Source organism: Vigna umbellata, chromosome 1, assembly GCF_029865625.1.
Source record: "Vigna umbellata cultivar VRB3 chromosome 1, Vumbellata_1.0, whole genome shotgun sequence".
NCBI lineage: Eukaryota > Viridiplantae > Streptophyta > Magnoliopsida > Fabales > Fabaceae > Vigna > Vigna umbellata.
This window is the reverse complement of record NC_142165.1, coordinates 86,729,324-86,801,412: the sequence shown is the minus strand read 5'-3', so window position 1 is coordinate 86,801,412 and position 72,089 is coordinate 86,729,324. Positions and strand designations below refer to the sequence as shown.

General features: G+C 33.1%; 6 protein-coding genes and 2 pseudogenes across 6 annotated transcripts in view; 1 reads left to right on the top strand and 7 right to left on the bottom strand.

Moving 5' to 3' along the window:
* The window catches only part of LOC124844397 (uncharacterized), a 12,325-nt gene extending 12,192 nt beyond the window's left edge, over positions 1-133 (bottom strand). The window contains exon 1 of the mRNA XM_047321322.2: positions 1-133. This exon is cut by the window's left edge and continues 138 nt beyond it. Coding sequence (XP_047177278.1) covers positions 1-28 — 28 coding nt within the window. The 5' untranslated portion in view covers positions 29-133.
* A 14,920-nt stretch (positions 134-15,053) lies between these two features.
* LOC124845658 (zinc finger CCCH domain-containing protein 6-like) lies at positions 15,054-22,452 on the top strand. The gene is made up of 4 exons (XM_047322796.2): positions 15,054-15,487; positions 20,290-20,499; positions 20,645-20,769; positions 20,857-22,452. Exons 1-4 carry the CDS (start codon positions 15,428-15,430, stop codon positions 22,157-22,159), a joined length of 1,698 nt encoding a protein of 565 aa, XP_047178752.1. The 5' UTR covers positions 15,054-15,427; the 3' UTR covers positions 22,160-22,452.
* A 3,633-nt stretch (positions 22,453-26,085) lies between these two features.
* On the bottom strand, positions 26,086-26,875 carry LOC148206680 (secreted RxLR effector protein 161 pseudogene; annotated as a pseudogene).
* A 16,963-nt stretch (positions 26,876-43,838) lies between these two features.
* Positions 43,839-47,889, bottom strand: PIN1AT (peptidylprolyl cis/trans isomerase, NIMA-interacting 1). The gene is made up of 2 exons (XM_047320612.2): positions 47,506-47,889; positions 43,839-44,212 (listed from the first exon to the last, which is right to left on the bottom strand). The coding sequence occupies exons 1-2, from the start codon at positions 47,747-47,749 to the stop codon at positions 44,088-44,090; spliced, it is 369 nt and encodes a 122-aa protein (XP_047176568.1). The 5' UTR covers positions 47,750-47,889; the 3' UTR covers positions 43,839-44,087.
* Positions 47,890-50,056: 2,167 nt separating this feature from the next.
* LOC124843787 (indole-3-acetic acid-induced protein ARG2 pseudogene) lies at positions 50,057-50,350 on the bottom strand (annotated as a pseudogene).
* A 4,530-nt stretch (positions 50,351-54,880) lies between these two features.
* MSRA5 (Peptide methionine sulfoxide reductase family protein) lies at positions 54,881-59,354 on the bottom strand. Its single transcript, XM_047320613.2, has 4 exons — positions 58,782-59,354; positions 57,258-57,370; positions 57,014-57,158; positions 54,881-55,540 (listed from the first exon to the last, which is right to left on the bottom strand). The coding sequence occupies exons 1-4, from the start codon at positions 59,094-59,096 to the stop codon at positions 55,343-55,345; spliced, it is 771 nt and encodes a 256-aa protein (XP_047176569.1). The 5' UTR covers positions 59,097-59,354; the 3' UTR covers positions 54,881-55,342.
* Positions 59,355-60,645: 1,291 nt separating this feature from the next.
* Positions 60,646-62,140, bottom strand: LOC124843782 (large ribosomal subunit protein uL2x-like). Its single transcript, XM_047320599.2, has 2 exons — positions 61,638-62,140; positions 60,646-61,150 (listed from the first exon to the last, which is right to left on the bottom strand). The coding sequence occupies exons 1-2, from the start codon at positions 62,075-62,077 to the stop codon at positions 60,808-60,810; spliced, it is 783 nt and encodes a 260-aa protein (XP_047176555.2). The 5' UTR covers positions 62,078-62,140; the 3' UTR covers positions 60,646-60,807.
* A 4,649-nt stretch (positions 62,141-66,789) lies between these two features.
* Positions 66,790-68,265, bottom strand: LOC124843781 (large ribosomal subunit protein uL2x-like). Its single transcript, XM_088104589.1, has 2 exons — positions 67,774-68,265; positions 66,790-67,285 (listed from the first exon to the last, which is right to left on the bottom strand). Exons 1-2 carry the CDS (start codon positions 68,211-68,213, stop codon positions 66,943-66,945), a joined length of 783 nt encoding a protein of 260 aa, XP_087960715.1. The 5' UTR covers positions 68,214-68,265; the 3' UTR covers positions 66,790-66,942.
* Positions 68,266-72,089: the final 3,824 nt, after the last annotated feature.

Sequence of the window (72,089 nt, the reverse complement as noted above, 5' to 3'; positions counted from 1 at the left end):
AAGCAGGATCAGCATTTCGTGTTCTCATGGTCGAAATAATTCAATAATGAATCAATCGTCGTTGATCCAATGAACGAGAACTAAACCTACGTAACCCGAACTGAAGTGAAGCACCAGTTTCCAATGCTTCAAAATGACGAGAATTTCCTTTTATAATCTTGCTGCTTAAATTTTGCTTATTATTATAGGTCGGTCTAGTAATTTTAATGTTTTATTTTTAATTTTTCTTAACACTGTGTGTGTCGATTTACTTTTACGTAGTCTTAATTAATATTGGTATTTCTGTCCATTAGTAGAAAAACATAAATATTATCGCGATTGTGTGATTGTATTCTTATTAGACTTGATTTTCTAAATTTATTATAATTATACTATAGTAATTTTGTGATTGGAAAATATTGAAGATGATACTAGTGTTTAAACATTTATTTTAGTGTTTATCTTAAATTGAGGTGTAATATAAGTATTTCAAAATCTTGAGAGTGAATAGGTTATTTAAACGACTTGGTTAATGTATAATAACGAATTAAGAGTTCTTTAACTTTGAATTTAGTGATTTTTTTTTAAGACATTTAGGTCAATGAAAGACAATTCATCTTGATCAAGGGTTCTATGAATTTGTTTTTTTTTTTCGTTAGAGGATATGAAAAGAATTTTGGTTGTTGGTACATAGAATTTATTTCTCGGTATTCTTTGTGTTTTTGTTTGGATAAAAGACTTTGTCCATATATCTATGAAACTCACGAAAAACTCTATGTTGAGTTCGTATTCATAGTCTTCCTTTGAAGTATTTGACTGTCGAAAGTTATTTTCTCAATAGCTCATGGAATTGACACACCCTTATTTTTAAATGATTATACCATGAATAAGTCTTGAGGTTTCTTTTCCATGTCTTAGTTGATATTGATTTGTTATATGATTTTCCTTATCAAATTTTGGTGGAAAGACCAAAATTTGTGTTTATTGTTAATGTGTAATACGAGAATTTGTCTTTATTATGTTCAAATTGTAAAATGATTTATCTAATTGTAGACTGTTACAACAAGATAACAACATTTTTAGTAGGAAAGAAACAATTGGCACAAAAGTACAACATTATCATCCTAAGATGATTGGTGTACAAGAGAGGTGTATAAGAGACTAAGGGTTCTCTAGCTTCGGATTCAGTGATTCCTTCGATGGCACAACCTTTGAAGCCTATGGAGTAGCCTAAAGTAGAGGCTACGATAGAGCTTGTGGTGGATCTTATGGTAGAGACTATGGTGGAGTTTGTGGTGGAGGCTACTGTGGAGCCTGTGGTTCAACATATTATGGTGCAATATGTTATAGAGTCGCCTACTGCTTAGTCACAGCCTAAGAAAGCAGTGGTTAATCATGATAATACCTATGTTGCAAATGAATCTTCTTTTGTTAATAAACTAGATGTTTCTATAGGTGGTGCTTATAGAGTTTGATTCCTTGACTGATATGCATTCTCAAGAGAATGTCACTCTCATTGTTAGTAGTTTGAGGGGTTTACAATGACTAAATTCACTTAATATTTTTGAGGTAGTTCCTAATTCTTTGACATACGAGGAAACTCATTTGGCGGAGAAACTAAAATTAGCTTTCAAATGTGTCAATATGCTTGATAAGAGGGGAGATTCTAATATTGAAGAGAATGATTAACTAATTCAAACTACTAGGAAATTTGATACGGATAAACCAAGGAAACTAAATCTTCCAAAGTAAGGAATTTTACAAAAACACTAATTATTTTTTTAGGCCTTTTTTTTTAATGTGAAAGGGTTTACTAATGATAAATTTATTAATATATTATTTGTTATAGGCATATGGTATTCAAAGATTGGAATATTATGTGTGAAGGAGGAAATCATAAGGAACAATATAAGTGGATTCCATTTATTTATTTTATTTTATAGTTTTTTTTCATAATAGGTATTATTTACTTGTGTGTATAGTGTAATTTTATTATGTATTTGGTGTGTCTATCTATGTTTTTTCTTTTTATTTCTTTTAATAAAATCTTCATGTAATGACAGTAATGTTTAACATAAATTTATCAAGAATAATACAACTCTTTCTGAAATGTCAATTATTATAAAATTTGTTTTACTTTTCTCCCTATTATCTCATTTAGTGTTATATGACATGAAAATTAAATAACTTAAAAAATAACATTTACATTTATCAATAAATCATTTTTCTTTTTATCATAAATTAATTTAAGGAAAAAAATTTCATCTATTTGCCAAAAAAAAAAATATGATTTAATTGATTTTCATCCTAGACTTTATCTTTTATTATAACAAGATCATTCATAATATTGTTGTATCTATGGTTGCAACAACCTCCACCAATGCCACTAGTGGGTCTTCTAAATTTTTTTATACATGTAACTTTGTTTAATGTTGCCACACATAAAATAACAAATGGCATTAGTTAAGGTACTATGTACTACACACGTAACAATATTAGTGGAGATACAAATTAATTCGATGTGTATTGTAACTGATTTAATTTGTGGTGTCATCCTCACGAGATGTTTCGGCCAGACAATGACAGTTTTCAATGCTTGTGATATAATAACAACCTCTGATGTTGGTATAGGAATTAAAACATCAGTATAAAATACAGTCTCCACCATAACCTTCACCAAATGAGAGGGGAGACACTCACCATGAAACATTGTGGAACCTTCAAAGCACTTCCCGTGGGCCATTAATTGGGGAAGATACATAATCAATCAATGTTACAACTCACATTGGTAACCAAAGCCAATGTCAACCTACATTTAAGGTGTAGCGTAACAAATCCCTTTAGTGTTGACTTTAACTCTGAGAGAAATATCAAGTTGTACTACAATGGGGAGCTTTTGCAAGAATGGTAAGCTTTATAATCACTTGTTAAATGATTTCACCATCGCTTGCTGCTTTTGTCTCATCTCTTGCCACTTTTCTCTTATTTGCTCTAATCTCCTCCCATAGTTGCTCTGCCAAGTCAACTTTTATTTTCTATAAGATTTCTTCCATAGGCGCATTAAAGGATAAATGTGATTGGTGTTGTGATGAGGCTCTAAAGTAACCTTGAATCCCCAAACCGTGTCTAGTAGTATGAACACATCTAAGGTGTCAAGGTCGTCCAATAACAATATTAAGAATATATTTTCGACCATGAGATTGAAACCACCCTAGGAGCTTTGCTTAACTATATAATCCTTCAAGAAGAAATCATATATAACTAGAACACTTTATATGAAAAAAAAAGTTTTAAATTAATCTATCCAAACACATTTACTTACAACAACTCAGCTACCCATTGTGATTCTTCAGAAGTCCATGTTCACGACTTTTTTAAATGGACCTGCTTCCATTTCTTATGGAAGGATGGTGGGGATGGAGGTTCAATTGAATGTCCACTACAATCTTCATTGCCAAAAACAGAACATGCTTTAATCTTTTCTTTAATTATCTTCTGCTCTAGTTTTTTATAACCGTTACAAGAAAGTAAGTGGGGAATGTCATTATATGCTTGGATGTCATGTTCTTTTTTCAAAACACCTTATAAATATTTAAATGAAATTTACTTAGTATTGTACATTATATGTAATAAAAAAATATAAGTGATGTTATTAACCTCTCATTTCTTACTTTCTCAAGTTTGTACAAACTTTTGCCAAGTTTTTTCATCATATTGTTAGGTAGAAACAAAGTCCCACATCAGATAAAATAAGAGATGGACATGAGTTTATATACACATAAGATACCTCTATTCGTAAGAGACCTTTTGGAGTGGTATCAAAACCAAATCCGTGAGAGTTTGACCCAAAGCGGACAATATCTTAACAGTGTGGAGATATATGTGTGTATGTGGTGAACCTCCCTACAAATTTGTTGGGTCTATAAAGGAGGGGGTTCACCAGGGAAACACAAACACCAATGACATCTGAGCCTAACCATATAAGGTATTGACACCACTCTTTACCCAAAACCTTAAGGCAATGAGTTAATGGGTCTTTCACCTTTATATAGTGCTCTACTTTCTCATTTCTATCCAATGTGGAACTTAGAGTCACACTTGGATTCCCAACAATCTCCCCCTCAAGGGTGAGTCCCTTCCACATAGGTACACTCCCCCTCTAGCGGAAGCATTCCCAACCATGAGTAGTCCTTTCTAACCGTCATTCATCTTAACGGGACTTGCTTACCTGAATACTCTTTGCTAGAAAGACACAAACACCAATGACATCTGAGCCTAACCATATAATGGATTGACACTACTCTTTACCCAAAACCTTAAGGCAATTGGTTAATGTGTCTTTCACCTTTATATAGTGCTCTACTTTCTCATTTCTATCCAATGTGAGACTTAGACTCACACTTGGATTCCCAACACATACTTGTTACAAGGACTTTTACCTTTTCTTGTATTACATAAATTATTGTTGATTTTGATTTAAATTGATGCCACTTGATTGAAATTGATGACAAAACCTTCAATTTCAACATCCTCACATTAGATATATTAAAAGCCATATGCAAATATAAGGAAAAATATAAACATTAATACATTTACTTAAAGAAATATACAATATTACCAAGATAACATTCCAAATGGTGTTTCTCTCCTGCTTGGTAACATAATCCCGAGATAGAGTAAAGATAGATATTTTCTCATGAACAACTACTCTAAGATAGGTGCTAAGAGTTTTTGCATTTAGCCTAGTGGCTCTACGAGTGTTCACATCAATATTCACCGATGTCCTCTCATTACTAGCTAACCTTTTAGTAAGAACCTTTAATCTAGTAGCTCATATGTTAGATCTCTTGAGAGGACCTTCATCATCATCCATATTCCAGTTTTGAAATTAAAATGACAAACATTAAATATAACAAAGGTGATATATATAATTAATAACATTAAAAATTCACATAAATTCACACACACACATATATTCCTTCATCATGATCTTTTTGAGTTGCATGCACATCATCCATGATATAATCACAATATTTATCAATCATTGTTGGACTGTTTTCTATTGTGTAGCACAACACGCATGTTCTCAAATGCAGAATTAGTGACATATAAGACTTATGAAGCTTGATATGCCATAATAAATGTTTCATCTTCATACCCTACCTTTCAAAAGTAAACTAATCTCATTCCCAATTCATTAACTTTCACAACCAGTTTTGTTGTCAACCTTTTTGCCTTTAAAAACGTGTATAATTTTTTTGGCATAACTAACTTCTCAAATCTGCTTTATGACATCGTAATAGGACATGGATACCACAATTGGATTTTGAACTTTTAAAGTCTAGAATTGCAATGACTCTTTGTCCAAAGTAACTCCGCTATTATGCATAATTCCTTTATTATCTTGAGACTTTGTATAAAACAAAGTTCCATTAATTTCATTCAGAGCAACATAAAACATTAAACTTTAATCCATTTGCAAATTAGGTTAATGTTTCAAAAGCAGACGAATGCTTCATGGTTTCTTCTTTAAACCAAGTCATGGAAGTTTTTTTATGTTCCATTAAACACCGCGTTTTAATTTTATACGCTGGCGTAAGAAACATCGTTATTCATCATCGTGGTATGTCCTTTTTGTTGTAAAATATTATTATTTTATTGCAATTGAAAGTTGTGCAACGTTAATATTTTATTAACAACAGTCAAATCTTTAAGTGCATGAAACGGTCAAATTTTATGGGTTGAAACAGTCAACTTATCTGTTTTAATTTATTTTATTTATTTTATTCTTTCCTAGCTCTATAAATGGAGAGTACTTTCCCATTCTAAATAACCTGAGTCTTTCTCATTCTCTTCTCTTCCTAGCTTCATTTTTATTTTTCTTCTACAAAATATCTTGGGTATAAACTCTATTAAAGTAGAGTTTCTTGCTAGTTCTGTGATCCTCGAATACTTTTGAGAAGTTCCTGTTGTATCCTGGGGACTTGCGCAACACAATGCGGATAAGTCCTTAAGGACAGTGATTTACACGCCTCAGGAAATTGCAGTATGAGATTTTGTAAGCACTTTTTACTACAATCTTAAGGACTTATGTTTTAATCTCTTACTTTCAAAAGAAAAAAAGGTACGAGAAACTTATCTTTACTTTATTGTTTTATTGTATGATGAATTTGGAGATATGTTTGATTTTCTTTCAAAGCATGAAAAACTTATTTTTAATATTTTATTTGATTATGTGATGAATGTTGATATATTCTTATATTGTTATTTTTCAATTAATTATTTGGATGATTATTAAAAGTTTGAATGCTTAAAATCCATGGTTGGATATTTGTGATATGATAAAGTGGTTATAATTTTGGTAAGTTTAGTACGTTCGAAATCATCAATATTAGTTACCATTTTTGTTGGGTTTATGATTCTGTTATACATGGCATTGATTCCTTTTATTTCATGTATAATTTTTTTAATATTAAAGAGAGAAACGGTTGTTTAGTGACAGCCGCAGGCAATGGAGTGAACCTTAAATTACAGTGGAGAGAGAAGATTTTTCCATTGAATTATAATTAGGAATAAAGTAAGAATTAGGGTTTTTCTTTTAATATTAATTAAATTATTTTTGGGGGTTGTTTGAATAATTGGTGATAATTTTAATATTGTCTGTAATCAACAAAAAAAAAAATTAAATTGTTCGAGGATCATGGGTAAATGTGGTGGCAGTGAGATTAAGGAACAATTTATGCTTAAAGTATTCTGGAGAAAAAAATAAATAAATAGGAACCCTAATTTTTTATCCCCTTTTCCCAGTCTCGGGCAATTTTTTTTTCTCTCTCGCGCACCAACCCTTAAGTGCCCTCCACCTTTCCTTTTTGCGAAACTCCACCTTTCCTTTTCCTTGTTCTGGACTCGCAAAGGCGCAAATTTTGTTGTGCACTGAGGTTGATTCTCAGGGTTCTTCGTCGCGCCACCCAGGGAGGGTTTTCTTCTCCTCTTTCGCCATGGTTTGAGCTCATAAAGCAGGGAAGCTTCATTCCCTTTTCTCTTTGTCTCACGCTAAACCAATAACTCAAGCAATGGGAGTTGCGGCGTGCACGGGAAAGTTCTTTCCCTTACTCTTATGGGTTCAAGGCTCGAATCAAAATAGGGAACTTCCCTCTCTTCTTCTCTGATTCCAGCGATTTCTCTTTGGGAGTGGAGATCAGGTTTGGTGGCTCAGGCGCGGTGTTTCCGTGACGTGTGGGTTCGCTCTCTGGCGTCTCTGTGGCGGCGAAGGTCTCTGCTTGTTGGCATTCTCGTGGTGGAGCATGGCGTTCACGTTAGGGTTTCGATTCGGGGATTTTGAGGTTTCTAATTTTGTGATTTTGGGTTGAGTCACGAGGAAGGAGACTACTGCGTTTTGGGGATTTCTGATCATGGTCAAGAATTTTCTTTTAGGTGTTTTATTCTTGTTTTTCAATTTGCATTTTGAGAAGTTCCATTCTTGTTTCCCAGTTTACTTTTTGAGTGTCAAAATTCTGGTGTGGGAAATCTTGTGCTCTTGATCTAGTCGCGTTTCATTTGGAGATTTTTGGGACTTTCTATTCTTGTTTTTCGATCTTGAGATGTGGGGGTTGTTCTGACCTTCGTTTTGGATTCTCACGGTGGTTGCGATGGCGGTGACAACCGTTTCGTGGTGGTTGTCAGCGGAGTTACTCTTTTTTGACCGTGAGATTTGTCGTGGTGGCTCCGACATCGTCGGACTGTGTTTGGTCAGTTTGGACCTCTTTGGGCTGCAGGCCAGAGTTTGACCCGGTGTCTGTGATTAGTTCAGTTTGAACTACTTAAACTGCAAACCCAAACTTCGGACTATTTCTAGGCCAGTTGGGTGCAGGTCGGAGAACTCATAATATTGTTTTAATTAATAATAATCAATTGTAAATGAAAAATAGAATTAAGTAATTATTGAAATTAATTAATGAAATTAAATTATAAAGAGAGATGAAAGTATTAATTTATAATTATAATTATGGGAACAAAGTTATTACTATTTATTTAGTAATTAATTGGAAATCAAATTAATTTATTGAAAGAGAAATTAATTTGATTTAAAAAGGAAGTTGATGGGATTTTAATTAATTGAGAATTTGATTTTAATGATGATTATGATCTATTATTTTGGAATGACATTTATTTATTGTTGGTTATCTATTGTTTGAGTAGAACCTATTGAGCATATTTTATTCTTAGAATGAGACTTTAGATAACTATAATGTCGGATAGAGAATGAGAATGAAATTGTTGTTAGAAATAAAATATTTCTAAGATTTTAGGTCTTAGAATCATAAGAAAGGGAGATAGTATATTATTATCTCAAGAACAATATATTGAGAAACTTTTTAAGAAGTTTGAGTTTTATGACCTGACACAAATGAGTTTCCCTTATGATGCTAGTTCTAAATTAGTGAAAAATAAAAGACAGTCATTATCTCAGCTTCAGTATGCCCATATGATTGGGAGCTTACTGCACTTGGTGAGCTTTTATATACTTGATATTGCTTATGCAGTAGGTACACTGAGTAGGTATACTCAATATCCAGATCAGGAAAATTGGGATGCACTTGCTAGGCTTATGAGATACTTAAGAGGTTAAATGGATTATGCCATTAAATATCGTGGATTTCCCGTTGTACTAGAAGGGTACAATGATGATAACTGAATCTATGATTCAGATGAGACAAAATCCACTAATGGTTATGTATTCACACTTGGGGGTGGTGTGATTACATGGAGATCAGCCAGGCAAACAATTATTGTAAGATCAACAATGAATTTGAGATTGTTGCTCTTGAGATGACTGATAATGAGGCTGAGTGGTTGAAAAACTTCTTAGCGAACATTCCATTAGGAATGAAACCAACCCCGTCAGTATCGATACACCGTGATTGCTAATCGGCAATAGCTATAGCTAAAATCAAGAGTTTGGTGAAACAACCACTAAAGAGTGGAACTGTTTCTATTGATTATGTGAAGTCAGAATGGAATCTAGCAGATCCCCTGACAAAACCCTGGGAAGACAAATGTTATTAGAAACATCGAGGGGAATGAGACTTAAGCCACTTGCAAACAAACAAGTGATGGTAACCCAACCTTTGTGATTGGAGATCCCATGAACAAGGTTCATATGGGTAAAAACAAGTCACTTGTTAGTTCTGATAGCACTAAATTGATTTTAATCAATTTTGTCCCTTCCTATGGTGTGTGTGAAAGTGCTAGAGACTGCATTATTGAGAGGTTAAACTTTGTCATTAAAATTCTATGTGGTGAAAGAATTTTAGCTTAAACAAAGTTTTTAATGATTTTCATATCCCTTATGGGTGGTGTATGATTTGCAGCATACACTTGATGAAATCACCTATATGAGTGTCGAGTGGGGCCGCTTGCATGAGATCTTGGCATGATCTCTGGAGCACTCATGAATACCGGGCACGCGCATGGCCTATTTAGCGCAACACCGATAACAGCAAGAATTGTGGGGTTGTATTGTGATTGATAAACCTCTAACACACGTCAAGTGTCTTTGGTTCATATAGCTTGCTACACCAAATATACTATGTGTTAAGTTTCTTGATCTAAGACTGGTTCATATAGCTTGCTATACCAGCTCTGATGCATTACATTCTATGAGACCCAGGATAAAAAGTTTCTTTTCTTTTCTTTCAACTTTCTCTTGCAATAAGTGGGGGATTGTTGTAAAATATTATTATTTTATTGCAATTGAAAGTTGTGCAACGTTAATATTTTATTAACAACAGTCAAATCTTTAAGTGCATGAAACGGTCAAATTTTATGGGTTGAAACAGTCAACTTATCTGTTTTAATGTATTTTATTTATTTTATTCTTTCCTAGCTCTATAAATGGAGAGTACTTTCCCATTCTAAATAACCTGAGTCTTTCTCATTCTCTTCTCTTCCTAGCTTCATTTTTATTTTTCTTCTACAAAATATCTTGGGTATAAACTCTATTAAAGTAGAGTTTCTTGCTAGTTCTGTGATCCTCGAATACTTTTGAGAAGTTCCTGTTGTATCCTGGGGACTTGCGCAACACAATGCGGATAAGTCCTTAAGGACAGTGATTTACACGCCTCAGGAAATTGCAGTATGAGATTTTGTAAGCACTTTTTACTACACTTTTTGCACTAATGTTAGAATTTTATAATTTTTTCAACATTGTTCTTCTTCCCTACCATACACACATGTTGATCCTGATTTTATTGTCTTTACTAATTTATATGTACTATTTATGGTTACAACCGTGACAGTGCCCATCTTGTATTATTGTTTGTTTGCTTTTTTATCTTCTAGGAATGTTTTGGCTTGTTTAGTGTTGGACATAACCTTTGTTTATCCTCTTTGAATCCTTCTTTTTTCTTTAGGATAATTTTAATGTTTTGGTTTGTTTATGATTAAGCAAGCACTATAATATGTTTTTTAGTGTTTGAGGATGTATAATTTGTATAATATTGGTTAATTAGAGAAATGTTGCTTGTTATTTTAGGATGGAAGCTGTGAAAATAATATTAACTGTGTTGTTTGCTTTTTTTTATCTTTTTGACCATGAGTCCATGGACCATGATTGACCTATTTAATTTTTCACGAATTAATTATTTACAATGAATCTTGAAAAACATTGAATATTAATGGCATGGAAAGATGAAGGATTTGATATCTTAATTTGGTGGAAAGTTAATAGGTTGAGATATTTAATCTTGTAAATGATTTCTAGTCATTTCTAGCTCAAGAGTTGCTTTTCTAGCCATTTCAGTCTTCACTTAATATTGGTGGTCGATTTTTTACTCACACTGTAATAGATTACACCAAAATACTTTAGATGCATCATTGTGTGTTCAAAATTGGCTATGGACTTACATAAAAGGTAATTAAACTAACACTTCAAATTACATATTTATATTCATTCACATTACTTGTTACACTGAATGACTTGAGTTTTCTTTTCAAGCTCTTCAAAATTGAAAGTGGACAAGATGAAGCTTCTTAATTGATGATAATGTTAGAAGTTTTATTTTTAATATTTCATTCTAATTTTACTAATAATGTCATTATTTCATTTATTGAAGACTTTATTTTTGTGTTATTTGTTTCATGAATTAAGAGGCTAAAATGAAGATAGAGTAGGAATGATAAATATCAGGGAGTGTCAATTTGATAATAATTATTTTATAAATTATTTCTATTTGGGTGTATGTTTTAATGACTATTAATTTGGACTTGTGTTTTAACTTTTATTTAGTTGTCCATTGAGTTTTGTTTGGATGTATGTTTTAAGTACGATTTTTTTTCGTAATTTTATTTGATTATCATTTAAAAACTTATAAAATACCTTTTTTAAAAAATATCTGCAAATATTCATGGGTAATTATAGATTTTAAAAAGTTCGTGGATTTTTTCAAGCAAATAACATAATAGATAATAAATCAATTTTTATGTGTAAGTCAAGTGATAGGTAAATACTATCTGTGCTCAATCCAATCTCATTACTATCCCTAAATACAACAGATCATTTAAATATTAATAATATTATCTTTAATATACAGAGTTGGTTAAAAGTTATTTTCTTAGTTATGATATCCTCTTGAATCAGTTAATAATTGATTTTTTATGGTCTTATATTTGTAATTGTTGATTTATTATACAAACCTTTTTTTATAGTGTAACTAGTATTTTTAAGGTTAAAAAATTGACATTGCATTATCAAGCGATATAAATAATTATAAAATTATCAAGTATTTTTTTTACTCTTGCTCTTTTATCAATCTTTACCCGTCTTAATTTTTCAAAATTTAATTGCATTTTGTTTTAAAAATATTAAAAAAAATCTGTTGTAAAAATAAAATAAAATTTAAAACCAAATTACCCCTCTTCTTTTAACAAGCCTACCCTATTTTTCTAACAACGCACGAGTAGGCTTTAGAAGAAAATTGCATAATACATGCATGCACGTTGTATTTTAATTAGTGATTGCATAATGTAAGTATATTATTTAAAATTTGATAATGACACACTACCATGACACCCGTTATATAAAGACTTGAAAGGGTCATATGTGACCATCAAACCTTAATTTAAGAGATATTGAAGTATATTTTTTAACAAATAAAATACAATATGTATGTCCCTAACCTTGTAATTATCCGAATTTCAAGTTCACCTCCTCATAGGAATACAAATAATCAACTATATAAATATTATAATTAGTGCATAGAATTGGACACATAAAGCTTGCATCATGAAATTAACTCTAAAATGTACATGGAATTATTACTAGCTAGGCCAAGCTTTATCATTAAATTATACAACCATTTGTGGTGGTTAATATCAATATAGTGTGTGATGCCATGATATATATATATATATATATATATATATATATATATGTATATATATATATATATGTATGGGGTTTGCTAACGCGCGTACGCTTGTTTTTCAGTTGGTACATTTTAGCAATGTGTATCGGAATTTAGTAGACAAAAATATCCTTATATATTATGGATTCCAAGTTTTAAAGTTAAAGGTATTTTAATAATTTTCATTCTCAAAACTTAAAAAAAAAAGAAACCCTCAAACCCTTACTTACCTCTCTCATTCCTCTCAATCCTTTCTCTTTCATCTCTCTCACTCCAACCTTTTCTTTTCTCTGTCATCCCTATTGTAGCCCCAATTGAAAAAAATCAGAAACACATGCCTTTAAAAAATTTTCTTTGTAAAGAGTTGAGTCATTGACATATTCACCTTCATTCATTCAAGATCTCTTCAATTTCATCATTTTCACTAACCTCTCTAATTTCATCATCTCTATTTGTTGAATCATCATCTCTAAAAAAAACCCTCCAGCCCAATTACCAATTCTTTCGAATGTTATTATGCTTGTGAAAATTAGATAAAATTATATACGACAAAAATTATAAAATGAAAATTCATTATAGAGTCATATTTTGTAAGAAATTGTTTAACAACTAAGTGTTTCTGATTTTTTTCCAAGCCAATTACTAATTCCTTTGATGTCATTATACTTGTGAAAATTAGATAAGACAAAAATTATAAAATAAAAACTCATTATAAAATCATGTTTTGTAAGAAATTGTTTAACAGCGAGTATTTTTGATTTTTTCCAGGTCAATTACCAATTCCTTTGTGAAAATGGGATAAAATTAGATAAGACAAAAATTATAAGATGAAAACTCATTATAAAATCATTTGTAAGATTGTTTAACAACAAATTCTAATTTTTTCAATTAGGGCTATAGTAGGGATGACAGAGAAAAGATTGGAGTGAGAAAAAGGAAAGAGAAAGTGTTGAGAGGAATGAGAGAGGTGAGTAAGGGTTTGAGGGGTTTCTTTTTTTTTTTTTTAGTTTTGAGAATGAAAATTATTAAAATAGCCTTAACCTTAAAACTTAGAATCCATGACATATAAGGATATTTTTGTCTACTAAAACCCGGTACACATTGCTAAAATGTACCAACGGCGTACGCGTTAGCAAACCCATATATATATATATATATATATATGTATATATATATATATATATATATATATATATATATATATATATATATATATATATATATATAATATGGTATTCTTGAAGGTGTTTATTGAATGCAAACTATTTTAACTCTTAAAAGCATTTGATAAATTTTTAAATATTAATGAAACCCATTTTATCCCAAACAAATTCTAATGTTTCCATCCATCTTATCATCATAAGTTCTAATGTGCTCCACCTAATACTACTTATTTATTATTACTTTTTATTTATTATTACTTTATAGTTCACACATCACGGGATGCCCTATTATCAGCCATATAAATAACACAATCCATTTTATCATTTTAACCATAACAGAAACTGAAGGCAATTAATAAAAAATAAAAGAAATCACTAAAACCTAACTGGGACAGATCGAACTTAAACCATTTAACTAATGGTGATACGTTTACCTGTTATTGATGTTAAAGAATAGAATATATCACCTCTTCCAAACTCATCCTTTTCTTCATAGATTATCTCTCCTCTCACATGTCCATTCAACTCCCATGTCTTGTAATAAAAAAGAAAAACTTACTTTCAATTTTTGCAACTAAAGTATATATTGATCATTTTTCTTCCTTAATAATGAAATTCTTCATGGGCATTATTTTCAAAATATAATCTCTGTCAGTCCTTTAATTTAGTTATTTGTTATATACTTATAGACTCATCTCGTTAAAAAAATTGTTAACGAGTATTTTTTTTTTAAATAGTCACATATTAATAAACTATTCACTATTTTTTAATATTTTTTTTTTCTGAAAATTAAAATTACTCTTTTTTCAAAATTTTAAGCTAATTTAATTTTTCATTTAATGAATTTTTTTATTTATAATAAAATTTAATTAAATTTATTTAAGATTTTAAACACATTTATTAAAATATTAAAAAAAATATCAAATAGTATAAAAAATTAAAATTTTATTTAAAATACGTTTTTGTTAATAAAGTTTGATTAAAATAATTAAATTTACATATTTTTAAAATAAGTCAATTTTAAATAAAAATAATTTTAATTTTCACTAAAAATATATTTAACTATTTTTATTTTAAAAAAATCACGATTATAACTTATTAACTTTGAAGAAAATTTATCCCAAAAATAAGTACGTATCCCACTGCTATAGTGCTTAACCTTAATCGCGGGGTAAACATATATATTATATCAAAAGGTACATAATAAAGCTATATATTATTGTAAATAAAGAAATAAAAACTATAAGAACGAGAAAGTATACAAAGCTATATATTATTATTATTATTATATAAACCAAGAGAGATGGTTACTTCCAAGAAAGAGACGTAAAGCGATTCATTCATGTTCTTTATCTAAGATTATCATCTCTAATCACATACGTCGGTTTCAAAAGCAAAGATTTAATTTATATTAGAATAATAATAAAAAAAAAAGAGAGCTAAAAAGCGCATTGGTCGTATCCGGTTGGCACCGCGGTTTTGTTTGAAATCGAAGTGGAAACGAATTGGGCCCAATCCAACCCACGCAACCACACCACTCGAAGGTATCGTTTCGTCAGTGTTGCATCTATGCGCTGTCACTGCCAACACAAGCCACCATCACCCTCTCCCTAGATTTTCCTAATCTCACGCCCCGTTCACCCTCACCCTCACCGTCAAACTCTATATAAGGATAACCACCTCCCCCGAAACGCCACTCTTTCTTTCTAGGGTTTTCCCTTTCAAATCTCTCCCTCTCTCTCCCTCTCTCTATGCCGAGTGAGTCGTTATAGAAAGGCGACGCGTTCCTTGGTTAATCATTTTGATTTTACTTTTCTCATATTAACCTATCTCTTATGCATCTGAATCTGAGTGTTTTTTAACTTTCATTCTGGATTTAATATGAAGCGAGCAAGGAAATCCAACCGGGTTTCGTGGGCCACTGGAGGGAACCTGTGTCAGGTATATACATTTGACAATCTTTTATCCAAGATTCTCTGTTTTAGCCAAGTTTTTTGTTAGTGATTTGTTGTCGTTTATTCAAATCCTTCTCCTTTGCTGTCGCTGTGTGCGATGCCTTTCGTTCGTACGCCCTATTTGGTTTGAGTTTTGTGCTTCGCTTTTGTTTTCTGCGATGATTCCTGACATTTTATGCACAGGCTGCTATCCAAGATACAGGGGTCACTGCTGTCAATAATAATAATGAATATTATTTATTATTAAATTATTAAAATAATAACAATAATAATGATGATAATGATAATCTTTAATAACTATAAGGAAAATGACGATGTTAACAATAATAGAGAAATTTATAATAATGATACTGATAAGAGGAAGATATTGAAAAAAAAAGTTTCCTTGAATAAATTACAATCTAGGTAATTTGTTCTAAAATTTTGGTTAATTAAATGCCTCTACACGTAAACAGTTGTTGATTTAAAATGGTAAATAAGAAGAAATACAATAAGGAAGACTCGTTCAGATCTTCCCTGGAAAAATTTAAAATCTTTAAAATGTTTTAAAAATCTCATTAATTTGAATGGATGATGAATGCTTAATAATGCTTGTTTACAGAAAAATTCGAAATTGGGAGAGCGAGAATTGAGAGAAAGAGTAAATAAGAAATACCGAGAGAAAACCTCAATGGAAAAATTTTCAGTCTAGGTATTAAGATGTTTAAAATGGAAAAATTTTCAGTCTAGGTATTAAGATGTTTAAAGTTCTTCAATGGTGCGTCACTACAGAAAATTTGGAAATCATCATGAAAATTTTTCAATCTAGGTATTAAGATGTTTAAAGTTCTTCGCCTCACTACAGAAAATTTAGAAATAATCATGAGAAGAAAATAAGTAAGAATAAGAATAAGGAAGAGCACTTTTTGATAACCTCACTGGAAAACATTACAACCTAAAGAAAATTTGGAAATCATGAGAAGAAAATAAGTAACAATAAGAATAACAAAGAGTTTGATAACCTCACTGGAAAAAATTACAACCTAAACAGTACGTTTTAAAAAATTCATTATTTTAAGTGTACAATAAGTCCATTAATACTAGATTACAGAAAATTGAAACTATGATTAATTAAATTTCGGTAAAACCTCTCAATGTAAACTATAAATCTTAATTACTGATACTTGTGAATACAAGCAAGTATTGTTTCAAAAGAAAACTTTGAAAGTTGAATAAGTCAGTCCTCCGGAACTGTTGGTGAAGATGTATTTACATCATAACTTGGGAGTTGATGATGGCACACCAAAGAGTTTGAGTGTTGCTGTTAATCTGAAACTTGCAGAAGTTGGGGACATAACCCTAAACTTCAAAATGTTTTTACAGATTAAAATCTATGAAGTTTCCTTTGTCCTTTATTTGATAATTTTGGGTCTAGTACTTCTCTTTCCTTGGTAAATAAGGGCTTGTTTGGTTTGACTAAAGGATTTTTCACTTTCATATTTTGTTTTCGTAATAGTTAGAAAATGGTCGTCTTGTTTATTGTTTGCAAAGACTTGTACATTGTTTAACACCAAATAAAGGCCTATACTTTGTTTAACATAAGAAGACTTGTACATTGTTTTATGATAGAAATATTTGACAATAGAAACTAAGTAAAACTAATATAACATTTGTAATTATTTCTGGTACAAGAAGTAAAATATTTTCTCAAAGTAAACAATTCCTCGAACTTTGTTAATCCAACATTTGTATGGATGTATACAACTAATATTTTTTGTACTGATAGCCATATCTTAAGATTTCATCAAAGTTTGTTGCAATTTGTTCATGACAGATGTTAATCTTGGAATGCAATATCAAGCAGTCGATCACCCCAAAAATGTTACACTAAAGATACATCAAAGTTATATTAATTTATATAATGTCTAATCCCTTAAACCTGAAAAGTACTCAAGATTTAAGACAAATTCATCAGTACTTTAAAAAACATAGCTTAAGGACATAGTTCAGCAGTCAAAGAATAACTGATAACAATAACTCAATAACAATGATAAGCACAATGAAACAGAACAACTAGCCAGGAGAAGTGCTCTGAAACAGAGCTGAGAAATAGTGTTTAATAGAGGTGCAATAACATAAGATCACACTGCATATGTGCAAAAACTTGTGTGTTGCTTCTGGTGGCTGCTGCACCATTCAATGCTGTTAATATAGTGGCACTATTTGCTGCTTTCAACTTCTATGCACAAATTTGAACAAGTGGTAGATGTATGCATGTTGTATTTGCCGCTGATTTGAATACACAAACGTAATGGCTGCATTTGTACAGCCTATACCTCATCATTGTTCTCATTGTCATTGTGCTCTGCTACCTGGTGTCCTACTCATGTGTTACACATCATCAGCGAGTTTTCACTTCCACTGTCTATCTCTGTTGTTGCCCTTGCGACCCTTGCGACCACTCTGTCGACACTACTCATGTCCAGCTGTTCATGAACAAAGTGGCATATGATGTGCTTTGGTGCTTCAGCCCTCTTTATTTCTAGCAAAACAGGAGAGGAAGAAGGTCTCCCTTGATGATGTGCTTCAGCCCTTCCTTGACCCACTTTTTCTTAAACGATTAACTTAGTCAAGAAATATAGTATTATTTGTAGAACCTAGAGTCTATTTAGTTTGAAAAAACCTTTTATTTTATTTCTGTTTTCACTTATTGTAATTTGGCCGAATATTTAACCATGAATTTGATGTTGTATTACTAGAAACAGATGCAACTTTTTCATGGTCACAAACAAATTTTTTTTTCCAACTAATACTAATTTCAGAAGCCTTATCACGAACATTACACCTGTCTTGTATATCATTTGACCTATAACAAAATTGATCAATAAGAATGATAATAAGAATAGTGTCCAAACTATATTCCAAAGTGTTTTAGTGGTGTCCATATGGTTTGAAAGATTTGCTAGGATACCTTCATAGGAAGGTAAATATACTAATCTTGATTTTTTTCAGGTTTTATGCTATGTATGTTTAACTTTTTATGTGTAGTGGGTTTGTTCTACCCTTAAGTTAGCCATGTCAAAGTGTTGAAACTTGTGTTAGTGTTGTAAAACCTGGTTCGGACTGATTGTTTCAAATAGATGGAATGAGAATAGGTAGTATTATTGGTCTAAGCTGCTTATTAGGTTCACCATGTGAATGAACCGATGTAAATTGGTATTTTTACGGTTGAAACAGAAGTTATGGGGTGACCTGTTATTCAGATTGGTCACATATTTTTAATGCTGACATAATGTTGAATGGTAAAGTCAAACTTTAAGGTTTGTGAAAAGGGATCAAAGCCATGTTCCATCTATGAACAACATGAATTTTACAAGTTACCACTTGACCAATGCATTTATTTTGTTATTGGTTCATGTAGTTCAACAATTAACCCTCTGATTCAACTAGTAACCCTTGATAATTGATCTGTGTTTTAAAACCTTGCTTAGTGTCATTTGCTTCATATATTTGAAGAGCAAATTTGTTTCATAGTGCGCCTTTTACTAAAAGTGGTGTGGTTTTGTTAGTAGCTGGTGGGCGATAGTGGTTGTATTTGTGGCTGATTAGGTGTTGATGGAGGAGTTTCTTCAATTTTCAAAAGTTGAGGAATTGGGTGATTCGTGGATGACATAGATGAAGTATTATATGAGTGGAACAAATTTAGTTTGATGGAAATCAGTTTTTGTGGGTCCAATGTAAATAATCCTTTTCATTTCTATTTTCCTTTGCAATCCGTTTTTTTCCATGTCAATCCTTCTTAACTCTAAACAAAGTGTAAGCACTCTTTCCACTTGAAGCTGTAAAATGGCATTTTGTCTTTGGTTGGAAATCCTACTATAGTCTAATTATCCTAAGATATCATGTGATTCATGTAACCAATCTCACTTAGTAGAATAAGGCTTTTGTTATTTACTTCGTAGTTGTTAATCACTCACAATTCTGAAGATGGGGAGTAAGTTTGATTTAATTTGGTTTGGTTTAGATTTGGTTGATTTCAACATTGGAATTAAAAGACTTAGGTTATTTTTTTATTTGCTTCTAGTTTTTGCCTTTTGCATTCAATATGACTAGATTGGATATTTCTGTTTCATTACTGGTTTTATTGAATGCTTTTCCGCTAAATAATATGATTGTTGTAATGTGTCCTAGCCTTGAAAAACTGTTCTCATCGCAGTCTTTTAATCAATTCTCATGTAGAAGTGAGATAAATAGAACTCATTACTGGAATTAAAATATTCTTATTTGTTTTAATGTGTCCTAGCCTTGAAAAATTGTTCTCATCGCAGTCTTTTAATCAATTCTCAGGTAGAAGTGAGATAAATAGAACTCATTACTGAAATTAAAATATTCTTATTTGTTTGAAATGTCAATTTGGCATATGGTTTTGATTAATGATCTAAAAGCGAAACTTTTCAGGAAATGGGTAGCAGTTGATTGATTAGAGGAGTCTCTGTTCATTTTGATCTCTCAGTAACCAACTGCTTACCTAACGGTTGCAAGAGCTGATATTGTTCTTTGTTTTTGTGTTTTGGATGGGATTGTAGTTCTAATAATGTATTCCTCTTTAAACTCTAGGATGCTGTTATTGGTGAATTTCTTATCGTACGATTTCTAGATGTATTAGCCTCATGAGGCTCTAATATATCAGTATTTTTGTGATTGTGTATTTATACAGTGTTTCTCTATGTAGTGATACAACTTCATGTCAACCTATTTATGATGAATACCACCTCCTCTTTTGTAACACTAATAATTGTGTCCTAACAGGTGAAATTGTTTTTGTCTGACGATTTCCCCTCAAAAGTAGGCCAACATTCGCAAGATCATCTTCAAATAAAGACATCGATGCTAAATTCAAATTCCGCCATTATTGATCCTACTGATTTGCCCCCTGGGTTTGAAAGCAGTCATTTCCTAAAACAAACAAGGGTTGATTTGTCCTGCATTTCCCAGATAAAATGGGAATGTCCTCTGCCGGTAATTCTGTCACATGTTATTTAGAATCTCGTTTTGCATGTGACTAAAACCTTGTTGAATATTTATTGTTTTCTTAACCATTATCTTCAACTGGTATGTTATCCTTCTTCTATTACTATATCGGTTTCTGTATTTTTTTTTACAGTTTATTGTCAATCCTGATTGGCGTGTTGTAGCGGGCGAAGAAAGTAGGGAGAAAGAAAATCAGAAAGCGAGAGAAAATAGGGTGCTTGAAGCTGTTTATCCCCGTCTTTCAGCCATTCCTCCTAGGTAAAATGTCTCACCTTAGTGTAGAAAGTTGTGGTACTTTTTTTCTTTCCAGTCACTAATATTGTTGAGTTGCAATTGGGTGTTTAGTCCTTCTGTCTCTATGGAAGTAGAAGAGGAAGATTATGATGATGACGTTACTCCCCTCATCCCTATCATTCCCATTGAAGAGGAAGAACCTATGGATATTTTACCCGAAGTGGCAGTAGCTGGGAACCCTTTCCCCAATGTGCAGCCGAATAACCCTCTGCAACATATATCTGCTGAAACTTCCATTCGTTCACCCTCAAACGGCTTTTATACTGATTCCTCGGATCCCTGTTCAGGGATCCCCTTGGGTGCGGGGGTATCTTTCGGTATGGAAGCTGATTTGGCAGCTTCTGTTGTTGCAACCATTATGAGGAGTTCTGAGCAGGGATCCCCGATTGATATGGATTTACTGGTTAAAATATTTAATGATCCCAAAATGCTCGACAAGTTGATTAATGAACATAGAACTGCAGCAAGCACCACAAGTGCTTCCACAAGTACTGTGGACACCACTCCTGGTGTTAAGCCTGACACTCCAGTTCTGTTGTCTACATCTGATGTGAAAGCTTCGGGGGCTACACCTACAAGTGCAGTGGGTTCATTGCCTTTTGGTCTGAAAACTACATATCCATCAGTTCCAGTATTGAGTCCTACACCTGACAAGCCATCCACTCTGTCAGTGCCTGCTGTTCCATCAGTCTCACTGTTCTCTCCGGCTCATGATAATCCAGTTACTGCATCAGTTCCATTGTCTAGGCCTTTATCTGGTAAGCCAGGAACACCCTCAGTTTCATTGCTCACAAATACACCTGCATCTCTTATACCCAGGTCTGTTAGCAAACAAATTCACCATGTGTCAAGTGGTATTTCCCCTGCATTAAATACTCAGCCTCACCAAGATACAGCTCTGGCATCTGGGCCAAAGCGAGTCGCTGCAATGGGCGGTGAATTAAGCACTGGTCCAGTGCCATCTCTTACCAGGAACTTGCATGCTGTTGTGAATCCGGTGCAATCCCCTGCTAGTACGTTGCCTTATAAACTAAGCACAGGTTCATCAGCATTTGCTGTAAAGGATGCCAACTACTATAAAAACCTCATCAGGCAACATGGGGCAGATAAGCAAGATATGCAGGACTCACACATAGGTATTCGTCATAGTAATCTCCAAGATATGAAACCGGTACATAACTTTAAACAAGGAGAAGTGAAACACAAAATCCAGAAACCATGCATATATTTTAAAAGCTCAAAAGGGTGCCGAAATGGTTCCAATTGCCCTTATCAGCACGATGTTTCAGCTCAGTGGGGAGCTGGTAACATCTTAGGGGCACAGAGTGCAAAAAGATTGAAATCGGGACCATAGTTTTAGGGAAGAACTAAATCTTAAGCGGTATATTTTAACGGAAAAAATTATAAGCCTTCTTTTGTTTCACCGTAAAGAACATGCACATACAGAGAGGGGGAGAGAGTAAAAAGTGGGACATTGGTTTGATTAGCTTACCAAGTTTTCTGGGAGTGTTTTGGTGGCCATTTTAATTAAATTTTGGGCCTGCAGGAACTTTCATACAATTAGGTGGAGGGTTTTATGGTTCTTTGATGACGGGCTTTTGTTGACGAAATTAGTGTTTTGGTCAAAATGGTATTTTCGTTTTTGCAGGTTGGGGAGAATTGTTCAGTCCCAGTCAAGTGGTGGCCATCCGTGGAGTTCTTTGGCGGATGCTCTGCCTAGCCATGAATAATTAATTCACTGCATAATAAGAAATCATAAAAGACATAATAAAATAATATCAAGATTTTAACTCGACAAAGATCAAATAATATAATGACCAAATAATAAAATGCTTAAGCACGACTAATATGATCTGCTAATGCTTTTGAAAGATGCTTCACAGACCGCATTAAAATTTACGCATATAGTAGTTGATTCAATGACCATATTAAGTTTGGGCTAAACTAATCCGTGGTTAAAATGTGGTCGGTTTTAGGCTCATTTCGAATTATTATAACTGTTTGCATTCATATAATAAATAACAAAAGTAATTATCTAATCTTTCTTCAGCTATACAAATAATGTATAATACAAAATTGTTGGCTCAGATGACTTTTGACGTAAATGGTTCTTGCAGTCAACTGATATTTTATGCTACGATCTTTAGAAAGTTTTGATAGTTTTTAAATCATAATTATATAAATCAAAATGAATTTTCTACGATTATAAGATGTCAAATAGAAAAAGTCAAACACAGCAGATACATTAAATCTTACTTTACCTATTTGTTATAATAGGTTGTCAGGGTTATAAAAGTAAAAGGGTTATGGACTAGAATTCTTCGTGTAAAAAAAGTTAATGTTATTACTAATCAATATTTACCTACAAAAAGATGTACTTATGAGTAAACATGTGAATATTAAAGTTTCGGCCTCATGTTTCGTAAAATTATTGGTGTTTCTGGTAATATCAGTTGACATTTTAAAAGTTATTTTACTTATCTAAATTACTGATGGTAGAGATTAATTGGTGAAAAAAATAGATGGATAGGATGAATTCCATTTTTATTATTGTAATAGATAACATAAAAAAGTTATTTTATTTTATTAAATATTTAATCCAAGTATATCCATTTAATAAAATTTCACTTTATTTACTCACGATTTTTTCATGGATACGGTAGACATTTCATTAACTTAAAAATATGTCTAATTATATTTCCGAAGAAGGTTAAAAACAAATTTAAAGGTATGTGTTGGAAATTTTAAAAAACTTAAATTAAGAAAAGATGTATAGATATTTCCTTAATGACAGAAAATAAAGATGGTTAGGTTGATTGTAATTCATGTTAGAAAGGTCTATTGCTTTCTGGATATAACTGAGAATTCATTAATCATTTATGAAATTAATTAGAAAATTTTGATATCATTCACGGGATCAAATTACTTGTAGACGAACCACATAAATGGTAGATGACTGAATCGCCTAGAATTTAATATTTCGTAAAAATTAAAATCAGAACTGACTAAGAATTTTAAACATATCTAAGTAAAATAAAGTTGAAAGAATAACAATTCAAGGAGTTATATAAATATTTTAAGAATATAACGTACTTCTTAGAAATATTCCTTAATTTGAACAAGTTGTTCTTGTTTCATTTTAGTTAAGGTTAGCTACGTTGTTATGTGAACGAATAATTTAACTTGAGAATCAGTTTCTTTTTTTTCTTTTTAATTTTACTAGCTCAACAATCTTATGGAAGTAGTTTTTCATCTCATCACGATCAACGTTGCTTTTAGTCGTTAAAAAACTTTGATAAGTCTCTTAATCTTAAAAAAGTTCAATTTTTTCTTTCAATAACTTACACGGTTAAACCTCAGTTAATTAATTATTGTTTACACATTTTTATATTAATATTTTACTCTCATAATTTAGATGAATAATTTTGTTTTCTCAATTTTTTTTAAACATGCCAAGTTAATGTCTCGTAGCTAAGTCCACCAAATAGTGTAACACAAATGAAATAAATTAGATTAGACTCATGGCATTAACTTGAGTCTACGACACTTTTTTTATTTGGATGTGTGATGAAAAAAAGGGAAGTAGTAAAATAAAAAAAGAGTGAAACATATCTTTTTCTAAACTAATTGAAAGAAAGTGAAAAAAAAAGTGTTTCACTTTGAGGAGCACCTATCCTCTTAATCAATAAGAAGGATGACAGTGATTATTTGTGTATAGACTACATACAACTAAATAAAGTTATTATAAAGAGTAAATATTATTTACTAAAAATTGACAAATTAGATCAATTTTCCACAATTAATTTAAGATCATAATATAAAAAAATTAGGTTAAAGGAGATGTACAAAATACTATATTTAGATCTAAATATAGTCATACTCAATAATTAATATTTTTTCTATATTCACATATTACATAAATACAAATTTTCTTTTTTGTTGGATAAATTTATGGTAAAATTGAAAGATGATATCTTCGTATACTCTTAATCTTATGAAAAACATCTTAGAGAGTTGTGTTTGGTGTGTTATAGGAAAAAAGTTATATGTAAAATTAACTAAATTAAGTTTTGAATGAAAAAAAAAGTAAAGTTTTTGGACATGTAGTACCAACTAAAAAGAATTTCGGTTGATCCTTTCAAAGTAGAGAATAATGATGAATTAAGAGAGTCCTAAAATAGGAATAAAAGTTCAAAGTTTTCTTGGATTAAATGGATACGGTAAAAGATTCATCGAAGAGTTTAAAAAAATTGTAACGTCTTTGATTAAGTTAATTCAATAATCAGTCTTTCCCTTGGTCATATAAATGTGAGTAAAGTCTTAATGAGACGAAGATAGGTATGACAAGTTTATCTCTATTAGTGACACCTTATTAGATCACTAGTAAAAGAAAAACTTATTGTATTAATTATCTTAGATTATTAGATATCTAGATATCTTTGTAAGTTATTCTTTAATTTTCAATGAATGAAAAACACACACAGGATCTTGAATTTTCATGATACTCACTATTCTCTCATCACAGTAGAAAAGAACTTACCTGGATCCATTGTACAGTTTCTTCCTATCAAACGTTCTCCCTTCTCTTACTTCACTTTAATGCTTTCTTGATGATATAGAAAAATTCTGAGGGATGCACAGTATGTTTTCTTTTCCAGAGAACTCTTTTCAGAAACTTAACCTGTAAACCGTAGTCACATCTTTTTCCCTCTTTTATGATATTTTAATTAACTTTAATAAAATACCAAAATACCCTTTATTGAAGTGAGAAGAGAGGGATTAATTTTAATAACTCTAAAATAATCCCTATAACTTTAATACATTATATTCTAATAATCATCACATTAGAATCTGTACATCAAAGTTATACTTTAAATTACATGAACCAATCTTAAATATTAATATAATTTAACATTCTCCCACTTGGTTCATGTGATGACTTGAAGATCTAAACTAAACTTTAAGTGCGCACCATTCATTTGAATTATCAAGTCATCATCCTTATATGAATTGAAATGATCGGATCATGGCGGGCAAAAGTCATGAACGACAAGATTCCTTCCATGTATCACATAATCAAACCAACTCAACATAACTTTAATCAATCTTTTAACTTTCATGTCTCTAAAAGAGATATAACATGTTACCACAATCAATAATACATGTATATAACTTAATGTGGATAACAATAGAATAAAGAGAAACATAACTTTAATTGAATTCACAAGTGTCATAACAATACAAGCATATAACTATACATATCCATAAAGATAGATAACATCATAATGTTAATATTGACTTATCCATAATGCCCATACTTTCAACATGGCCAATAAAAGTTTTGGGCGGTAGTCCTTTAGTTAACGGATCTGCTATCATCAAATCCGTACCAATATGCTCAATTAACACTCTACGTTTCTGCACTTCTTCTTTGACCGACAAGTATTTCAAATCCATGTGTTTAGCACCCTTTGAGTACTTGTCATTTTTAGAGAAGAAGACGGCTGCGGAATTATCACAATAAATCCTTATCGGCCTAGCAATACTGTCAATAATGCCAAGCCTCGATACAAAGTTCCGCAACCACAAAGCATGAACCGTGGCCTCAAAGCATGCCACGAATTCAGCCTCCATGGTGGAAGTAGCAATGACTGATTGTTTTGCACTTTTCCAAGAAATTGCTCCCAGCTAATAGATAAACATACCCAAATGTGGATTTTCTTGAATCCACACATCCAGCATAGTCTGAATCCGAGTAGCCAACCATCTCAAGATGATCTGACCTTCTGTAGGTGAGCATGTATTCTTTGGTACCTTGTAAATACCTAAGAACTTTCTTTGCAGCTTTCCAGTGATCCATTCCGGGATTACTTTGATATCGGCCTAACATTCCAACAGCAAAACTGATATCTGGTCGAGTACAAGTTTGAGCATACATCAAACTCCCAACCACTGACGCATAAGGAATAGACTCCATGGCCTTTCGTTCCAAATCATTCTTGGGACATTGCATTTGACTAAACTTGTCTCCTTTTTGAATTGGAACTATTCCAGGAGAACATTTTTCCATTCTGAATCTCTCTAACACTTTATTAATATAGCCTTTTTGAGACAAACTTAACAATCCTTGTGATCTATCACGGAATATTTCTATTCCTATCACATAAGATGCCTCATTCATATCTTTCATTTCAAAGTTGTTAGAGAGAAACTTCTTTACATCATGTAACATACCAACATCATTAGTAGCAAGAAGAATGTCGTCAACATATAGAACCAATATAACAAACTTACTCCCACTAATCTTCATATATATACACCGGTCAACAGTGTTCTCTACAAAACCATATGAAGTTATGATATCATTAAATTTTAGATACCATTGTCGGGAAGCTTGTTTCAGTCCATATATTGATTTCTTCAATTTACACACCAAATTTTCTTTTCCTGTTATTGTGAAACCTTCTGGTTGGTCCATATAAACTTCCTCTTCTAAGTCACCATTCAGAAAAGCGGTCTTTACATCCATTTGGTGAAGCTCTAAATCATAATGAGCCACCAAAGCCAAAACAATTCTCAAAGAGTCCTTCTTAGAAACAGGAGAGAAAGTCTCTTTGTAGTCAATGCCTTCCTTTTGAGTGAAACCTTTGGCGACTAATCTAGCTTTATACCTTTCAATATTGCCTTTTGAGTCATGTTTAGTCTTAAAGACCCATTTACAACCGACTCTTTTTGAACCCTTAGGCAATTCAACTAGATCCCATGCTTTATTGTCATCCATTGATTTCAATTCTTCTTTCATAGCATTCAACCAATTCTCTGAATTATTACTTTCCATGGCTTGTCTGAAAAAGACTGGATCCTCATCAATGCTTAAGTCACATTCATGTTCAACAGAGTAAACCACATAATCATTCGAAATAGCAGGTCTTTTCTCCCTTACAGACCTTCTTAAAGCTGCTTCTTGTGGTTCCTCTATCAATTGCTCATTTATGACTTGCTCATTTGTGACTTGCTCATTGTCAATTGGCTCAACATTTATATGTTCATTTTGTGGGATTGAAACATTAATTTGTTGTCTCTGCTTGTTGTGTGACTGTGATACAACAAGAAGGATAACAACTTCAGAAGAGACATTAGATGTAGAAACACTATTAGTATGCTCTTGAATATCCACTATTCGTGATTCCTCACTCCCACTAAATTGACCATTTTCAATGAACCGAGCATTTCCAGACTCAACTATTCTTGTACTATGGTTAGGGCAATAAAATCTATATCCCTTTGATTTTTCAGGATAACCGATGAAGTAACCACTAATGGTTCTTGCATCAAGCTTCTTTTCATGTGGATTATATAACCTTACCTCTGCCGGACAACCCCAAACATGAAGATGTCTCAAACTGGGTTTCCTTCCAGTCCATAGTTCATAAGGAGTTTTAGAAACTGCTTTGCTAGGAACCCTGTTAACCAGATATACAACAGTCTTTAATGAATACATCCACAAAGATAAAGGAATATTACTATGACTTAACATACTCCTAACCATATCCATAAGAGTACGATTCCGCCTTTCTGCTACACCATTTTGTTGTGGTGTACCGGGCATTGTATATTGTGCACATATACCCCGAATTTCAAGAAACTTTGCAAATGGACCTGGACATTGTCCACTCTCATCAATTTTACCATAATATTCACCACCTCTATCAGATCTCATCACTTTTACTTTTCTATCTAATTGTCTTTCCACCTCATTTATGAACACCTCAAGGGCATTTACTGATTGAGATTTTTCATGTAATAGATATATATAACAATAACGTGAGAAATCATCAATAAAGGAGATAAAATATTTTTCACCACTCCAGGATTTAATGTCAAAAGGACCACAAATATCAGTGTGTATTAACTCAAGAAGTTGACTACTTCTTGTGGCAGGATATTTTGATATGTGTTTTGTTTGTTTACCCTTAATACAATCAATACATACATCCCAGTCATCAAAATCCAATTGAGGCAAAATTTCATTTTTCACTAACCTCAACATCCTTTCTTTGGATATGTGACCTAATCTTTTATGCCATAAGAAAGCAGAACATTCTTTTCCTGCACCACAGTTTCTATCAACAACATGTTCAACACTAAACAGGGATTCAAAAAAATTAACATCAAGATTTAAACGATATAAACCATCCAATAATGTACCAGAACCATAATAGTACGAAAGTTTATACAAATGAAAAATACCATTTTCAATCTTAAAGTTAAAACCTAAATAATCCAACTTTGCAACAGAAATTAAATTCCTAGCACAACCAGGAACATAGAGACACTTTTCAAGATTCAGACAATAGCCAGTGTCTAGAATCAATCTGTAAGTCCCAATTCCTTCTATTCGTGCCTTCATTATGTTCCCCATATATAAATACTTTTCAGTTCCTTTTATGGGCTGGATTGAAAGGAATCCCTGCATAATATTAGAAACATGAGTAGTAGCTCCAGAATCCAACCACCAGGTATTATTAGGTACTTCAATTATATTTGCTTCAAAACTTACAGAAACATAAAAAGTACCTTTCTTTTCGAACCAAGATTTTCTTTTCGGAAAATCTTTCTTGAAGTGACCTACTTTCTTGCAAAAGAAACATTTCTGGTCCTTCTGGATATTGCCCTTATTCACTTTCATTGGGGCTTTGTCCTTCTTGTTCTTCTTTCCTGATTTGGCTTTACTGAAGCTAGCACCTTCATGAGTTGTGAGATGGATAGAATGATCTTTCATTTTCTTCAATCTCCCTTCCTCTTGTATCAACATGGCTTTAATTTCTTGAAAGTTCCATTTGTCTTTAAGAGTGTTATATTTCACTTGGAACTGGCCAAATTCAGGAGGAAGAGAGTTCATGATGAACTGTACTAGAAAAGACTCATTCACCTCCATTCCCATTGACTTCAATCTTGCTGCTATATTTGCCATTCCAGTTACATGGTCATGTATGGGCTGCGACCAGTCAAACTTTTTGGTAGTCAGCTCACTCATAAGAGTTCCTACAATAGACTTGTCAGTTATGTCTGATTGTGAGTACTCCTTGATCAGTTTCATGAATTCCTTTGCGTTTTCTGTTTTAGGCATAGAAGGCTTTACATTCTCTGCCATAGACATGCGCATCAAGTTTAGTGACAGCCTGTTAGACCTATGCCAAGCCTCATGAAGAGACTTCTCATCATCTGTACTAGTCACTGTAATGGCTGCGGGCATTTCATCCATCATAATTGCCATGTCCAAGTCTAACACACCCAGTTGGAACTGGATTTGTTCTGACCAATCAGCATAATTGAGCCCATTAAACTTGACCACATTGTTGCTCAAACCTGATAAATTCATGTAAGCTGGAAATAATACAGAAGCTCATACATTAATGCTTTGATAAAAATTAATGGATTCAAACAAATTACTACACTAGTCATACATTCAAGTTCACCTTTGGGTGACACTTAAACTGATAGGTAATCATTTAAGTCATTCATTTAAGTTCACCTTTGGGTGATACTTAAACTGACAAATTCCATATACACTTTAATAAACAATCAATCATACTTTAAGTCTATATGTATGTTATCTTTGGATATACAAACATATTTACTAAGTACATGAAATGTCTCACTTTAATGTCATCAATTATAAACAATGGTTCACCTTTGGGTAATCCATAACATCCTTATATCAATGACTAATAATTATATATATATATATATATATATATATATATATATATATATTCATAATTTAACATCCTTTATATTATGAATAATTTTCACAATAACATGAGCAATTTAAAAGAACAACGAAATTGCTAAAACTTTTAATTTTGATTAGAATTATACCTCATTCGAAATTCAACTTAATTGAATTTCCTTCGTCCAAGATTAATAAACAATTACATATAATTCATAAAACAAAAATTATACCATACATGTTAATAGATACACTTTTCAAATTAAAAGTATTTGAAACCTTCAAACTTTTAATTCACAATTAATTTTCATTCACTACACAACAATGTTAAAAAAAATAAATAAATAAATACATGAGCACAAGAATAAAATACTGAGAACAATGCCGCAACAATAAAGTTGCTTCGAAAATGAAAAATGAAATTCCACTGCAACAATAAAGTTGCTTCCAAAATGGAATTTCGGGGCTGAAGATGTGCAACAATAAAGTTGCTTTAATGCACACCATGCAACAGTAAATTGCGGCTTGGATTCTTGTGCATAAAAAAAAATTGCGGCTTCAAAATTCACAATACAGTGAATTGAAATAATCAACAGGAAATTTGCTTTTAAACTTTCGACTTCCAGGGTAAAATTCACGTTAAAGTGAATTGAACTTTCTTGCATCAATAAAAAAAATTGATATCTTAAAACCCTACGGCTTGGATTTCATGCCAGTAAAATTAATTAAACATATGAAAATTTAAAATCCCCAAATTTTATAATTCAAAAATTAGGGTTTCACAAAATTGAGAAAATTACCATTCATGGAGAATCACAAAATTCAGGCTCTGATACCACTTGTAAGTTATTCTTTAATTTTCAATTGAATGAAAAACACACACATGATCTTGAATTTTCATGATACTCACTATTCTCTCATCACAGTAGAAAAGAACTTACCTGGATCCATTGTACAGTTTCTTCCTGTCAAACGTTCTCCCTTCTCTCACTTCACTTTAATGCTTTCTTGATGATATAGAAAAATTCTGAGGGATGCACAATATATTTTCTTTTCCAGAGAACGTAACTTTCTTTCTCTCTTTTCAGAAACTTAACCTGGAAACCGTAGTCACATCTTTTTCCCTCTTTTATGATATTTTAATTAACTTTAATAAAATACCAAAATGCCCTTTATTGAAGTGAGAAGAGAGGGATTAATTTTAATAACTCTAAAATAATCCCTATAACTTTAATACATTATATTCTAATAATCATCACATTAGAATCTGTACATCAAAGTTATACTTTAAATTACATGAACCAATCTTAAATATTAATATAATTTAACAATCTTATGTTTATCTTTTATCTTTAGTTACTTATGTTTTGTTATATTTTTATTATTCTTTAGTTTGTATTTTGGACTTAGTCCATATTTTCTCATTATAAATAAAATACCTTGTGTGTATTTTCTACACAAGGGAGCTTTTCACTATATTATGAAGTTCGCAAAACACTAGAAGGGGGTTGAACAGAGTGTTGTTTGCGAAAAAGCACTTTGTGTGTGATGCTTAAGGTTACACTTTGAGTATTGACACCACTCTTGATTTTCATTAGACAATTCTAGTATTAACCTGATACACTGCCTAGAATTGAGTTTCACCCACTCTTGGTTGTGCAATATTCTTCACCACTCTTAGTATCCCTAGATAATCTTGGTATCTTCGTGATACGCTATCTAGTTGAGTTTCACCCATTCTTAATTGTTCAGTATTCTTCACCACTCATTATATTCCTAGACAATCTTGGTATCTTCTTGATACTCTGTTTCGTTGAGTTTTACTCACTCTTGGTTTCCCTAGTTAATCCTAGTAACACCTGTTACACTAACTAGAACTGAGTATCAACCACTCCTAGTTATGCAATATTCTTCACCACTTCTGGTATCCTTAGGCAATCCTGATATTTTTCTGATACGCTGTCTAATTGAGTTTCACTCACTCTTGGTTTCCACTAAACAAACCCTGTATCAACCTGTATACTATCTAGCTATCGTTTAACTCCATTGAGTTAATCATTAAGTGTTTATATTCTCTTCAGAATATGCAATCAATCAGATTGCTTACAAGTCTTTAAAATATTACTCTTATAAAGAGGATGTGTTTACAATACAACTCAATCTAGTAAACCTTGTAAACTTTTAACTCTTCTTCTATGTAGCTCGAAGTGTACTCTCAATAATTTTCATTTTTTTACATGGGGATGATTTTTACTATATGTTCCTTGTTTCCCCATCCTCTCTTTCTTCTCATAAGTGATCTTCTATTTATGGGCTTCATGAGAAATTCTATATTAGACAATGCTTGTTTTGATCCTTAAGTCTTCATAGCTTTTTTCATAGGTGGCAGCCATATGCTGATGTTTATTTGTCAGAGCAAACATGTTTTATCAAAAGTAGGTTGAACGAACTTTTTATCACAACTTTTGATGGTGAGAACATTCCGTGAATGTCTTCTTTGTCTCTAACGTTAACTTCTCACTTGTATATGACATGGCAGGTAGATACTTGACATATACAATTACAAAGAGTAGAATAGATATGCCTGTAGACAAATGTGTCTTTTTTTTTATTACTTTTGTTGTTTTGAAATGTTGTGGATTTAATGCTCTCTAATGTGTGTTCAGAACAACTATAAGCTTTTCAAATTTTCTATCGTTCAAGCAAGATTTGATTGTTTAAGCATTTCTATAGAGATACCAAGCAGCTCATAAAGGTTTCATCGTTGGATGAAAATGTCACTCGGTACAAGGTATCGTTTGACCTATACAAGGTATCACTTTTCCTATACAAGGTGTTTCCTAACAACACTTTGTTTAGTGATCTTAGTTTGGTTCAAGAGTGCGTTTAGGAAGATGTCTTTCAACACATCTTTTTGGAACAATATTTATATCTTTTAGCATGTTTACTAAAAACATTATTTTGTAAGATCATTTAGCATTGTATAGCAAGATCTCGTTTAACAAGACTCTCATATAGCACATTGACGCATTTTGTGAGAAAATAATTTGGTAGTGCATCTACTAAGATATTAGTGCGTTTACTAAAGTTTTTCCTTAAACATTTCGTTCTTCACAAAGCTTTTTCATAAGAATCCTTTTCTTTCAACGATATATTTTCACAAAGATAACACTTTGTCATATGCTTATTTTGTTCATTGTTGTTCGTTAATCCTCAAAGCATATGAGGATGTTAGTCTTCCTCTCTCCTTATAATACTAATTAATTGTGTCATAACAATGTTTTGTATTATATTTCTTCTAGGAGTGAAGTGTTGTCCTTTAATATTAAGGGTATATTCTTTCATTTTGTGCTTATGTTCTTGAGACGATGTTGTGACGCTTGTTTTATTTGATAGATTTTTGTACCTCTTGTATAGTGAGATCCACTTAGACAATTTTATACTATCACTTTGTGAGTGTGTCCGTATCTTTTAAGCACAATTTTTTGACAAGCCTATGTAGGTTTTTCTTTCTAGTTAGACGCTTCTACTAGGGGATATATTATGTCTTTTGAACTTATCTCTTTCGCTATATTTTATGCATTTTACACTTAGATGATTATATGTTGTCCATTATTCGGTGTTCAACAACTTTTCTTTATGACTACTAGAGAATTTGGTTATTTGTGAGATATATCTATATCCTTTCCATTTTTTTAGGTACCTTGTTACTTATGATTATTTTTTTTAGTGTTGTTTATTAAACCTCAAAACCAGATATACTTTAGACGATCTTGTCTCTTCTCTAGACAATCTTGTCTCAACATATTCAATATGGTATCCAGAGCCTAAAGTTCTTTTGGAAAATTTTCGTCGCCCTTATTCCACTATAATCACCACCGTTTGTTGTCATTATCATCACCAAAGCTTCAGTTTCGACTGACAACCACATGATCTACTTGGCTTGGCCAAGTGACCCCAACACTCTCAAGATCGTTTCCATCAGAGTCCAAATGCACTCCCACACGCCAGTTAAAGTTCGCAAAAACCGTCTTTCCAGCTCCGTGTGGCGACACATGCGTCACCTTCTTTAACTCCGATCCGTCATTGGACTCATCACGACCTCTTCTCTCCAGATCTGGACTTGTTGCCTTGATTGGAAAAACTTGAATTTTTGTGGTTTCTCTCTCTCATGTTTATCTATGGCTTCTTCTACTATTGTCTATTTTGATCTCCCTTCTGCCATCAATGTTTCTGACTCGTTCATATATACTAACTATGTTAATGTGCACTTGTTTATTAATAAGTTAGATGACACTAATTATGTGAATGAGGTATTAGGCATTAAACTCTAACTTAAGAGTCAAGGGTAGTTTATCATATTACTCAAAAAGTGACTAATATTCCTTTTGTTGATGGTCCTTGTTGGATGAAAATTGATTCTCAGTTTTGTATTATTCTCAAGCGTACTCATTCTTAATTTGTTTTTCTTATGACACATGGTTTGAAGTCTGTGAACAAGCAAAATTATTATACATCAATGATACTCAACGTCTTTATAGTGTTTGTCATTATTTTTTCAATGTTGTTACTCCTTTGCATCAGGACTCTACGACTGATTATATACGGGTGAGATTCATGTTCTTTCTTATGAATTTAATGAGTTATTGTCTCATGCCTCTACTCTTGCCTAAGAAATAAAACAATGGTAGAAGTTCTTCATGGTATTGGTATTACATGGACTTGCTAATAAATATTCTCATGTTCGTGATAAGTTTTTGGGTTCACCTATTGTACCCACTTTGGGTTTTACTTGTTCCATTCTTTTCTGTGTACCAATTACACTCATTAATGATACACCTATTGATGACTCATTTCCATTAGCATCTTAACATGATCACAACGACTCTTGCAACCCTGACAAAGGATGTCACCAGCTGTGTACAGGACTGGAGTTCAAAACAAGTGATTGACATTGGACGTGAGACTCATGGTCTTTATCATCTTCGTTCTTCTTTGTTGGCACAATTTTGGAATCTCTTTTTCCTCTTCATTCTTATTTAAGTCATCCCATTCTTGTTAAATTGAAGCATCTTGTTCCTAGCTTATACAAGTTATCTAGTTTGGTGTGTGAGTCATTTCAATTAGGCAAGCATAGTCGTAGTTTCTTTCCTCGTAGTATCTCACAACGTACTTTATCCCTTTTTGCCTTAGTTCACTTTGACATTTTGGGAGCTAGTCGTGTTAAGTCAAATTCCAAGTGTACTTGGTTGTTTTTAATGAAAAATCGTTCTAAATTATTTTGTATATTTTAATTTTTTTAATTAAATTAAAACTTAGTTTAGTGCTTCTTTTCGAACTTTGCAAAATGATAATGTCCATGAATAGCTTTCCCTTTCGTTTAAACAATGTATGGCTTCTCATGACATTCTCCATCTACGTGCTTATACACCTCGACAAAATAGGGTGGTTGAACATAAAAATAAACATCTTATTGAAACAACTCGTATTATTTTATTTCATGGTGAAGTTCCTCAATATTTTTGGGGTGATGTTATTCTTATTTATCTCATTAATTACATGCCCTCTTTGATTTTAGATAATAAAGTACCTCATTCTATTTTATTTCCTCATGAACCTCTTCATCCTTTACCTCTAAAAGCTTTTGGGTCTACATGTTTTGTTCATAATCTTAGTCATAGTCTTGATAAGTTATCTCCTCGATTACATAAATGTGTTTTTTTTAGGATTTACTATATCACAAAAAGGATACAAGTGTTTTTCTTCTTCTCTTAACCACTATTTTGTTTTTGAAATGTCACCTTCCATAAGTTTTCTTTTTACTTTAAAGGTCCTTCTTCTTTTTACATGTTTATCTCTAATACAATCATTATTCCTAATACATTTCATATTTCTGTTATTTGTGCTCCTCAAGTTATGTGTAGTCCACTATTAGATTCTTCTCCACCACCACTTCAGGTTTATAGTCACAAACATCATCTTCAAAAACCACCAAATGACTTAATTCAAGTGTCAACTATTGTGTCTCCTCCATCTCTAACAATTGAGTCTGACCTCCTAATTACCCTCTGTAAAGGTATACCTTCTAACCATAATCTCTCTCTATATTATATTTGTTTAAGTTATCATAAACTATTTTAACCTTTTAATACATGCCTTTCATCTATTTATTCTATGAACATTCCAAAATCTGTTAATGATGCATTAGGTTATCTTGGTTGGCGTCAAACCATGCTAAATGAATTAAGTACTCTATATAATAGTGGAACTTGGGAGTTCGTCTCATTACCATTTAGAAAATTTGTTGTTGGTTGCATGTTATTTTTTGCTATCAAAGTTGGTCCTAATGGTACTATTGATCACCTCAAAGCATGTCTTGTGACCAAGGTTACACATAAATTTTTTAGGTCAAATTATGGTGATTCTTACTCTTTAGTGGCAAAGATAACTTCTGTTTGTTTTTTATAGTCATGGTTGCTCTTCAATAATGGCCTACTTATCAACTAGATGTCAAAATGTGTTCCTTAGTGAAGATTTGAGGGAAGAGATTTATATGGAACAACCTTTAGATTTTGTTGCTCAAGAAGAGACTTATAGATTGGTATGCCATCTTCATATATCTTTATATGACCTAAAACAAAGTGTTGTGGAAACAAAGTAAGAAACGATTTTGATCATTTGACCTTTCACATTTTTTAACATTACAACTCATTGAGATATAAATCCCAAGATCAAGAATGTTTTGAACCCAATGATACTTCTTAAGCTCCTTGAACCTAAGAGTCAATGTACAAAATGGATTCAATAAATAAATTTTTCTTTTTTCGCTTCTAGACTCTATGTCGCTCCTTAAACTCCTCAAGCTTAGGAGAACAATGTACAAACAAATTAAGTATACTCTAATAAAAAAAATGAATTTTTATTTTTTAAGTCTGCATGTGGTTTCTTAAACTCCTTGAACTTGAAGGATTAATATAAAATGAACCATATAATCCTCAATCAACTGAGGATTAATTCCCAATCCTTTATATTAAAGGCTTAAAAAAGAATTAGTCGTTAACAAATATTACATGAATAATGGAACTATCATGCTTTAATCCTGAAATCTAGGTACGGATAAGATGCAAAGGTAAAAATCTACCACCACTAGTATAAACAGATGACAATCATATACTATATGACTTTTTTCATTCATTACGTGTATCAGTGCATTTAAGTTAAAGGTCTTTAAAATCATTCTCCCTGTACATCTCACTAAAGGCAAGGAATAACTATTTGAGATAAAACATAACAATCTAGAAATTTTTGTACTTATAGAGTTTTTGTTGAAATGATTTCAACATATTAGGTTTCTGGGTTTGAAACCTAACTAAGACAACTCACTCACACCCTCAACCCAAGAAAACAATTGAGAAAAATGAATATTTGTTTTCACATTGACAAATGTAGTATACAATCAGTAACTGGAGCATAATCCCCCTCCACATTACCGAAGTTCTTGTCTATACAACTAATGTTCAAAAACTAACTCCTAACAAAGAATATATCTTTATTTATACAAGCCTTTAATTCCCACCCTTCCTAATTGCCCTTCCTAACTACTACAAAGTTAGGCTATTAACCCTTCTTTCTCCTCTCATACACTCTTCATTCCCTAACATTACCCACCGCCTAACGTTCAACCTTGTCCTCAAGGTTGAAGTCTGGGTATTGATCTTTAATAGTTAGAACATCTTCCCACGTTGCTCCATCTCGTCCTCTTTCGTGTCATTCAACCAGTATTTGCTGAGGTACTTCGTCCCCTTGTTGTATCTGTCTTCTGTCTAGAACTCTAATAAGCTAAAAGGTTGGTCCATCTACTTGTAGGTCTGCTGGTACTTCCTTTTCCACTCTCTTTACTCCCACTGCCTTCTTTAGTTGAGACACATGGAAAACCAGATGTATCCGAGTTGTTTCTGGTAATTTAAGCTTAAAAGCTACCTCTCCCACCTTCTGGATGACTTGAAATGGCCCAAAATATCTCCCTACAGCTTCGTATGCAATCAAGAGGGCATATAAGTTTGTCTATGGGATCTTATCTTTAAATACACCTAATCCCCTACACAAATGTCTGTTGGCCTTCTTTTCCGATTCACCTGTTTCACCATCAAATCCTAGGCTCAAATTAAGTGGAATTTGAGCTGTTTAAGGGCCTCATCCCTCATCTTGTGCCACTACCTTGACCTGAATTTCTCCTAGTATGAACCTGTGTAGAGAAGGAGGAACTCGGTCACACATTGTCTTAAAGGGTGTACACCTCGTAGCACCCTGGTAGCAAGTATTATACCAATACTCAGCCCAAGGGAACATTGTACTCCAACTTTTTGGTTGATATGAGCATAAACATCTCAGATAACCCTCCAAAACCCTGTTTACACTTTTGTCAGCCCATTTGATTCAGGATGATAGGCAGTACTCGTCTTTAGTTGTGTCCCTTACATCTTGAATAATTCCCTCCAGAAAACGCTCAAGAACAATGGGTCTCAATCAGTAACAATGGAGATTGGCACCCCATGCAAGCGAACTATCTCCCTTACAAAGACTTCTGATATAGTGCGGGCTGAGTAAGGGTGTTTCAATGGTAGAAAAAGACCATATTTGTTAAGGTGGTCCATCACCACTAGCACAACATCATAGCCTTGAGACTTGGGCAACTTGACTATAAAATCCATACTCACTTCTTCCCAAATAACGTGAGGTATGGGTAAAGGTTACAACAACCCTTGAGGGAGGATGTCAGGTATTTATGTTGTTGGCACACCAAACAACTATCAATGAAATTAGTCACTGATTTCTTCATCCCTATCCAATATAGTGACTGGCCTACCTTGTGGTAAGTCTTGTAAATCCCATAGTGCCCCTGTAGCCGATATCACAAGTCTTCCTTTATAATGCAATCTGCCATGCTCCAGAGTAAATGTTGGATGCGAATTGTGGTCCTTTTGGATGTCTTCCATCACTCTTACCCATGCTTCATCCTCCTCAACTTCCTTCAATACCTCCTCAAAGTCCTGCCAATACAGCCTTGCAACCACCCTCCATTCCTTCTCTTCTTCTCCATTTTCCTCTATCCTTCTAGACATCATCTGCTACTCTATTAGTGACCCCTGATCTCAATATCATACCCTAGAAGTTTTGCTATCCAATTTTGCTGGTTTTGAGTGGTGATTCGCTGCTCCAACAAGTATCTAAGGCTCCTTTGGTCAGTGTGAACCATGAATCTTTGTCCCAACAGATACAACCTCCAATGTTGTATGGCCATAGAAAAAGCCATCAGCTCCTTCTTATATATCGACTTATCCAATGATCCAAAGCTTTGTTGAAGAAAGCAATAAACCTTTTTCCTTGTGTGAGAATCGCTCCGACCCGTCCTTCTGATGCGTCACACTCTATATGGAAAGGTTGGCTAAAATCGGGTAGGATCAACATTGGTGCAGTAGTAATGGCCTTTTTCAGCCTGGTCATAGCCATATTGGCTTGTTCTGTCCGCCCGAACTTCCTCATTTTTAGCAACTCAGTCATTGGCTTTGCAATCTTACCATAATCTTTCACGAAACACCGATAGTACCCTATCAAGCCCAGAAACCCCCTTAAAGCCTTCAAAGTTCCTATTTCAGTACTGCCTTCACCTTTTCTTGATTCATCTCAACTCCTTTTTCTGAGATCAGATGACCAAGATACCTTATTTGCACTCTGCCAAATTCACATTTTTTCTATTCGCCACCTAATTATTTTGCCTCAATTTACTCAAAACCAGCCCTACATGCTTCAAATGCTCTCCTAAGATTGGTTATAAGCCAATATGTCATCAAAGAACACTAACACGAACTTCCTCAAATAAGGCTGCAACAAGCTGTTCATGGCACTTTGAAAGGTTGTAGGAGCATTGGTAAGGCCAAATGGCATTACCATGAACTCATAACGGCGTTGGTGAATTATAAAAGTCATTTTCTGTATATCCTTATCCCTCATCCTAATTTGATGGTACCTTGCCTTCAAGTCCATTATAGAAAAATACCTAACTCCCCTTATTCATCCAACAACTTTTCTATTACATTGGAAACTTATCAGGTACAGTAGCATGATTTATAGCCCTATAGTCAACACATAACCTCGAGCTGCCATCTTTCTTCTTGACTAATATAACTGGACTTGAATATGGATTGGTGTTAGGTCTAATAACCCGTGTTTTAACATCTCTACTACATGCTTTTCAATTTCGCCTTTCATTGCATGAGGATACTTATAAGGGTGTACATTTGAGGGGTATATGATGCATAATTCCCCTGTCTGGTGATAATCCCTTGGGCTCATGGAAAACCCGTGAGTGTTGCTCTAAAACCTGCTTCATTTCCTACCTTTGCTGCCTTGTCAGCCCCTGGCCTTCATCACCATCCTCTCTCCCTTCGATCCTCCCCAAATCCCATCTCAGCATCAAGCCTTCACACCCTTCATTTTTAACAGAACCTCTAGTTCAACCAACCTCTTGTCTAATGTGGGGTCCCTTTTGATAATCACATTCTTCCCTCCTTGGTTGAACACCATGGTTAACTCCCTCCAATTCAGGGTTACCTCTCCTAATTTGGTTAGCCATTCCACTCCAAGTATCACATCCACTCCTCCCAATTCAAAGAGGTGAAACCTTTCTGCTATCTGAGTTTCCCTTATACTAATTATGACTCTATCACAACAACCTCGTGTTTCCTTCCTCTGCACATCCCCAAACACACCCGATACGATGGGGTGTCCTCAATGGGTAAACCCAGCTCCTCGAACAGTCCCATGCTTATGAAATTGTGGCTCGTGCCACTGTTGATTAATAACAACACATTCCTTTCTCCTATTTGACCTTGCAGCTTCATCGTTTTTGGCTAAGTAAGGGCCCCTGCCGAGAACGCTGATAATTCCATCTACTTCTGGTCTAATTGATCTCAACCCCTTCCCTTTCCTCCTCTTCATCCTCCGCTAAAATCACCATCCGCAAACTCTTCTCTGGGCAATGGTGGCCTGGGCTGAATGACCCCCCCATAACTGAAGTAACGCCCCTCCTCTCTTCACTTCAAGAATTCAAAATAGGGTAGATTCCTTGTGTTCCTCCCCTTGTTATCGATTCCTGCCTTTGTCACTTCGCTTCCGATGGTCCCCTCCTTCCATACTGACCCCACATTCTCAGCGACTCCTACTCGACTCTGGTTATGACGACTGGGCTCAGAACGCGTCACTACTCTTGGCATTTGTCCCCACAAAGACTAATTCTTGATCATACTCTTGCTTACAGCCTTCGTCCCACCATGGAACTCCTCCACATCCCTTGCTATCCTCATGCCCTTCTGTAGCCAGGTAAGAAAATACCCCAATAGTTGTTCTTCGGGCACTTCCTTCGTCTGACCCACCAAGATTTCAAAATCTGGATGTTCCTTACTGCTTACTGGTTGCCAACCTTTCAAAAATTCTACCTCTGTTCCTTCCTCCGAATCGGACCACCATCGCCCCTTTAAGCCTTCCCAAGAACGGTTCTTAGCTTTCTCTCAAAATCTGAACTAGTAGCAAACACTACCCTTCATGCTGATGTAGGCCAAGCACACCTTTTCCTCCTCCGCCACCCTTGGTAGCTCAAAGAATTTCTCGGCTCTATTGATCCAATTCAGCGGATCAATTTCCTGAAAGATAGGTAACTCTACCCTTTTCCTCTAATTGGATTGCCCATCTTGGCATTCGCTCTCTCTGCTTCCCAAGTCTTCTTCTCGCCTTCTCCTATTCTCATTGATGGAGGCTTGGCTTCCGTTTGACTGACCATCCTGATTGTGTGCCCGCCCACCCAAGATTCTCATGACTTGTTGCAAATCTTAGTGTATTGATGCAAAGTCTTGTCGTAGCGCCATTGTCTTTGTCTTCATCCCATCTACTGCAATTTCCATTACTTCCAATTGCCCCTCTATCACGTTTAATCTTCCATCAAATCTTCCTTCCATCTCGCCTTTCTCCTTTAGATTGGATCCAACAGGTCGAACCAATTTGTTAGGTTTCTGGGTTGAAACCTAACTAAGACAACTCACTCACACCCTCACAGCAAGAAAACAATTGAGAAAGAATAAATATTTGTATTCACATCGACAAATGTAGTGTACAATCAGTAACTGGGAGCATAATCCCCCTCCACATAACCGAAGTTCTTGTCTATACAACTAATGTTTAAAAAGTAACTCCTACTAGAGAATAGAACTCTATTTATACAAGTCTTTAATTTGCGCCCTTCCTAACTACTACAACAGTTAGGCTATTAACCTTTTTCTTTCTCCTCTAATACACTTTCCAATTCTCTCAGGCAACATTTATAAGAACAAGTTACATAGTCAAATCAAAAATATAATAAATAAAAAAATTATTTATTATCCATCCAAAGTACTGAAAAATAATCCAAATAATTATTTAACAATATTTTCTAGTGAAAAGATGAAAAAACGAGTTTCAGAGTTATAGTATATTTACTTCAATATATGACCAACAGAGAGAAGGAAAATGATGAATTTGAAGGTAACATTTTGATTGCTTCCACTCTTTCAAACTTATTTGCGTGGAAAGGAACTCTTTCAAACTTTTTGCGTAGAAAGGAACTATGAATCCCAAACTCTTACTCACTCCCAAGGGAGGAAATGAAATGGGTTGATACAAGCTAAAACTCAGCGTGGCAGTCAACAAAATTTTCAAATACCCCCTCATATTCAAAACTAAATTGGTGACACTTTTTATTAAATTAGGAAACATAAGCAATTCTGAGTAAGAGATAATTATAAGTGGGGCATAAATAAATTATGCACCCTCTGTTAACAAAAAAAACCATCCACTCCATTCACAAAGGAGACCACCATTTTGCATTTTTACTTCCTAATACATTTAACACAAGACATTGTAATTGAAAATATAAACAACTCTACAATGCAAACAAACTTATATATAAAAAGCAATCAAATAACCTTCTTTTTTCTTTTTATTTCTCTTTTTATCCTTCATTTATTCACTCAAACTCCAATGATAATATTACTTTTCTTGCATAAGCACTTCTAAGAAAATACAAAAAGAAGTGATAGTTCAAACATTTACTTCTTTTCAAGTAAAAGTATTTTCCAGTAATAAGCACATTGCTAATTGGGTGCCCGACACATTATTTCATAATAACGTAGAGTTGTGAGATATAAGAATTTTGCCCAAAGGTGGGGAAGGTAGGGTTAAATTGGATGACTTATGGAGTTAAATGGGATGCTTTAGTGAAGGATCACATGTTTCTCCTTTAATATAAGGACATTCGGATGGCAACAGAATCCAAAACGTATAAATGTTATTCAAAATTACAAGCATACCACACGATTTTAATTGTCATGAAAGCAATATATCGTCCAAATACATGGGGCGACCATGTCTGAAACCTGATATACTTATATCAGCAGATCTTGACCTCAACAAGAATCCTGGATATCTTCTACAGATGTTAATAGGAGATAACTCCGTGTAATCATTTCGTCCTCTTAATAATGTGGACTCCACTGTCGGTATCCACAATGTCACTAAGTTCACCAACTTTAAGAGCAAGGGTTGCCTCTTCAAAAGGCTTCTGCATCTGACCACGACCGAAAGGACCTGCACCCACGAAAGTTATTTCACTTCAGATATGAATATCATGACTGAATGTAGATCCCCAATACATTATGACGAGGGTGAGTTTGGTCGTGCATCTAAAGGTCTACGTTACGTTTTTGAAAGATTAACAACAAAATTCACTGCCCAAACACCCAACAAGTAATTTACAAGATTGTTGTTTCAAGGAACTGCATTCATGGAGACACGGTTTAACTTCACAGACAGACAATAACTTGACAGTTACAAAGATTGAGAGATTCGTTGTTTTTAAGAGATTGAGTACAGTAGACCTATAAATCACATTTAAGCAAATATTTGATCCGCCCGCAGCCGTAGAAACATCAAGAGGGCCAACAAATATATACCATCACAACATCAAATCAAAAGTAATTTTTCACGATAACATCTTGGAACTTATAAAATGCTTCTTAATTCTCGAACAACAGCCTTTTTCTGGTATTCCAATTTATATCAAGCACAACGACATGAACTGAGAACTATTTCATATACTGTTTGTGGTAGTGAAGAACTAATATATATGATTTTTTATATAAAACAATTGACTTCTTACATTTTCTTTTTGGTAAAATGGTAACAAATACTCAAGGGATACTTTGGAAACATCTGGGATTAATTCACACCAGAAGATGAAACCAAATTACGTGGAAGAAGTCACATCAACTTCATACTTGATTCAAGTCCAGGTATTTCTTTCTTTTCAGTTTCTCAGTATGCTTCCTTGGCTACAATCTTGTTCAAGATACAATCGAACACTAAAAATGGATATCAAAACTTGGTTTGCTACATTGTAGGAAACTAACTCCCTTCACTATACCCAACCCTTCACGGCAACACATATAATCTAATACAGGTGATAAGAATCTGGTACATTAAAGTGATATGGAGAAAATTCCATATAAAAGATGAAAGAAAACACAAACGTGATGTTTATGTTAAAGCTCACGAAAGGGTGTAAGATGACACAACAGGTGAGCATTGGTGAGATATGTGAATTCTTATGAAACACAACAAGAAATGTCATTGAAAGTTCAGATTTATGTTCTGTTAATTCGAAACACAAAGAAACAAGTGTCATCGGCAGTTTCGGTGCCACTAAATGAGGCAGGCATGTAAAGTGAGGCAGTTTGAATAAAATACATAATGCATGTAAACCTACCCAAATTCAACTTAGCAACTATTACATCCTTGAACTTTTTCACTTTGAGCACTATTTCACCTTAGAGATATTAGATCCAGCATCAACCGCCCCAAATGTGCTTAAAGTGAAAGAGTACAAGGATGTACTTGTTGCTAGGTTGACGTTGGGTAGGTTTACATGTATTACGTATTATTCAAACTAACTGTGTATGCTCTTTTACTATCTCACTTTACATGCCCGGGTCATTTAGTGGCACTTATTCAAACTAACTGCTGATTTAATAAATAATATAATTAGAAGACGAACTGGCAACTCAATCCATCAAAGGACAAAAGTTAGATGCAACTCCATAAGTTTTTCTGGTGCAATTCTCTAATCAGAAACAGAGTATCATTACATTAATCCACAATGGCCCTTAATGAAAACTTTTATCGTACGGATTATCAGAGACTAAAACTCAAATTCTGATTCAGAAACATGACCAAAAGCACCTACGGAACTACATCTAAGTTTTGTTCATCCAATTAAGCCCGTAAATCTTGTTCTGTTGCGTTACATCACAGTACACTAACAAGAACTCCTCAGATAACTAAACGCAGCTCCACAAGTCAGGCTACCTGCGCAATACTTGGGAACTATGAAGCCTGGATAATGCCTATGGCATGGGATACAATACAACACGACAAGAATATGAGAACAAGACAAAATTTTGAAATTTAAGATATGAAACGTTATGGATACGTTAATAAAAATGTACAAAATATTTTATATAGATTCTGAATATCGGCAAAGAAATTGACAATGATTCTCTCATTAACTAATAACTATAATGATCACAGTTTACAAAAAGGATATTTGTGATCAAAACAAAAAACATGATAAGTCATGGGTAATAAAAACATTATTTGTAGACCTCAAAATAGCCTACAATGTACAAGTATTGTTGCTAAATTACTATTTAATGCTAATAATATCATTATCCTAGCCTCCATTACCATCACCCCGGAAACGGACAGCTTCTAAGTTTGATTAATCAAGAAATAATTCTGCCAATTCATTTCGCTCAGCACCATTATCACATGAACTTATCTCCACTATTGTCCCACAAACCTTGCCTCAATATATATCTTTCACTTTTTCAAGACTAAAGTCAAAGGCACCGCACATAAACTAAATATCCAACCTTTTTCAAATCAATTTTGAACCTCTTCAAAACAATGGAAGAGAATATAAATGCTCAAGATGCTTTAAGGCTAGTATTTCCGATAATATTCCGACGAATTAAAGCCAAAACCAAGGAAAAGAAAGATCAAAGAGGATATTATAGTTTTTCCGATACATATGATTAATCAAACTTGATTTCTTTTCTTAGTCCTGTTGTTTATTCCCAAACTGTGAGGCCCAGTTAAAAAATGAGGAATCAATCAAGAAAAAATTCTGCCAATTCTTTTTGCTCAGCACCATAATCACATGAACATATCTCCACTATTGTCCCACAAACCTTGCCTCAATATATATCTTTCACTTTTTCAAGACTAAAGTCAAAGGCACCGCACATAAACTAAATATCCAACCTTTTTCAAATCAATTTTGAACCTCTTCAAAATAATGGAAGAGAATATAAATGCGCAAGATGCTTTAAGGCTAGTATTTCCGATAATATTCCGACGAATTAAAGCCAAAACCAAGGAAAAAAAAGATCAAAGAGGATATTATACTTTTTCCGATACATATGATTGAGTACTGGAGAGACATACTTCCCCATTTTTTAACTGGGCCTCACAGTTTGGGAATAAACAACAGGACTAAGAAAAGAAATCAAGAAGTCACTTAAAGACAAGTTGACTTCGATCCTGCACTGAGATTTAATAGTAACCGATCTAACTTGACCAAAACTTTCTGATAACGAAAAATATTTAACTCAATGCACAATTGACCCAAAATTTGGATCACCACCACCGACACCTCAGATACATACAATTTATAGACTGACACAATTTTGAATTACCAAAATTTGTCCTCAGAATACCAAACGCTCAAATCCGTACACAATAAATCCAAATGCACTTTAATAATTTTACTTTTATGTAAAAAATATTATCATTAATATGGAGATAGTTTGTTCAGAACTGACCAAGATCGCCGCCGCGCTTGGCGGAGCCGCAATCGGAGAATCGAGACGCGACGTCCTCGAAGGTTGCCTTGCCCGAGACGATGTCATCGCGAAGGGCCTTGAGCTGAGAAACCGCAGCTTCTCTTGTGGTGTTCTTGATTATGCGTCCTTCTGGATCCTTCCACGACGCCTTCCTTCTAGAACCTTCGTGCTTTATTAGTATGTGCGAAGCCCTAATCTCACCGCCAACTTTTGACGACGACATCTTCACCTTCTTCTTCCTGTTTTCCTTCTCCGACCGTTCCGCCGCTGCGGTGGACGCCTTCTTTCTCTTCCGATCCGACTCAATCTTCGCAGCTCCGGTCACCCTAGCTCCAGAGAGAGAACGCAACTATGCGAGGTGAAAGCCTCAGGCTCCGGTATTTATAGAGTGGTCCTAAAACAAGGGTCACTCAGTTGTTGTGGACATCTTAGTCGTCCGTTTGAGATTCATCGTACGGGTCAGATTCATTGTCGCTATTTTGTTGTTCGAATAACTGAATGCCCTAACACTGTTTGTGCCGCGTGTACCCATCTAAGTGGCCTTTTCTACTGCTTAATGATGATTATGCTGTTTTTCTCATAAATACATATAAATGAACAACGGAATTCCAACGTCATTTAGAACTATTCCACGTATTGCACTGACAAAGATAACGAATTAGCGAAGCAAGCAGTGAAGCAAGTTTGGCCCAGTCATTGTATAATACTACTAACAAATTAGCGAAGAAACAAAGATATAATTGATTACTCTCTTTTTTAATCGACTGTTAATGCAATTTTTTATAAAAATATTTATAATTTCATCATAATAAAGTAATTAAATTAACAGAATTTAATATAATAAATAAAATAATTAAAATTTTAATATTTTGTTGGATAATTTATCTTAATATATATTTTAAATATAACTTTTAGTAATAATTTTTTGGTTTAATCCTTTTCGACATCCCTATTTATGTACGAATGTCTCAATTGGGTCCTCGTTTTTTAAAGTGTATCAAAATGGTCCTTAATTTTGAAAATTGATATCAATTGAGTCCTTTCCGTTAAGTTGGCTGGACGGCGTTAAAAAAATTGATGAGTGGATGTTGAGACGACGAACGAACGCTCGTCCACCAGCGAACGAACGCTCGTCCACCAGCGAACGAACGCTCGTCGACCTCTTACTGCTGGACGACCGTTCGTTCAACACTGGAATACCGTTCGTTCGGTGGTCGACGAGCGTTCGTTCGCTGCTGGACGAGCGTTCGTTCGCTGGTGGACGAGCGTTCGTTCGTCATCTCAGCATCCACTCATCAATTTTTTTAACGCCGTCCAGCCAACTTAACGGAAAGGACTCAATTGATATCAATTTTCAAAATTAAGGACCATTTTGATACACTTTAAAAAACGAGGACCCAATTGAGACATTCGTACATAAATAGGGATGTCGAAAAGGATTAAACCTAATTTTTTTATTATAAATAATTAATATTATATAGTTAAAATAAAATTAAAAATTAAAAAAATATCCTTTTAAATCAGATCCACTATAAACTTTTTATTCAAATCCATTTATTTTTCTTAATTCAAACAACTTCAAATTTTACTCTCATTCTATTCTTTTTCACTCTTTCAAATTCATCCCTCAATCCAAGCATAACATTAATGATTCTAAATAATTTTACTTATAGATCATTGATTATGCTTGTGGTAATTGATTTAAAAAAGTTTATTATTAAAAATTTATGCAAATATGAAGATTTATAATTTCCTAATATATAAATTAGATATTCTTTCGGTAGATATTTTGTAGGAACGAGAGACTAACATGTTCCGACACGTTTTTCTTCTTTTTGAAAGCTGAGATCGCCTGAGCTGCTTCCCTTGCTTTTGTTTGGGTCATTCGGTTGACTTAGCCTAGACAACTCGGTTGGCTTCTTATTTCAGGGGGAGCTACCTGTAAAAGATACTCCGACGCTCAAGTTAGGCGTGAATTTGAAGAACCTTGGTTCTTAGTTGAGTATTTAGTGAAGGATTATCACTATTGAATGTTTGAGTGTTATGAAGTGTGAGTTGAACGTACTTGGCTTTTGTCCTCGACCTTATATTTATAAGTTGTCTCACGGACCTAATCTAGCACGAATCCAATAAAATAAAAATAGGGAAGTTACTCCCTCCACCACCACACACTACTCCCTACACCTCTCCATTCCTATTTTGCCTTTAATAAACAGATGTCAACATCCATGAACGTATATCGACATTCGTTTGTCCTTCTACGAATGTTGACATCCGTTGTATTGACATCCGTCCAACCACATGTAGTGTCGCAGCCCATACGTGCCCCAACCCACGAATGTTGACATATGCCGCTTGAAACAAAAAGCAGTCTGAAAAATATAAAATGAGATAAGATTACAAAATATTTCAATTCTAATAAACTCCTGTTATTGGTGATTATGAGGATTTCTAAAACTAAAACTAACAAAAACACTTGATCGAACTGAAAATCTACGTAGAAGAAAAAAAACATAATTTTTTTTTTAGATTACGAAGATGGTTTGTTGGACATTTTTGGCAAAAACTTAGCACGCAATTCAGCAACGTCAATGTCATTGATGTTAAGGGGTTTGTAGAAGCCAATTAGAGGATCTGGAATCCACCAATTGTTCTCATTCGACATTTTCTCTTCTTCCTCTGACTTTGGTCGCATTTTGCTGTTACTCATGAAATCTGCAACTTTTGATACAACAACGTAAGCATGTCTGATGGTGAAGCAGTTTGAAATTTCTGACATAGCAAAAGAAGAGAAAAGTTTAACAGTGGTGAAAGATGAAGCCATTGATGGTGTTGAAAAATATTCAACGTGAACGTAAATCTCCCACGATATATTATCGCAACAGAGGAACAGGGAACAAAAATCTCTCTCTAATTTGTACATAAGAAGATTTTAAAAGTTTACCAGTTGATAACAGATATACTAAGGGAATGGTGAAAAATTCTAGTTAACAATATCACAAGCTATTTGTCAACAAAGAAGAACATCAATCTTTCATTACACTCGTAGTTGTGTACATGATCCAAACTTTCGATGCCAATAAAAATGTTGTCCAAAACAAGGTCAGATAATTACAACGATGGTTGCAAAGGAAAGAAGCGAATCAAGTACCCAACTCTGGCATTTCAAGTTCTTTTCCCATCATCAACCGACACCGTAAGCAACCCATTTCAAAGACTCAATTTTTCCACCATGTACTCAGAAAATTCTTCAACCCAACCTTAATCACGCACGACAAAACCCGTTTTGTTTTTGAACCAGACCCTCCACTTTCCCACACCCCTTCTTATGATTCCTCTTGTGCTCGAGTGTGGTAAAAGCAATAACGTGATGTAGAGGTGCCCACAAGGAAAAATTCGGAATTTTGATACCTGCATAGCTTAAAGTGAAGCATCTAATCGGAGATAGTGTGGTCATGCCAGCAGAGGAGCATGGCTATGCAGCGTCCAGTCGCGGCGGTGAACGTTCATGTGGCCACCAAGAGCTTGGGCGGAGCGGAACTCCCCTCTGCAATATGTGCAAATGTAGGAACGTGGAGGTGTAGGGGTAGGGGTGTAGAGATATTTAGAGTTTTAGAAAAGTGAATAAAATTAAATTAACATAAGGTATTTTTGGAATAAAATAAATAATGGAGAGGTGTAGGGAGCATTTGGGTGGTGGAGGGAGGAACTCTCTAAAAACAGACTTACCTTTAGATTTGGTCAGTTTCCTATAAACAACTTATCGATATCTTTAATCAGATATCTTTGATTATTTTATCATCTGCTGGACTATTGACCCAATAACTTAAACGTTGGCCCAATTGTGGCCCAATCTTTGACCTGGTTGACTGTAGTTGATGAACTAAACGATCCTGAGTGGATGGACCGAACGGTGCTGAATGTTAACCGTTCGTTCTCCACTAGATACGATACATATATAATTATATTTAGTTTTATTCAATTTTGTTCTTATCAATTATTGGTAAATATCAATAATTATTATCGCGATTTTGTTTTTTGTTTTGGAAAGAGTGTGGCTGGTTTTGAAGGATTTGAAAATGGTATCAATAGAAAATTTACTAATTTTTTTTTTACTTTTTGTCAGAAAAACTAGGATCAAGGATGTAGTCTATTTTATGTTCTTATTTTTAAAACGTGACTTATACTGTAGTGGTGATGTAACAAATATACAAAAAGTTGATTTTTCAAAAAGTCAATGAAAAAGATTGGAAGACTTTGATTATCAATCATCATAGCATAAATGAATATGCCTTAAAAATTAAATTACGGACAAATATAACGAACAAAATATGTTATATTCTTATGAATTTGTTGATAAATTAAAGAATGTGAACTTGTACACCTGATATAAGTTGTTAAATATGAATGATAAAAAAAATATAAGTAAGCATTTTATTCAAATTCTAACATTCCCAAATAAATAAACTTAAAGACATTACCTTCAAAATTAGATCAAATAGTTTTTGCAATTGAACAAATAGTAAGTATTGGTAATATAAAATTGACAAATTATAAAGAATTCTTAAAACACGAGAAACCAAACTCCAAATACATTATAAGTTTTGAATCAAACCTTGTAGGACGATAAATTGTGATAGAATTATGTAGATTCAAACAGGAATGTTGCACCCAACAATGAAGGAAGGAAGAAATTTGATAGAAAGACACTATAATGTTATAATTGACAAAATTTTGGTCATTTTGTTAAAGAAGATAAAGGAAAGAGAGTGTTTTATGATGAGACTCAATTTACACATGTTGAATTATAATGTTGAAACTATGTTATTCATGCCAATTGTTATTTTTGATGAAATAATAAATATGTGGTATCTAGACATATGCTGCTAGAATTATATATATGATGAGTCACAAAGAATGTTTGTTATTATGGATGATAAGGTGAAAAGTGGAATCAATTCGTAGATATATGATCCATGAATGTTGAAGGCATAAACAAAGTAGAGTTTCAAAGAAAGGATAACCAACAATTGTTTTTTTTTCTTTTCATATTTCAACATGAAAAATAATTGACTCAACATAAGACAATTACTTGAAACGGGGTTTATGTCCATGAAGGATAATTGTATGAATTATGTTCATTTATAAATATGAATTTTAATATTGAACTTCACATTGATAAAAATAAAATGTTTAAAAATTATAATTAGTGATAAGAGTTGACATGACATCAAAAATATAGTAATTTTGAATTTCATAGTTGAAGTTATGTGAAAACCAGAAAAATGATAAATGGTTTGTCTAATATTGATATTCTAAAGCAATAACCTAGAAACTTATTTAAATTTGAGATGTTTAACATATAGGTTAACTATGTTTTTGTCCTTATATCAAATTTTGATCATATTAGGTTCATATACATAAGACATGCATTTAGTTCTTTTCATTCAACGATATTAACTATTTTTTGACGTGACAAACGAAAAATCACGTTAGATGCAATTCACAAATTTTCTTCTTGTTAATGTTTTACAAGGTTAACATGATTCTTCATTTATCATGTCAAAAAATAGTTAACATTGTTGGGTGAGAAGAATTGCATCCATGCATTTGTTAAGTATGGAAATTTGCTAAGATCAAAGTTTGAGACAGAGACAAATTGAAATTGTGTTATAGTTTAGGAATAAAAACATAATTAATCCCTAACATATCAAATGAAAAATTACAAGTGGTTTATTATGATATATGTGGACATAATCTTTAGGAAGTAATATATATCTTACTCTTTTTTTTGATGAATTTACTCCTTAAATCTTGATCTACCCATAAGAAAAATAGAAGTGTTTCACAATATTATAAAGTTTAAGTTGTTGATTGAAAAACATACGAGTAAAATATGAAGATTTTAATCGTTGGAGGTGGAAAACATAATACCAATGAGTTTAAGAAAAAAATTGTGATGGAAAGAGAGTTATTTATATGAAGTTATTGCATTCCTCTCACACCATAACAGAATGGTGTTGGCTAGAAGCATAAATAATGGAAAATATGTCAAATTATTTATAAGGAGTAGTAATACCTACTGTTACGCACACTCTAAACAAAAAAGTCCTGTAAAAAAGTTAATTGTGTGGAATTCATAGTTATATTAACTCAAATTGGCATGGAGCCAAAGGAAATAGAAGAAACATATGAAATTATGATTTCAAATTTAAGTTAGCAACAACTTTTCGGAGCTCATGAAGCTAAATTTTGTTTTTTTGTCAACATAAGGCTTAATGCATCTCTAGACCAATATCATGTGAATCAAGTTGGCTTGATGCTGTGATGAAGGAACATGCATTCGCACGTGGGAAAAATACATATATAAAATCAAAGTTTCATTTCTTTAAAGATCAAGTAAGCAAATAAAAGTTTAAACTTAAGTATGAGGAACAACAAGCGGACATAAAGAGTATCAAATTCAATGAAGTAAAAAACAAGTTAAAAGTGGTTTATTTTGAGAATTTGAAGTAAGATGGAGTATTGTAATTATTAAAATTCTATTTGTTGTTTTGTTAGACAGTTACTAAGTTAGGTGGGAAGAACTACCTTTTATAAAACATGCGTAAATGCAAAGACTTAGAACTTTTCTCGACCAATAAAATATATACAGTTTTATTTAGTTTCATCTTTTGTCAATTAGTGCTAATTACTAAAAATGTTTGGAAACTTCAACCATTTTCTTTGTCGAGAGTTGCACTTGTTGGCCAAATGGTCGATTCATGTTGTAAGAGGTTGGAAAACTTTTTCTATGTTCTGGTTAAATTTTTTATTAATGATTAAAATAATTGAGTACGTATTTAATTTTTTTATAATTGTCAGTATATTTATTAAAGAGAAAAAAAATATATTTACATTTGATCAATTTACTGTTAATAGGCAGTCAAAAATCTAAATTTAGAATACGTGTGAGTAAAATAAAAATAATTGTAAGATTAATAACATACTACTCTTAATTTTTCCTTTCTGATAATAAACATACATAACAGTCATTAAAGACTAAATATATGAGTAATTAATTTAATCATTAACAAAGTTTAAGGTATTCTTATGAAATTGCATTATATTAATACGTAGAAAATTTTGGGTTGGCTATGAAAATAAAAATACAAAAATGTAAATATTAAAAGATATGATTGAGGAAATTTCTCAATAATCATTTACAGAAGAGAACATATTGATTAGCTAATTCATATGGAGAAATTTCCTTCCATCAACCACATTGTTTAGAATAGAATAAAATAATTTAACTAGAAACTTCACTGGAAGTCCTAAAAATGCCCCACCCCCTCCTGTGCACTACAAGGGAGAAGAACAAACGGTGGTGGCAAAGCAACCATCCAAACGTGTGTACAGATTTATCAGTGCATAATAGAGTATGTTCCCTAATTACTTGCTTACAAATATAATGAATAATTCATAAAAATATTCTTTGAGCTTATAAAAAAAATTATAAGATTCTAAAGCAGGCACGAACATAATCGGCTACACTTCCCCTTGACTAATACCAAGCTGAAAATGACTAGTTTCTCTCTTGTCCTCATAATAAAAGAGAAAAGAAAAATACAAAGTTTCTTTTGAAGATGGAGGAGAGAAAAGATTTTACAAGTACAATAATCACAACACAATGGTTTAATCAGCAAGCACCCTCTTTTTTACTTCTAGCGCTGCAACTGATACAAGCTATTCAACAAACCTTTAGGTAATACTGAAGCGAAGCGAGTTAGTTGGATAACGGAATGTCGACAATCTGAGCAACTTCCCACGAGGCCAACTACAAATCTCTCAAAATTGGCCAACCCCTTTTAATAATATCATTGATCTTGGCATCAATACGCTTTTGGATATCTGGAGGGCAAAGCTCTGCTACATATCCATTCAATTTCGTTGCAAGGCTAGACCTCTCAAGCTCCTCGGCAGGAAGGTTGCCAATTAACTGAAGAAGAATGGTATTTTGCTTGAGTTCAAATTTCTGCATATTAAGAACAAAACAAGCAATATAAGTTATTTGATTTGATCTAGTGGGACATATCTTTGAAAGGCAATACTATAGTTTTCACCTGTTACAGAAATTTGTTTTAAGTAAAATTGTATAATGTTTCATCCAATGTAACATCAATCCAAGACTATGCATGTATGACCATTGAAATGCGAACAACTTCCATTCAATGCCCATACAACAGGTATCCTGGCAATTTCCAGCAGTATTTTTTTCCAAAATAACAACTCTACCAAATAAATAACTATTGCAATGTACAAACGATAAAATAAGCCTTTTATTTGTTGCTAAGCCTTTTATAAAGCTGGTTTTTTAGTTATCTAGAAGGGTGGTTGTCCCATATTCCCTCTTCTTCTTTCTCTTGCACACTACCTTTTTTTTCTGTACAAACATAATATAAGACCAACAAATAGCAAGAGACTCACAGGTACCATCCTGCTGTCTCTTCCGTTCACCATCTGAGCTCCGTCTGCTATCAGGATATCACCAATGAGATTAGGGTTTTGTGTGCTTCAATGAGCACGACACAACCCAATTAGTCGTGTGGCCAGAATCACAACCATACTTCCTCATGCGCCACCTTCTTCAGGTGTGAAGCCACACACTACCATCCCTTTGTTGGAACACCAGTGCATCTGCCCAGAAATGTTTGTTACCGTAGCCTAGTTCCTTATCTGTTCTCACCTCCATTTTTCCTCTACTAAAAAGGAGTAAATGTAGCCCTCCTCTGAAAAAAATGTGCTTTCTTCCTTTTTCACAAAACGGCTTCCTTATGTCTCAAACTCCCACCATTACAACAAAGAAACTAAAAATTATCTATCATGGGCTTCCTTTGTGGAACTTTGGTTCTTAGGTCAAGGTTACCATGATCTTGAGGCGCTTCTGATCACATAGTTGGTAATGCTTCTTTACTTTCTTCCATGTCATCCACCCCTTAAATTTCCTCATCTTTACCTTGGCAGATAAATGTATAGAATTGTTTCCAAAAGATTTGGTTAAGTTTCTCTTTACCACCTCAGAATCTAATTTCGTTTTATTTATATCCTTAACTGTCCATTCAACCTAATCATTTAATGTTGATGAATATCATTTAATGTTGATTCTTCTGTCATTCAGGAAAAAAGTTATGGCTAAGATGATTGGAAGAATATATGAGCCTCCGGGCCCCTATTATTGTGAAACAGTCATTTGTATTTTGCACTGTCGTTTTGTCCCCTACGATTGTACATGATCGGTTTAGCCATCCAAGTTTGTCAAAATTAAAACTCTTTGGTTCCAAGTCTTAAAAAATTAAAAGTGTTAGACCGTGAATCATGAGTCAGACAAACATGTTAGGTCTTATTTCCCAAACAAACTTAAAAAAGACGACATTTGATTTTTACTACCATTCACTCAAATTAGTGTTGTCGAACATCAATTGTAAATAAAAAAATTTGGAAACGAAACCTGGTGCTCTGACTCTGCAGGGTAAAATGTTCCAAGTTGTAGAATTTGAGTAGTCACAATGCTGCTTCTTGACCTGGTTTGCTCCTGCTCTTTGCTGACAGCAGCCATTCTTGCTTCTTCAGTTCCATTGACAAAAATAATAGATCTGCAAGGATACAGACATTGTTAAGTACATAACAGTCAGCACGACGTTGAATATGGGGAGGATCACAGAAATGGTAGTTGAGATCAGGACTTCTCCTACCTGTATTGTTTACCCACATCAGGACCTTGGCCATACACTTGCCTAGGATCATGGCTTGACCAAAAGATATCCAGTAGTTCCCTAAAAGTAATCTGCTGTGGATCATACTCAACCTGCATTGCAATAGCACCTCATAATCGCTAATTTAATTACGATCAACATCAACTCATCATAACAATAAATTCATGCAGTTATATCTGATACTAAGAAAATTTCTCCATTTGTTCAATATTATCAATATATAGTAGTCTACACGAATTCTAGAATCAAGACAACCATGACATGATAAAGCATGCAAGAGTACTATCTTTACCCGATCTATAGATAAAAACTTTTCTTTCATGAACAATGAATGAACATATGATTCCAAATTATTCAATAAATATCACAGTCCCCGCCATCCACAACTTCAAGTCAAATGATCACGAGTTCCTCCAAAACTTGACAGTTTCAGGTTTTATAAAATAATAAGGATCTACGTACAAATCAAACAAAATTATGGAAGACATTAGTCCGCCCATGGCTTTTGGGGCTTACAGACATAAAAGAAGACAAAATTTCACTCAGTCCTTGGTGGTTTGACACAGACTAACCTCTAGAACTCTTTATGCGACCTTTGCCACATGTGAGGACTTAGCATTTCTTTGGAAATAGAAGACCTTGAGCTGTTATTGAATTTGGTTGGATTCTATAGATGTTTCATGATTTCAACTCTAGCTAACTAACTTGGATACGATCACAATCTAGGAACAAGAAACATACAATACATAAGGGTCAAAATAAAAAACACAGAACAACTACTTAACAATCCTAAAAACCAGACATAATTATGAGATGGTTGAGTGTTGGGAATAAGTCAACCATTGCCAAAATCAAAAGTACACCAAAATATCCACATGATTCGATTGTTAGTTTACTTTCTTGAGTCTAAAGCACTCTGCACTATGTCAAAGGACATCAAACTCAGCAAGGTGGGTAACGACAAAACAATATCTAGACGAATAGAATGTTCTTGTTTCCACTGATAACTCATTTAATGAAAAGAAGAAAAGAGGTGGATAGCCAGAAAACTTATTCCATGAACTGCTACTAGGAAATACATAGAAAATGTGGGTAAGGTTTAACAATCAGCAAACACCACTCTAATTGCTAGGGTAGCAAATCTCACTCACCAATTATTTGATGAAACGTAATAATCTCAATCCAAAATATAAATGTATAGAAACTTTACCCGGTAAAATGAACTGAACTCTAGTATCATCAGAGTAGTTTCAACAAGAACGATTAACATAGTCATTTCAAACCCACATCACAGTTACTCATCCAATTCCAAGCTCTAGGAATTAAAATGGGATGTATCAGTGTTAGCAATTGATTAAAAGATCAACCTATAAAATGTGAACAACTTCACAGTTTGGCACGCATACGGACGTCACAATTTCAACCAATTAGTGATGGTAAGTCCATTTTATCATATAGTAAGAATAAGAGGCAACTGAGTGAGAAATTAGAGAAATTGGGAACCTTGACGGATTCGGCATGGTCACCCAAGCTTCGGTATTCAGGGTTGGACTTGGATCCGCCGGCGTAGCCGACGGTTGTACGTACAACGCCGGGCAAGCAGCCGAAGACGGCTTCGGATCGCCAGAAGCTTCCGAGGGCGAAGACGGCCACCTGCAAGCGCTGTTGGTCGGATTGGTCGAGGGCGGATTGGGAGACTCGATCGGGAAACCTGATGCAGAGAGCATTGTCGACGAGGAGGAGGAAAAGGACAATTAACACTGAGAAGACTTTATGATGATGATACGAACGGTTATGATTCCTCTCTGGAACTGCCATTTTGGCCACTCGCCCAGGCGTTGCGTTTTGTCTCTGCTAAAATACTACCAAGCGCACTGGGAACGAGTTTTCGTTGTCGTTTTAGGAGGTGAACGTGACAAAATGTCCCAACGCGCCTCCCACCCTCCACCTATATGTCGTTTTGATTACGCACTTCTGATTTCTCTCTATCGTATCATAGATGATAATATCAGGAAACAGACTATTCTAAATGTTGTTGTGGCCATATTTACAATTCAACACAAAAATGAGGTTTTTCAAATGTTGTTCCCGAGACTAAAAGTACGGGTTTTTAACAGCAACTCTGTGCTACGTATTTTAATTCTAAAACTCCATTTGTATTTCCTTAAACTTTTCATACAATAATGAGATAGTTTAAATGAGAAAAAAAAAGAGAGATCCCCTTCTGGTATAGAAACAGTGGTGATCACATGTAATAGTTTGAAGTAACTTTGAAACTGATCAAATCTAGCACCAAAAACTCTCGTAAGAGTCTTGTTTTTCTTTTTGAAGGAAAAAATTTCTTTTAGTATGAAATATAGAAATAGAGAGTAGTAAAAAATATCACACTTTTTACTATTTCGCATATTTTATTTTTCCCTTAAATATAATAAAAATACAAAATACTGAGGAAAGTGATAGTCTTTTTTCCACAACAAATGTATCAGTAAATTTATAATTATATAACTATCTGATTCTAATTTATTTATTTATAATTGTTTTAAATGGCAAGTTTTCCTTCTTTACGTTACTTTCTCTTCATCGTATTTTTTTACACTTTATTCATCTCTCTGTCCAACATTTTCTACCCCCACTTTCTTTCATTTCCTTCCTTACCAACAAAGGTAGAACAAGAGGATGCCATCTAAATTAATTACTATAAATACAGATTTTATCTTCTTAAAGAGGGTTACCTGTATCATCAAAGAAAATTGCAATTGTGTTGATTATATATACACACACATAGCATACTCATCATAAAACCTTTAGACGTTTTTACGTAGCCCGATCCCGTTTACATTTAAAGCAAAACGTACACAACAAAGCATCGGTGGTAATATTTTATAATCAATCACCTCTCAATCTATACACAACCCACACCATGAAAAGCTTAATAGTTGGATCCAAAAGAAGCCACATCATGAAAAGCTTAATTGTTGGATAAAAAAAAGCCAGATTTAAGGTATTCAATAATCATCAATACCGCCTAAGTATACAGTAAATTATTCTGGGTTTGGTAATATACTTTCCGCTCAAAATATAAACTTAGACAGAACTGTTAGAGCTTCCACGTCGTGTTCAACATTTTATGATTATGTACGGGATTCTATTAAAAATAAAGTAAATTGACTATCGTCGTTAAGTTCTAGAAACCAGTGATGCCTAACATATGAGGTTATTTAGAAAAGCTCAATAAAAGAGAATAAGGAGTACTTGAAATATTAGTTGTTAAGCACGGCAACTCCGAAAAGCTAGAAGGAATCCCGAAACAAACCCCTAGTGCCACCAGAACAATAACAGTGTCATCATGCAGCTATAGGACATGTAATTCAAACAAATATAAATGACCGTCTATTAAAAACTCCATGTTTTGGGCAGAAAATGGTTCTAAAAAGAGAGGACAAACAGATTAACATAACAATCTATGAGAGAAAGAAAAACAAAACTGAAAAACGAGCAATCAAATATACCAATCCTAACAACACTCTCCTTAAGCCTTATCGGCCTTGGCAGCAGTTGCAGCAGCTTGTCCTCTAAGACGACCAGTCCTCCTAGCGGCAATCAGACCAACCTTTTGACCAGGAGGAGCATCACGCCTGACAGTACTGGCATGACCAATGTGCTGGTGGTTACCTCCTCCGTGAGGATGCTCAACAGGATTCATAGCAACACCACGCACCTTGGGCCAACAATTCCTCTTCACCCTAAACTTGTGGTAAGCATTTCCAGCCTTAAGAAGAGGCTTCTCAGTCCTTCCACCACCTGCAACTTGCCCAATCATGGCTCTGCAGTCACTTGGGACAATCTTCTTCGCCCCAGATGGAAGCTTAATCCTATATCAAAGCCCGAACCACAATTAAACCAAACTCAAATCCCCCTCCCCCGAAATTTCAATGACAATCCAAGAACCATTATATCAAATCATAAAAATCATCAAACATTCCCATCACTAAATTATATATGATTCAATGCACTTTAATAAGAAGTGCTCTACCACAACATTCGAAATACACCAAACATTAATTAAAATTCATAAACCAATTCACCCAAATTCCCAACCTTCCTCGTCCATGAATTAAAGCTCAGGCTAAGCACTTCAATAAAACATTAATCCAGCAAGGTACAATCAACCAGCGACCAAATGCCCCATAATTACAATTACAACAAAAATCGAATTGCGAAAGACGGAATTATAATGTTCCGAAAACTTGCAAAATCCTAAACAATTCTACCCAAATCCTAAACCAGTAAATTGTAAATTATAATGAGCAATTCAAAATTGAAAATTCTAACATAACAACAAAAAACGCGGATACGAACCTAGAGGTGTCATTATCAGGGTTGTGACTGATAACGATGGCATAATCGCCGGAAGCCCTAGCAAAGACACCACGGTCACCGACATGGTGCTCAACGTTGCATATAACAGCTCCTTCAGGGATAGAGCGAAGGGGCAAAACATTACCAACTACGAGAGTGGCCTTCTTGCCACAGTATATGAACTGACCCGTATAAAGGCCTTCGGCGGCAACGAAGAGCTCGTTTTGCTTCTTGTATCTGAATGGGTGGCGGAAAGTCACCTTGGCAAGTGGGGCACCGCGGCCAGGGTCGTGGATGACGTCGGTAACGACACCCTTGAGGTAGCCATTCCGCTCCCCGAAGTCCAGGCTCCGGAAGCGAGCCGGTCCCTTGCGGTGGTGGGTGTGGGACTTGAAGACTGAGCCCGCACCCTTACGCTGCGCACGGATCACACGTCCCATTGCAGCTCTGCAGTGTTCGATAAACCTACCTTTGAGATGGGAAGAGAATTCTAGGTTAAAGGAGGCTTAGATGAGGCTATTACCAGTGCTAGGTTTCCTCTTTCTGGGTTTATGTCTGGGCCGGCCCAATTTAAATTAGTTCATAAATAAACATTTTACTATAATTACACTTTCAATGTTTTATTAATTTCATTCGGTATTACAGCGTACAAGTAAATTACTTAAACTAAAATTTCAAGATGTGGTTTGCTTTAAATTATATATTTAAACTCTCAATCAAAATCTAATCTAAATTTTGAGTTTAAAATAAAACAATTTATAAAAAAAATTGTTTATATTTTTATACATACGGAATTTCACTTTGTTACCCAAATATATTATTTTACTTTTATACCAAAATATTCAACTGAAGTATATATACTCAGAAATTATTGATATTCTACTTCCACAATAATCATAAGAAACTTTCGGTACACACAAGTCATGAGATGATGATGATGATGATAAATTTCTCTTTGATTTACACTTACAACTCAGTCATCAATCATTAAAAAATATTATTTAAAAAAATAACAATTGAATGATTAATTACATAAAAAGAAATAATAAGTAGTTTATAAAATATATACTCTATTATTTATATTTAAATATGCTTTCAGTATTATACTAAAAGATAATGTTATCTAAAGTATATATACAATCTTATTAGGGATAAACACTTTTTAGTTATTATTTTTTAAATTGTTTGTCATCATTATATGAAAAATATATATAATATCATTAATTATGTGTAATTAAAAAAATCTTTAAACATATAATATTTTAAATATTCATGATTAAATTTTAGTTAACTTTTTCTACTAAAATATGCTAAAACCAAAATATAAGTTTAAAAGTAATTTGTTTTAAATTGTTTGTTTTAAAAATCATATCATCAGTTGTCTGAAAAAATAAATAATACAATTAATTATGGGTAACTAAAAACTACTTTTTTATTTCCAAATATAAAATTGAAATATAATCCTTTTAAATATTCATGATCAACTTTTTAATTAATTTTTACATATAAATTTTGTTCAAACCAAAATATAAGTTTATTGAAGAATATATAATTTTAAATTATCGCATAACAATAATATATTACTTATAGCTTGAACAAAATATTTATTTTAAAGAGTATTTATTTTTAAAACATATTTTTCTAAATTTTTATGTGTGTTAACTAAATTATTTAATTATTTAATATATATATATTATATATCAATAATTTTAATTTTGTAGTTACATTCAACGTTCATCCATCAAGTTTAAATTAGTTTTATAAGATTAGATTGATTTGACCATTAATTTAATTTAAGATCTGATTTAGGATAAAAGTTACCTTACCAGCTAGTTTAAATTAAATTGTTACTTCAACTTTAACATGAAGTAGCAATTAGTTTAAATTAAATTGACACTTTAGCTTGATTAGGGTTGGCCTAACAGTTAATTTTATTTAAATCTACACTTCAATTTAACTAAGGTTGGCTTAACAACCAATTTAAATTAAATCAACACTTTAGGTCAGTTATGGGTTGATCTATTAGTTAATTTAAGCTAAATTAACACTATCCCTTTGTTCACTTAAATGGATTTAGGAGAGAATGATTGAGTGGATTTCAAGATAAATTTTTTTGTTATTTGTTTGAGTGAATATGGAGGTAAGTGACACTAAAGTTGAAAGCAACGTTTATGAGAATTAGTGTAGGATTTGATCGATGTGACAAATTAAGAAAATTTACTTCGAAATCCACTCTCACCTACCTCCAAATTCACTCAAATAAACAACAACAAAAATTATCTTCAAATCCTCTTAAATTCATTCAATCACTCTCTCCCAAATTTATTCAAGTGAATAAAGCCTATAGTTTGGCCGAGGGCTGACAACTTAAATCGACACTCCAACTCAACTGAGGATTAGCTTGTGAACTAGTTTAAATTAAACTGACACTTTCAGCTCAGTTGCGAGCTAGCTTAACATCAAATTTATATTGAACTCAGGTTGACGATTGGCTTGATAACCTGTTTAAACTAAATCGTCACTTCAACTCAGTTCATATTGGTTTAACAACCTGTTTAAATTAAATCAACACTCCAATTTAGGTTGCAAGTTGTCCTATTAGTCAATTTTAACTAAATAAACACTTTAGTTTAGCTAAAGCTTAGCATCTACATTGACACTCCAATTCAGCTAAAAGTTGACCAAATAACTAGTTTAAACTAAATCAACACTCCAACTCAACAAGAGGTTGACTTACACCAATTGGTTTAAACTAAATTAATACTTTAGCTCGGTTAGGATAACTTAACAACCATTTTTAAATTCTACACTATGCTCAATTGAGTTGACATAACAACTAGTTTAAAATTTTACACTATAAAAAGCAAATAATCAACCATACACCAAACAAGTTTAAGAATAATATTAATAGAAAAAAAAGAGAGACATACCTATTCACACAAAATAAAAAATGTTGTGAAAGAGAATATCAAACAGTAGAGCGAAATGAACATGTTATTTATTTGATTATTCTATAACAAAATTTCAAAATGGAAAGTAAATGCCTTACTTGTGAAAGAATTTGAAAGGTCATATTAACTATTTGAAAAATCACTCAAAGTAGGAAATTTGAAAAAACACTGTTCCAATTTAATTCTTAAACTTTATAAAAATGAATATATATAATCTTCCTAACCAAATTACTTTAGATTTTTTTTACTTTAGATTTTTTTTATATGTAAAACATGTATTAGGTTGATATTCCAATTCAAATGCGAGTCTACAACATCTTTTTATAAGTCTAAGAAAATAAATATTATTGAATTAAAAAACTATATTTATATATTCATTTATTTTTAAATTTTTAAGACCAAAATATTTTAAATTTTGGAATAATGACAAATTCTTGTGAAAGTTATTAGGTCGAGATTAAGGGCTTGTTCTTTTGAGTGGATTTGAGGGAGTGAATTTGAGAGGATTTGAGATGATTTGAAGATAATTTTTTTTGTCATTTTTTTTGAGCAAATTTGGAGGTAAATGAGAGTGAATTTAAAAATAATTTTTTTTTAATTTGTCTCGTCAATACAATTCTATATTAATTCTCATAAATTTTATTTTCAAATTCACTCTCATTTACCTCCAAATTCGTTCAAAAAAATGACAAAAAAAATTATCTTCAAATCCTCTCAAATCCACTCAAAAGAACAAGTCCTAAAAAACCGGTTAAAAGGAAAAGAATTGTCTTCATATAGTTTGTCGCTTGAATTAAAACTTTTAACTTAAGCAACAAATATAAAAAATAAAATAAATAAATTCAACATGTTTCACAAACTTGGTTTACTTCACAAAAAGTGGTTTAAAATCCTAAATTATCAATTTTGGACCTCCTATCCATATTTAAAAACTCTTGTATCCTTATTTTTTTTTCTTTGATTTACACATTCTAATATCGATGTATACAACCAATTACTCTGACAACTTCATAACTAGCCCACAAATGCCTTGGATATATAAAGAAAAAATCATTTACTAAAAAATAATAACAAAAAGGTGAAGAGAACGTACAGTTACACTGGTTCGTTAAAGTGCTCAATCTCAAATGAAAAATTGAAGAACATATCACATGCCTAGATTACTTAAACTGTTGATATGGTATTGACTATATATCAAAGACCATCTTTCTAAATGTGTATACCTGAAATCTATGTATGGATGGATACAACTGAAGCAAGACAAAGACAGTGAGTTATTTTTTGTCTCAATGAATTCATGCAAATTTTGGTGTTCAACTCCTAGGACTTATGTGTTCTATTCATATGACATCGCTCTTTTGTTGTTCACAAAATTACTTGCACTTAGCTTTTTGAAGTGTGGTGCATATTATAATTATTTATATGTCCTTAAACTACTCATACAGTAACAATAAGTATTTCTTATATGGTAATAGTAGTGATCACATTCTCTCTGTCAAACATTTTCTACCCGCACTTTTTTCATTTCCTTCCTTACCAACAAAGGTAGAACAAGAGGATGCCATCTAAATTAATTACTATAAATACAGATTTTATCTTCTTTAAGAGGGTTACTTGTATCATCAAAGAAAATTGCAATTGTGTTGATTATATATGTACACACACATAGCATGCTCATCATAAAACCTTTAGACGTTTTTACGTAGCCCGATCCCGTTTACATTTAAAGCAAAACGTACACAACAAAGCATCGGTGGTAATATTTTATAATCAATCACCTCTCAATCTATAGACAACCCACATCATGAAAAGCTTAATAGTTGGATCCAAAAGAAGCCACATCATGAAAAGCTTAATTGTTGGATCAAAAAGAAGCCAGATTTAAGGTATTCAATAATCATCAATACCGCCTAAGTATACAGTAAATTATTCTGGGTTTGGTAATATACTTTCCGCTCAAAATATAAACTTAGACAGAACTGCTAGAGCTTCCACGTCGTTTTCAACATATTATGATTATATATGGGATTCTATTAAAAATAAAGTAAATTGAATATCGTCGTTAAGTTCTAGAAACCAGTGATGCCTAACATATGAGGTTATTTAGAAAAGCTCAATAAAAGAGAATAAGGAATCTTGAAACAAACCCCTAGTGCCACCAGAACAATAACAGTGCCATCATGCAGCTATAGGACATGTAATTCAAACAAATATAAATGACCGTCTATTAAAAACTCCATGTTTTGGGCAGAAAATGGTTTTCAAAAGAGAGATTAACATAACAGTCTATGAGAGAAAGAAAAAAAAAACTGAAAAACGAGCAATCAAATATACCAATCCTAACAACACTCTCCTTAAGCCTTATCAGCCTTGGCAGCAGTTGCAGCAGCTTGTCCTCTAAGACGACCAGTCCTCCTAGCGGCAATCAGACCAACCTTTTGACCAGGAGGAGCATCACGCCTGACAGTACTGGCATGACCAATGTGCTGGTGGTTACCTCCTCCGTGAGGATGCTCAACAGGATTCATAGCAACACCACGCACCTTGGGCCAACAATTCCTCTTCACCCTAAACTTGTGGTAAGCATTTCCAGCCTTAAGAAGAGGCTTCTCAGTCCTTCCACCACCTGCAACTTGCCCAATCATGGCTCTGCAGTCACTTGGGACAATCTTCTTCGCCCCAGATGGAAGCTTAATCCTATATCAAAGCCCGAACCACAATTAAACCAAACTCAAATCCCCCTCCCCCGAAATTTCAATGACAATCCAAGAACCATTATATCAAATCATAAAAATCATCAAACATTCCCATCACTAAATTATATATTATTCAATGCACTTTAATAAGAAGTGCTCTACCACAACAATCGAAATACACCCAACATTAATTAAAATGCATAAACCAATTCACCCAAATTCCCAACCTTCCTCGTCCATGAATTAAAGCTCATGCTAAGCACTTCAATAAAACATTAATCCAGTAAGGTACAATCAACCAGCGACCAAATGCCCCATAATTACAATTACAACAAAAATCGAATTGCGAAAGACGGAATTATAATGTTCCGAAAACTTGCAAAATCCTAAACAATTCTACCCAAATCCTAAACCAGTAAATTGTAAATTATAATGAGCAATTCAAAATTGAAAATTCTAACATAACAAAAAAAAAACGCGGATACGAACCTAGAGGTGTCATTATCAGGGTTGTGACTGATAACGATGGCATAATCGCCGGAAGCCCTAGCAAAGACACCACGGTCACCGACATGGTGCTCAACGTTGCATATAACAGCTCCTTCAGGGATAGAGCGAAGGGGCAAAACATTACCAACTACGAGAGTGGCCTTCTTGCCACAGTATATGAACTGACCCGTATAAAGGCCTTCGGCGGCAACGAAGAGCTCGTTTTGCTTCTTGTATCTGAATGGGTGGCGGAAAGTCACCTTGGCAAGTGGGGCACCGCGGCCAGGGTCGTGAATGACGTCGGTAACGACACCCTTGAGGTAGCCATTCCGCTCCCCGAAGTCCAGGCTCCGGAAGCGAGCCGGTCCCTTGCGGTGGTGGGTGTGGGACTTGAAGACTGAACCCGCACCCTTACGCTGTGCACGAATCACACGTCCCATTGCACTTCTGCAATGTTCGATAACCTACCGCTGAAATGGAATAAGAATTCTAGGTTAATGGAGACTTACATAGGACTAGTATTTTCAGTGTTTCAGTCATGCGTTTTCTTTTCTTGGACTTAGGTCAACATGGGCCGGCCCAAACCCCATAAGATTTGGATTGTGTAAGGTTATGGTATGGTTTGTTATCGGAAATGACATTATAATTCCTTTTTTATAGTAAAAAAACTTATACTTTTTTTCTTATTTTTATTATTAAGCCTGATCGAATTCAAATTAATTTTTTAAAAATGGAGGTTGTTTTTTGAAATACTTCTACTTTAACTATTTAAATTTCTAGTATTTAAATCAACAAATTCAAAATAAAAAGGCAAAATATAGTTCTTAAAGAAGACACACGTGGAATATCTGAAGTACTTGATAGTCTTTTGTAGATATTACCGAGAAGTCACGGGCCCATTTTCTAAATAATAAAAATTAAAAAAACATATAATATTTATTAAAACAAAAAATATTATTAAAATTATAAAAAAGTAATCATAAAAATAATTATAAGAGATTAGTTTTTATTGTTTTTTATAATTTTATTGTGAATAGTTATTTAAATTTTAAAAAAATTAGAAGAAAAACAATTATAAAACATAAAGGTATATATATTAAGATCCAAATTATGTTAATATGATTGACAACTTTATTTTATTTTTTAATATTTTGAGTTGCATAATTATTTATTAAAATTTCATTAGAATTAAACAATTTCGGCAATTTGGACTGAATGGACTTTTTAAATTAAAAATAATTAAATAAGAAAATGAGAAAAAATGTTTGACGCAATTCAATGTTTTTTTTTCTAAAAGTAAGTAACGGAAAGGATAAGAAAAAAGAGATATAAAATATGTAAAATAGGAAACTTAAAAAAAAAAATTAGACCCTTCTAAGAGAAGTGAATATTAGAAGGGAATATTTTTCCTAATAAATCATATATAAATATATTAAAAAAATTGGACCATGTAAAATTTCGGGACCTTAGCATGTGTATGTGTGCCTTTTTTTTCTATTATAGATAATTACTTTAATTTAAAAAACGATTAAATTTAAAAAAAAACTATTTAAATAATTAAAATAACAAAATAATTATTTTTTATTTAAAAAATAACTAAATTTAAGGTAACAGTAAAAGCATAATTATTTTAATTTAAAAAAATATGTAACAAAAATCCTCACTGGAACGCCCCGACAATTTACAGGGAATATTGACTGTCCCACACCGAAAAACTTTCCAGAAGATCACCCAGCTCCCACACCGTGAAAACTTCTCAGAAGATCACTCATCCCTAAATTACTCCAGGCTAAGTACGCTTAACCATGTAGTTCTTATGGATCAAACTACCGAAAAACAAATACATTTTGGTGATATGAGTAACCAAATCAATCCATTTAAGTTATCCTTAAACTGTATAGTCTCATACCTATACAGTCTCTAGATCTCTTTCATTCCGGTGTATGTTTGATTTATTCATGTGTCCCTTTCACTGAAAGCCTGCCAGGAGCCGCTCCTTGTCAGTGTCCCTTACACTTCGTGCCTCTTGTACCGGCAATCACTCCCTACCCTGGTCAGTGCCCAGATGTCACACTCACTATACATAATTCTGATCTAACGAGATTTAGTACATGCTTTCAAAAAAAAATACAAAAACTAACGGTTAATTCAACTAATCTAAAAATTTGTGAACCGTTAAAGAAATCAAATAAAAAATGGTAAAAGATGAAAATAGGCTAAATAAAATAGTATAAAACATTTGTTATTTTAAATAATATTATCATGTATGGTGGAAACTTAAATCTAAATAGTATATACTTTATTATTTTAAAGGTTAAAAGCTTATAAAAATATATTATTTTTAATCTTTAATTTTACTAAGTTATAATACTATATATTCTTTTATGTTTATATTTATATTATCTAATTATTTATACTGTTTTATTGATACCAACTCAATCATTTTTCAATCAATGAACTTTTGAACCAGTGTCCTAATTATTAGTTTAGTGACTTATCTAAAGTCCACAACATATCAAAATCAAATTGATTAGGACTCTTGAATGAAAATATGAATTATAAGAGGAAATGTGAAGTATAGTATGGAAATAACAATAATATTAATCCCCAAAAGAGGCATATCGGTAGGAAATTAAAAATAATAATATTAATTATAATAATGAAAAAGATCATTCACTAAAAAAATAATAATGAAAAGATCAAGGGAACATAGACTTATGCTCGTTGGTTCAAGTGGTCTATCAGAAATGCAAATTGAAAAACACATCACATGAAAACTATTGACTGACTATATATCAAAGACCATCTTTCAAAATGTGTGTACCTAAATTCCGTGTTTGGATGGGAACAAAAGCAACTAAAGGAAGACAAAAGACAGTGATTTATTTATTGTCTCGACGAATTAATGCAAGTAGAAATCAAAGCTGAACAATTTGTTTGAATTTTGGGAGACACACTTGGCATTTTCAATTTATAAATACTTAGAAATGGTTTAGTTTTTGTGTTTGGTATAGGGTCTCTTTCATGATGATTTTTTTTTGTGAGAAAAGAACATTACCTAACATAGTAGGTTATTATCTATTTTGATTCACCCAAAGAAAATGCAATCCTTTTTGCTAAAGGTATTCTAGGCAATACATATACTTTTCAAATTCTAGTTGATTGGAATAAAATTAGGAATATAAGAAATACAATTTATGATTCGGCTCGTAATAGAATACATAAAGCAAATTATTACAGCTATTATTTTTCGAACATGAACAATTCATAATGTACGCAGATATGTTATATTATCAAACTTATCTTTCCCAAAAGAAACATGAGTATATCTTAAAACAGACTAATTCTACTTGAAAGCAAGAGAAAGTAACAACTTTGACAATTTTTTTGGATTGAATAGACATAAACGATAGACATTAGTCTTTAAACAACAACTTCAAACAAAAAATTAATAATAAAGTGAACTAAGGACTCTTTTTTTCACTAATTGTTTTTAAGAAGGAAATTGTTGAAAATCTACATATAAGTTTAAATTTTTTATTGAATAAATGTGAAAAAAATAAGTATCTATTACCTTAAGATTTTATTGAAGTGATGTTAATATATGATTTGAGTTGAGTTTGTGTTTTATTGGTGATATATTTTCTGATATATCTCCACTCGAAAAAAGTTATCACGAATTCTTTACTTTAAAGATGTTGGAACAAATATTGTCAGGGAAAACTTATTGGATTTTTCTTCTCTTTAAAGACCAAATGCATGATGAGAATGGATAGAACATGTGGAGTGAAGTTAGTTTCTTTTACTGAAGGATGACCACATGATGAAAGTTAGATCAATATATGATAAAGGGTATGAGATATAAATATGGAGAAAAAGGAGAATAAATAAGACAATAAGTGAAAAGAAAAAAATAAGATTGGAGGGTAATCACATTAAAACTAGAACAACATACAATGATCAATCTATATATTTAGTTTATTGAAAATCAAAATATGTTAGGAATTAAGTCAAACATTAATATTAATTTTACCGTTGTTTTTTTTTTATTTACTATTACATTCATTATATATATGCAAATATTTCTGGGACTGAGAGACTAACCTGTTGATGTGTCCTTTTAGCTTCCGAACGTCTGGATCACCTGCTTTTCTTCAACCTAGACTGCTCGGTCACCTTCAATCTACTATTGTTGTCCGATCGGTGTTGGTGTTGACCAATTGGTCTCCTTCTGGACGAGGGGGAGGTACCTGGAAAAGACACTCTGACGCCCAAGTTAGGCGTGTGATTTGAAGGACGTTGGTTTGAGAATGGGT

Excerpts from the sequence above, each read along its gene's own strand:
- LOC124845658 (XM_047322796.2), top strand. The coding sequence starts at position 15,428 with ATGAAGCGAGCAAGGAAATCCAACCGGGTTTCGTGGGCCACTGGAGGG. Across the intron at positions 15,488-20,289 it reads CTGGAGGGAACCTGTGTCAG|GTGAAATTGTTTTTGTCTGA; the intron begins GTATATACATTT and ends GTGTCCTAACAG. Across the intron at positions 20,770-20,856 it reads CTTTCAGCCATTCCTCCTAG|TCCTTCTGTCTCTATGGAAG; the intron begins GTAAAATGTCTC and ends TTGGGTGTTTAG.
- PIN1AT (XM_047320612.2), bottom strand. The coding sequence starts at position 47,749 with ATGTCGTCGTCAAAAGTTGGCGGTGAGATTAGGGCTTCGCACATACTA. Across the intron at positions 44,213-47,505 it reads CAAGCGCGGCGGCGATCTTG|GTCCTTTCGGTCGTGGTCAG; the intron begins GTCAGTTCTGAA and ends TCGTGGGTGCAG.
- MSRA5 (XM_047320613.2), bottom strand. The coding sequence starts at position 59,096 with ATGGCAGTTCCAGAGAGGAATCATAACCGTTCGTATCATCATCATAAA. Across the intron at positions 57,159-57,257 it reads GATGTGGGTAAACAATACAG|ATCTATTATTTTTGTCAATG; the intron begins GTAGGAGAAGTC and ends GTATCCTTGCAG. Across the intron at positions 55,541-57,013 it reads CTGCAGAGTCAGAGCACCAG|AAATTTGAACTCAAGCAAAA; the intron begins GTTTCGTTTCCA and ends CTTAATATGCAG.
- LOC124843782 (XM_047320599.2), bottom strand. The coding sequence starts at position 62,077 with ATGGGACGTGTGATCCGTGCGCAGCGTAAGGGTGCGGGCTCAGTCTTC. Across the intron at positions 61,151-61,637 it reads CCTGATAATGACACCTCTAG|GATTAAGCTTCCATCTGGGG; the intron begins GTTCGTATCCGC and ends GCTTTGATATAG.
- LOC124843781 (XM_088104589.1), bottom strand. The coding sequence starts at position 68,213 with ATGGGACGTGTGATTCGTGCACAGCGTAAGGGTGCGGGTTCAGTCTTC. Across the intron at positions 67,286-67,773 it reads CCTGATAATGACACCTCTAG|GATTAAGCTTCCATCTGGGG; the intron begins GTTCGTATCCGC and ends GCTTTGATATAG.